This window comes from Pseudonaja textilis, chromosome 2, assembly GCF_049901715.1.
Source record: "Pseudonaja textilis isolate UNSWEBS1 chromosome 2, rPseTex1.2, whole genome shotgun sequence".
NCBI classification, from domain to species: domain Eukaryota; kingdom Metazoa; phylum Chordata; class Lepidosauria; order Squamata; family Elapidae; genus Pseudonaja; species Pseudonaja textilis.
Window position 1 is genome coordinate 12,368,646 of NC_141991.1, and position 72,089 is coordinate 12,440,734.

General features: G+C 40.3%; 3 protein-coding genes across 3 annotated transcripts; all 3 read left to right on the plus strand.

The window, feature by feature from the left end:
* Positions 1 to 22,915: 22,915 nt before the first annotated feature.
* Positions 22,916 to 37,569, plus strand: LOC113453277 (vomeronasal type-2 receptor 26-like). The gene is made up of 5 exons (XM_087927667.1): positions 22,916 to 23,121; positions 27,852 to 28,143; positions 33,942 to 34,169; positions 35,774 to 35,900; positions 36,674 to 37,569. Exons 1-5 carry the CDS (start codon positions 22,916 to 22,918, stop codon positions 37,567 to 37,569), a joined length of 1,749 nt encoding a protein of 582 aa, XP_087783793.1.
* Positions 37,570 to 42,656: 5,087 nt separating this feature from the next.
* On the plus strand, positions 42,657 to 46,385 carry LOC148126731 (vomeronasal type-2 receptor 26-like). Its single transcript, XM_087927668.1, has 3 exons — positions 42,657 to 42,846; positions 43,794 to 43,916; positions 45,484 to 46,385. Exons 1-3 carry the CDS (start codon positions 42,657 to 42,659, stop codon positions 46,383 to 46,385), a joined length of 1,215 nt encoding a protein of 404 aa, XP_087783794.1.
* Positions 46,386 to 48,766: 2,381 nt separating this feature from the next.
* Positions 48,767 to 59,362, plus strand: LOC113452611 (vomeronasal type-2 receptor 26-like). The gene is made up of 7 exons (XM_087927669.1): positions 48,767 to 48,966; positions 52,068 to 52,359; positions 53,007 to 53,324; positions 54,859 to 55,086; positions 55,293 to 55,331; positions 55,607 to 55,733; positions 58,467 to 59,362. The coding sequence occupies exons 1-7, from the start codon at positions 48,767 to 48,769 to the stop codon at positions 59,360 to 59,362; spliced, it is 2,100 nt and encodes a 699-aa protein (XP_087783795.1).
* Positions 59,363 to 72,089: the final 12,727 nt, after the last annotated feature.

Below are 72,089 nucleotides of genomic sequence, written 5' to 3' on the forward strand. Positions count from 1 at the left end.
CCGGTGTCTGCTAGCCTGCAGGTCCAAACTCTTATGCAAATGTCACACCTGCAACCCATGAAGAGGATCATGGCCCTCTCCTCCCAAGTAGACCATGTTTTACCCTGATCCTCTCCTCCCTGCATGCCCTAGGATGGAGAGGGGATGGGCCTGGGTCCTCCTCTGACTGCTCAGAGTCAGTCTCCACCAGGGACATGACAATAGGTCAATGCCAGTAGCGCAGGATGACCCCTCTCTATTTTTAATATAACTTTATTAGATTTCAGATAAATAAAAAGTATAAACTAACATACAAAATAACAACAAGGGGAGAAAATTCAAAAGGGGAAAAGGTTGAAAACTGAAAGAGAAAAGAAAAAAAGACAGAGGAAAAAGAGTCTCAAATTTCCTCAACACAGGTACAAATATATAATTAGATAATCTCTTACTATAAATTAAATATAAGACAACCCATCATCATCATCATCATCATCATCATCCTCATCATCCTCATCATCATTTTATACATTGTGAAGGCCTCTTCTTCACATTTCCAACATTTCCAACCAATATAGTCCTGACTTTCCTTTTGCCAATTGGGCCCACAATACTTGTGTCAGGGCTCCGGTAGTTACTCCCATCTAAATCATGAGTTTCTAGCCTGATTTTAGAAGCTTAAAGATTATTTATTAGGAGAGGACATGCCGGTGCTGCCTGGGTGTAGCTGACTCTGAGATACATCATTCATTGTTATCCTTGACCCTAGTTTCCCCCCACCCCCTGGGTGTCTCATCATTCATATTCTCCAATGGGACACATCCATAGCCAAAAGTCATCAATCATGCTTTCCAGTTAGAATTTTGTGGGGCAGAAACTTTGGTCACCTGGAAACTATGAAAACATTTCTGGAATGCAGTTTCAGTTTTGCAAGCTGCTACACTGCTTCCCCCTCCCTTTCCTTTGGCAATTCTAAAGACCAGAGGAATATTTTATGAATTGACAACTTGCTGATATCATTGATTTATTTTGTTTTAGGTCTCTTCTGTGGACATTTTTTATCAAGTGGAACACAACTAATACTTAACTGTAAATTTAGCAATGTATAAGAGTCGCAGTGGTGCAATGGTTAGAGTGCGGTACTGCAGACTACTTCTGCTGCCTGCCGGCTGCCTGCAATTTGGCAATTTGAATGTCACCAGGCTCAAGGTTGACTCAGCCTTCCATCCTTCACAGGTGGGTAAAATGAGGACCCAGATTGTTGGGGGCAAGAGGCTGACTCTGTAAAGTGCTTAGAGAGGGCTGTAAAAGCACTGTAAAGCGGTATATAGGTCCAAGTGCTAGTGCTATTGCTACTACCTCTGCAATAGGGGCAAATAACTATAGCTGAGGTATAGGATGAGGGTGAAGGTTCATTTTTCAAGCTTTGGGTTGGTTTCCAAATGTTTCATTGTCTATATGCCTGCCTGCCTGCCTGCCTGTCATTTTATATTATTTCTGTCTATATGTCTGATTATCTCACTATCTTCCTATCTACTATCTATGGATCTGTTGTATGTACATATGTACAGTGTGTGTGTGTGTGTGTGTGTCTATGTGTGTGTGTGTATCTATGTGTATGAGTATCTATGCGTGTGTGTGCATGTCTGCCTGTCTGCCTGCCAGCCAGCCTGCCTGCCTACCTACCTACCTATGCTGTCAGAGGAAGAGGACCTGGAAGATGAGGAGGAGGAACTGGGAATTCCTTCCTCCCCAGGACCTTCCTCTCTGGCAATGCCTTCCTCCCTAGGGGGGAAATGAGGGCCACACAGAATGGACTTTGTAATACTTGAAAGATGATCTTCATAGTACTGATGAACTAATATGGATTTTTAATTACTGCTGTATTTGTCAACTACACTTGTCAAAGAAGACTATATGTTCCAGTATGAAATTGAACTTCAAGGCAAACTTTTTGATAGATTATTCTATTCTATTCTATTCTATTCTATTCTATTCTATTCTATTCTATTCTATTCTATTCTATTCTTCTATTCCATTCCATTCCATTCCAATCCAATCCAATCCACTCCATTCCATTCCATTTGGAAAAGCTGTGCCAGCCTTCAAAATCTTTCCTACTGCTTTGCATCTTTTGGCTGCCATAAGTAACGGGGGGAGGGGATATGTCTGGGAAGAGAGCTGGAGGTGTTACATTCCTGTGTTGTGTAAATGAGGAGTGGGGGGGAGTATAAATTCCTGCTCTTAAGTTTCTATTCCTCGATTAGCTTTCTTTTCTCTGCGCAGCTGCAAATCTTTATCAAAATATGTCAAGGTCAATGGACAGAGGCCTCATCACCACCTGAAGATGCTCACATGATCATATTCACAACTTTTAATTGGAAGACTCATTTGGACTATGAGGGGTGGGAACATTTCCAACACTTTGTATATGAGATCTGCGTGCCTAATTTCTTAGATTCAGAATTCTATTTGATGCTACCACTTTGTTTTCAGTAAAAGATTTCTTTGCTCTAATCTAAAGAGTCTAAGTTTTTCTTTCTTGAATCTCGAATGGAGCACCACCTGACATTATTCTGAATCCCATCACCAGACCACCCAGAGAAAATATCCAGTTTTCTTCCAAGGGGGTTTGATATCATGTCATCTTCAGCTACTGATCAGGAGGATCTGGAAGCTGTAGGGGGGCAGTTGTTACTGATGCCGGAGGTGCCAGCAGCTGAATTGCTAGCCGACCTTACATTGGAAGAGGTTCCAGCTGAGAAGCCCAGATGGTCATTGGGTGTTGGCTAGAGGGATCCAGAAGAGCCCCCCCTCCTGGAATTACCATTTCCCGATGGCATGGGAGAGAGGAGCCACCATGGCAAGAGAGGGAGAAGAGAGAATTATTACTGGATCAAGCCAGGCAGCTCCTAAATGAAGCCTTCGGACAGCCTCACGCCGCTCCAAGGTATGAAGGGAAAGGGGGAGAAAGTTTAGCCAGAGACAGCCAAGCTGCCCCACCCCCAAAATTCAGCCTATGCCAGCTCAGCAGCCAGCTGCAGCCCTGGGGTTTCAGAATCCGGTTGAGCTAGCCTCCACAGGTACCAAAAACTTGGTGGGGGAGGAAAAGATTCTGAAATAATATTGGGACTTAAAAGAAGTGTTCAGCAAAAAGGCTTCAGATGAGCTCCCCCCTCATTGATCAACAGATTGTAGTATTGAAATTTTGCCGGGGGTGACGCTCCTGAAACCAAAGCTATATTCGATGACACCATGGGAATTGGAAGAGCTGAGGTCGTTTATCAATAAAAATTTGAAACGTGGTTTCATCCAACCCGCTAGACCTCGGGTATCGGCCCCAGTGTTGTTCTGTGAAAAGAAAGATGGCTCCAAACATTTGGTAGTTGACTATAGAAACCTGAACGCAATTTCCGTGGAAAACGTGTACCCCCTCCCCCTAATGAAGGATAGGTTAGCCCACCTGGCTAAAGGGAAAATTTTCATGAAATTGGACTTGAGAGAAGCGTATTACCAAATCCGAATTAAAGAAGGGGATGAGTGGAAAACCTCTAATAACTGCCCAATGGGTTGTTTCCAGTTCAATGTTCTCCCCTTTGGCCTACAGGGGGCTCCAGCCATATTCATGCAGATGATCAATCAGGTGCTACACGAACATTTATACAAGGGGTTTTTGGTTTACCTTGATGACATCCTTATTTACACAGAAACTCAGGATGAACATGTGAGACTGGTGCGTTCAGTCCTACAGAAACTGCGGGCTGCCGAATTATATGCTAAACTGTCCAAATGTGAGTTCCATCAAGAGAAAATTGACTACTTGGGGTATCGCATTTCGCACAAAGGCATTGAAATGGATCCAGGAAATGTACGGGCTGTGTTGGAGCGGGCCCCACCGCACACCCAAAAGCTTCTTAGGATTTGCCAACTTTTACCAGCAATTCATTGCGTCTTTTGCTAAGATAGCAATGCCTATCACTAATCTCTTAAAAACTAAAGGGGAGGTGAAACCAAAGCCTAGCAAACCGCTGGAGTGGTCCATGGAATGCCAAGCTGCGTTTGAAAAGCTGAAGCGACTGTTCGCTGCAGAACCAGTGCTTAAGCACCCGGACTTGGATGCCCCTTTCGTAATCCAAGCCGATGCAAGTGATGTGGCTGTTGGAGCGGTATTACTTCAAATCAATGAGAAAGGAACTTTACAACCCTGTGCCTACACCTCCCGCAAACTGACTGAAACTGAAAGGAGGTGGGCCATCTGGGAGAAGGAAGCATTTGCAGTTCACTGGGCCCTATTGACGTGGAGACATTTCTTGGAAGGAGCAAAACACCTGTTCGAGGTATGGACTGACCATAAGAATTTGGAGGCCTTAAAAACGCCTCGTAAATTGTCTCCTAAACAAGTTAGGTGGGCCCAGTATTTCAAGCATTTCAACTTTTCACTGAAGTACATCCCTGGAGGGAGGAATTTTATGGCGGATGCTTTATCTAGACTGCCTCAATATAACACTGTTCGTCAGGAAGTTATACAGCCTATTGTTTCATCAAAACAGCTAGCCGCACCGGTGGTCACTAGAATGCAAAAGAAGAAGCAAGAAACAGATTTTTCAAGTGATCTGATGGTGCAATTAAAGGAAGCCCTAAAACTGGATGAATGGTTTCTGACACATTCAAACAACTGTACAATTAGAGATGGTTTGGCCTGGATGGGAGCGAAGCTGTATGTACCAGAGACATTGATAAGCCAAATATTGCAACAGGCCCATGATTCTAAAGCGGCTGGTCACTTTGGATTTGTGAAGACCTTACACCTTGTTAAGCGACAATTCTGGTGTCCGTTGAAAAAGGACATTGAGACTTATGTGGCTAGCTGCTCAGTTTGCGCATCAGCAAAAAGGCCTCCTGGTAAGCCAGCAGGTCTGTTACAAAATGTGGCTAGGCCAACAGCTCCGTGGAAGGAAATCTCTATGGACTTTATTTGGGTAGTAACCGATTTGTTCTCCAAACAAGCGCATTTCATACCTTGCTCTAAGATTCCCTCAGCAAAATCGTTGGCTAAACTATTTATACTACATATCTATAGACTGCATGGCGTTCCTGAATGTATAATTTCTGACCGAGGGGTTCAATTCACCTCAAACTTTTGGAGGGAATTCCTGAAGTTAATAGGCTCCGCCCAGGGCTTAAGCTCCACCCACCATCCCCAAACTAATGGGGCCTATGAGAGGACTAACGCAGTGTTACAACAATACATCAGATGTTACATAAATTATCAACATGATAACTGGGCTGACTTATTGCCATTTGCCGAGGTGGCATACAACATCTTTTGGCTACCATAAGTAACAGGGGGGAGGGGATATGTCTGGGAAGAGAGCTGGAGGTGTTACATATGTGATCTGCGCGTCTAATTTCTTAGATTCAGAATTCTATTTGATGGTACCAGTTCGTTTTCAGTAAAAGATTTCTTTGCTCTAATCTAAAGAGTCTAAGTTTTTCTTTCTTGAATCTTGAATGGAGCACGCCCTGACAAGCTGTATGTGTCCAGGTCCAACAGAATTTTGAGAATTGTTCAGTCAGGGTCATTTCATTTATTGATGTTATATGACAAGCATATATTGGAAATGTGAGTTTTGTGTGCTTGAAATACAATGATAATGAAACAGGAATTTCAAGTGCCTTTTTTTCTGTTCTGCTTCAACACTTTTAGAATCCAGGCATTTGCCCAGATCACTTGAATCATGAGGAAAACCATCATTTATTTCAAACATTCACCAAAATAAACAACTGGTGGCAACAGTGCATTAGCTTTAATAACTGGATAAATTTTAACATTGCATGGAAGAGGGAGGAGCATTTTAGAAAGTGGAAGAGATACAGTAATGTTCTTGATGGTGATATGATGCACATCTATTGACAGGAAAGGATATAAACAACACTGGAAAATTCTGTCCTTCTTTTTTGCAATTCAGATCAACAAAGATCCCCATCTTTTACCCAACCTCACCCTGGGCTACACTATCAATGACAATTATTTCAAAGAAAGAATCACCTCAGATGCCTTGCTAGACTTGCTTTCAACTGGAGAAGCCAATGTTCCCAACTACAACTGTGCAAAGGAAAAAAACATACTGACTGTCCTTGAAGGGGATGTAATTGATCTTTCCATCCATATTTCAACCATATTGAGCCAATACAAAATTCCTCAGGTGTGTTTCCTGTGCATCTATATGTGTTTGTGCTTGGCAGCATCTCAGTTTAAATCCAACTCATGGATTTCTCTACAAAATTTGAAAGGTTGATTCTATCTAAAATGGCACACAATCAGGAAGAACTGAAATGATGAAAGCAGCCACTTCTCTCCCCATTACTAACCAGGGAGAGAAGCAACTTAGAGCTAAGGAGAAATTTCCTAAGGGTGAGAGCAAACCACCAATGGAACGGATTACCTTCAGAAGTTGTGGATGCTCCATCACTGGAGGCTTTCAGAAAGAAATGGGACAACAGTGTATCTGAAATGGTATAGGATCTCTGCTTGAGAGGGGGGTTGGATGAGAAGTTCTGCAAGGTCCCTTTCAATATTATTCTGTGTTCTATGTTCCACCACAGCCACAGTCTAGATTAGGAGCCAATGTTGGGAATGCTTGAAAGAAAAATCCTACATCAAGGCTCATGCAGAAGGTGTGAGGGATGTGAACTGGTCCTAAAGGAAGGCAAGTTGTGTGTAAGGATAGTTTCTCTGATTTGATCCAAAGTTTGTCATTTTCCTTGCAGGTCAGTTATGCTTTTGCATCCCAAGTTCTGAATGATAAAAATCACTTTCCTTTTTTCTACCAAGTGCTCTCCAGGGAAGGCATCCAATATCCCGGGATTATCAAAGTTCTCTTGTATTTTAGGTGGACAATGATAGGTCTTGTTGCTCCAACCTCTGAGAATGGAGAGAGATTTAGAAGAACATTGACTCCCATGCTTACAAAGAACAGCATTTGTGTTACTTTTTCATTGGGCACCTCCTTTTCTTTGAAGGATTTTGAGAAGATCATTGGCCATTTGAAGAAAACGAAGAAAGTCAATGTTTTAGTTTGTTATGTAAAGACAGATTTCTTCCTTGGACAAATATTCTTTCTTCAAGTAATGTTGGAAATGTTTGTCAAGCTTGAGGCTGGCAAAATCTGGATCACCACAGCTTTATGGGATTTTAGCCTGGACTTAAAGTCTCCAAAGTACCTCCCCTCCCTCTATGGTTTTTTATCCTTCCTTATCCACAGGCATAAGTGGGTAATGGATGACAAATTTCCACCCCTTTACTCTTTCATTCTGAAATTTGTAGATGAAGGCTTTCACTCAAAGCCAGCTGGAGCTGTGAAAGAATGGACAAGGTGCTGTGAAAAAGAAGATTTGAGGATCCCTCCCCCAAGTATTATGAAAAAATCCTGTCTCTTGATGGTTATCACATTTACAGCACTCTCTGGGCTATGGCAAATGCCATAAATGTAGCATATTCCTCCAGCTCTATCAGGAGAATGAGAAACAGGAAATACCAGTTGGAAGGTCAACTGCTTTAGCCTTGGCAGGTATTCTCTATTCTTTCTTTCTTTTTTGTTTATTTATTTATTTATTGAATTTATATTGCCACCCATTCACCAATGGTGACTCAAGGCAGCTTACAAAATGTTAAACCATATTTTTTAAAAAAAACTAACATAAAGAATCAAATTAATTAATTAAGTACAATAGAACTATATCTGAGAAAATGAATAAATAGAAAATCACCCCGCAACTCCCACCCTCCACCATGACAGCAGCAGATCACACAACCCATCTCAGGGTCCATCCTACTCTGGTCTCCATCCCACTCTGGGTTCCCCAGGCCTGCTGGCAGAACCAAGTCTTCAGTGCCTTTCGGAAGAGTATTAGTGAGGGGGCCATTCTAATCTCTGTGGGATGATGTTCCAGAGAGACGGAGTCACCACGGAGAAGGCCCTTCTTCTGGGTCCCACCAGGTTTATCTCCCTCAGAGATGGGACCCACAACATTCCCTGCCTCCCCACTCTGATGGGTTGGGTAGAAGTGACTGGCAAGAGATGTTCCCTCAGATAACCTGGTCCTAAGCCATGAATCAAATCTATAAATCTGTAGCATGAACAACTTTCTCCAAGAATTATTTATTTTGAGCATGCTAGAAATTCAACAAGAACCTCAAATTTTATGACCTGTATCCAAGTCAGCAGTTCTTTGTATTGATTCTACTGCCTGAAGACTTACTTTGATTAAAGGACACTAGTGATGGGACCCAAGCTCTATTAACCATGGTTCAAATTAGAGCCATGATGGAACAGTGGTTAGAATGCAGTATTGCAGTATTCCGCCCACTGCAAGGAGTTTGATCCTGACCAGCTCAATGTTGACTCACCTTTCTATCCTTCTGAGGTCAATAAAATGTGGTCCCAGATTGTTGGGGGCAATATGCTAACTCTGTAAATTGATTAGAAAGGGCTATAAAACACTGTGTAGCAGTATATAAGTCACTTAATGTAAGTCAATTAATTGTATATCCTTGAGATTAAGCCCAGCTCATTTTTCTCCAAGCTCAAATCTGCATATGTCTAAAATCTTTAATTTTCACATTTCTTAGGAAGTCAAGAAGTCAAGTCCCTTTGATTGCTGAGGACTTCATGGGGATGTTTCCTGCAGGTTTCTAATTGACTCTCCTCAAATGTTTACTATTATTGTTGGGGGCAATATGCTGACCCAGTAAACCACTTAGAGAGGGCTGTAAAGCACTAGGAAGGGGTATATAACTCTAAGTGCTATTGCTATTATTTTATATTCATATTACTTCTTATCTTTATTCTATTACTAGTCAGATCCAACTCTGCTTACCTTCTAAGCTTAAACCAAGTTAGTTCAAACACCTAAAAGAAAGCCCCCAAAAAGCATTTTTTCACACTTGGCCAATAAAGAATTCTATTCTATTCCATTAAAAAAATTCAATAATATAAGAAGTCCAGTAAAAATATTAAAATACAATCACATCTTAATTCATGTTGGAATGAATTCTTCGCTATAAAGATTAGAAGATTAAAACTTTATTGGCATTGTACAAGTACAACGAAACTGTGGATGCACCCCAGCAACTGTTCGCAGTACAATAAAACCAAAGCACTTAAAAATGAAGATAAGAAAGATAGGGTACCCATGTCTCCATTTGCAATTTGAGAGCACAATATCTACGAATATACACAAAATATACATCCAATAATGACTGTAACACTTAGCTGAGTATAATACACAAGAGATGGATTGTACTGTAGTATGTTATTATACAACTGAATTGGGTATTGAGATTTCACATTTTTTGACATCTTAATGAGGTAGTGACTTTGTGTTTATTTGTGGTTCGGATGGCCCAGGGAAAGAAACTATTTGTTAGTCTAGTGGTGTGGGATTTTATTGACTTAAAACGCCGTCCAGATGGCAGCAGGTCAAAAAGATAATCGCCAGTGTGTGAGGGGTCTTCTATAATGGCCTTGATTCTGCTTTGGCAGTGAGACCTGGTGAAGTCTTCCAGGGAGGGCAGAGGGCAACCAATGACCTTTTGAGTTGTGTTTATCACCCTCTGTACAGTTTTCCTGTCCTCAGCTGTGGAGCCTGCACACCACACACCCAGACAATACATCAGAGTACTCTCCACAGAGTCTTTATAGAAAGCCAGCAACAGCTTCTTATCCAGATTGTTCTTCCTGAGAACCCGCAGGAAGTGCAGCCGCTGTTGAGCCTTCTTCACTATGGCCTTGGTGTTAGGGGACCAAGAGATATCAGCTGAAATATGGGTGTTAAGGAATCTGATCGTAGGGACAGTTTCCACTCATTCTCCATTGATGATGAGTGGGGCGTGGTCCTGTCCATGTTTCCTGAAGTCCATAATCAGTTCTTTGGTTTTATGGACATTCAGTGACAGATTGTTCTGTGAACACCAGATAGACAGGTTCTCTACTTCTGCCCTATATGCCATCTCATCCTCTCCAGAGATGAGACCAATCACAGTCATGTCGTCCACAAACTTTATGATGGTGTTTGTTGTGTGGCTTGGTGAGCAGTCAAAGGTGTACCAGGAGATGAAAGGTGAACTTTTCAGGTTGTTCCTTTTGTGCCACTGAAGATGATATTGAATTGGGTAATGAAATCTCTGCAAGAAAACAATCAAACTCATAGAGCATTAAAAATTCCACAGTTCAATCCTGGGCTACAAATATTGTTTTCTGTTCATTTTTTGTTTGAAACATTTCATTGCTTAAGCAGTGAAATCTTTCAAAACAAAAAACGAAAGAAATCCAGTTGCCATGATTCAACTTCCAGACAACTCTACCTGGATGACTGAGAATCTTTATTGATATTTTCTTTTATCATTGCTCTTCATCCTTTTCTTTTCCCTTCTAGCTCCACCCATTCCTGCAAAGCCCTCAGTTTCACAAAGGTTCCATGGATGGAGTCTATTTGGATGAAAATAGAGAGCTAGCAACTGACTTTGATATCATGAGCTGGATTATGTTCCCCAACAATTCTTTCTTCAAACTGAAATTAGGGGATCTGGAAAGGCAAGGATCCCCAGATCTCAAGTTTACTCTTGATCAGGATGGTTTTGCAAAACTGAAATGGCTCAACAAGGAAGGAAAAAATGGGTTCCTTCCATTTCACAGATTCCAAAACCTTTTAATTCTGTAATGAAGTCTTGAGTGATTATACCAAATTGTTGATTTTCAAGAGAAAGGATTTTCCCCAGCTCTTCTAGTAAATTGTACAGAAGAAATATGATATTCAAAATCAGGGTGCCTCAGGTTGCTTGGAAGTTCATCTATCACAAATGGAGAGATGATTTATGTTCTAAAGAACTTGAACTCTAAAATTCTAAAATCAGAACTAAGAAAATTCAAAGATCAGAAAGTGAATGGAGGAGGAAAGAGGCAAAAAGAAGTAATATACATGTCATTAAAGAGGGTTTAAAGATCCATTTGAGCAGGGGTGTCAAACTCATAGCCCGTGCGCCAGATGCATCATGAATTGGCCATGCCCAACCCCAGTTCCGCAAAGGGGGGAAAAGTCATGATACATCATGTGACAACAATGTGATGCTGCAAGTTTGATACATTAGTATTGGAGGCTTCAGATTTGAATCAGAAAATCCAATAGTTGAAAGCTTCTATTGAGGTTCTCAAGACTTGAAATCCAATGAGTATAGCCCAATTTGTAAGTTGTCCCAAAGTAATCCAGATTAAACCCAAAGCAGGTGATTGACTGGAATTGTTACTATTTTTTTTTCTCTTTCAATTTTTGGAGAGGGGATAAGTGCTTTCAAGTCATTGTTGACTAATGGCAACTACCTGAAGAATCCCCTACAGTTTTCTTGGTGAGATTTCAGAAATAGTTTGCTGTTGCCTCTTCCTGGAGCTAAGACAAGGTGATTGGCTAAAAGTTATTCCTAAAGCAGGACTAGAAGTCACAACCTCCCACTGTGTCCAGAAGATCAGTATCCAAATCAGAAACAAACCCAATGTATCTTCAAGATTATTACCTTCCTGTCCTATGAAGAAACATTGGGAATCATTCTGATTTCCTTTATCCTATTTTTGTCCTTCTCTACTACTATAATATTTGCCATCTTCATTAAATATCTAGAAACTCCAATAGTCAAAGCCAATAACCGTGACCTCTCCTACATTCTCCTTTTGTCCCTCTTTCTTTCCTTCTTAACCTCCTTCCTCTTCATTGGTCCTCCAAGAAAAGCAACATGCCTTCTCCGACAATCAACCTTCAGCATCATCTTCTCAGTTGCTGTCTCTTGTGTCTTGGCCAAAACAATCATGGTGGTGCTAGCCTTCTTGGCTAAAATACCAAGAAACACAGTGAGAAGATGCCTGGGAAAGAGCTTGGCCAACTCCATCAACTTTTCTTGTTCTAGTATCCAAGTTGCCATCTGTACTTTCTGGCTATGGAATTCTCCACCCTTCCCTGACTCTGATATGCAGTCTCAGCTTGGAGAGATCACATTACAATGCAATGAAGGATCTGTTGCCATGTTTTATATTGCTCTGGGCTACATGGGCTTCTTGTCTACCATCTGCTTCATGGTGGCTTTCCTGGCCAGGAACCTCCCTTGAGCCTTCAATGAAGCTAAGCTGATCACCTTCAGCATGTTGGTTTTCTGCAGTGTGTGGATTTCCTTTGTGCCCACCTATCTGAGCACCAAGGGGAAGTACATGGTGGCTGAGCAGATCTTCTCCAAGTTGGCCTCCAGTGCAGGTCTTTGGGGCTTTATCTTCTTCCCTAAGTGCTACATTATTTTACTAAAACCAGATCTGAATACAAAGGAGCAGTTAATGATAAAAGTAAAATAGAAATCTCATAATAAATCTTTTTTTTCAAGGAGAGTCCTCTTGTACTTTGGACATATCTGTGCTGTCAAATGATCATCTCTTCCCCTGTGTTGATCCATTACACCATTTAAACTATTATCTATCTGGTTAAGACATGATTGTATTTAATGATTTTTTATTTTATTTATTTATTTAATTAATTTATATTGCCCATGGTGACTTGAGGTGGCTTACACAATGTAAAACCATAATTAAAACAAAAAATAAAAATAAAACAATAAAAACAAACAGAAAGAATCAAATAAATTAGTAAAGTACAATAGAACAAAATTTGGGAAAACAAAAAACAAAACAAAACATCAAAAACCAACTCCCACCCCCTCCCCGATGACAGCAGATCACACTAGACATTTGATGGGCTCCATCCCTCTCTGGGTTTCCCAGACCTGCTGGCAAAACCAGTTCTTCAGTATCTTTCAGAAGAGTTTTAGTGAAGGGGCCATTCTAATCTCTGGGGGAATGATGTTCCAGAGAGATAGAGCCACCACAGAAAAGCCCTTCTTCTGGGGCCCACCAGGTGTATCTCCCTCAGGGGTGGGACCTACAACATTCCCTGCCTCCTCGCCCTAATGGGTCGGGTGGATGTGACTGGCAAGAGACGTTCCCTCTTCATGGACCCAAGCCATGAAGGGCTTTAAAGGTGACAATTAGCGCCTTGAATTGTACCTGGAAGCAAATTGACAACCAATGCAGCTCCTGCAGGAGAGATTACACATGTGCATACCGGGATCTGCAAAAACACATGCAGGCTGCTGCATTTTGCACCAACTGGAGCTTCCGGATGCTCTTCAAGGGCAGTCCCATGTAGAGCATGTTGCAATAATCAAGACGGGAAGTGACCAGGGCATGAGTGACTGTGAGTAGGGACCACTGATCCAGAAAAGGGAGTAACTGGTGCACAACCCGCTGTTGTGCAAAGGCCCTACTGGCCACAACCACTACCTGCTCTCTGAACAGGAGTCTGAGTCCAGGAAAACCCCTAGATTACACACAGGGTTTGTTTGGGGTAGTGCCACCCCATCCAAGACTAAAAGTGGTAATTCTCCCTGAACCAACAAACCCCAAATCCAAAGCCACTCGGTCTTGCAAGGGTTTAGTTTCAACCCGTTGCTCCCCAACCAGCACCTAACAATCTCCAGGCACTGCGAGAGGGAGGATAAAACAACACTTAGCTTACCATGGGCTGAGACATACAGCTGAGTATCATCAGCATATTGGTGATACCTCAGTCCATGGTGACAGATGATCTCACCCAGCAGCTTCATATAAATCTTGAACAGGAGTGGAGAAAGTACCGAGCCCTGCAGAACCCCATAAAGCAATGGGCGAGAGCTGGATCTCTCCCCCCTATCAATACTGACTGAGAGCGGCCGCAGAGAAAGCACAAGGCCTTCCACTCCCATCCCCCGAAGTCATCCCAGGAGAATCCCGGACCAACTCTCTTCATACTCTACATAAATGACCTCTGTGATCATATTAAGAGCAACTGCGTTCTCTTTGCTGATGATGTGAAGCTATTCAACACCACAGACAATACTGCTACCCTTCAAAAAGACCTCGACTATGTATCAGAATGGTCAAACAAATGGCAACTTCAAATCTAAACAAATAAATGCTCTGTCTTCCATATTGGCAAAAAAATCAGAAAATAAAATACAGGCTGAATAGTCAAGACCTTGTTGATGATCCAAGCTCTGTCAAGGATCTTGGAGTATTCATCTCTAATGATCTAACTGCTAGAGCCCACTGTAACTACATTGCCAAAAAGGTGTTAAGAGTTGTTAACCCAATCTTACATAGCTTTTTCTCTGGTAATATCACACTACTAGCTAGAGCATACAAAACATTTGCTAGACCAATACTCGAATACAGCTCATCAGTCTGGAACCCACATTATGTATCTGATGTTAACACAGTTGAGAAAGTCCAGAAATATTTCACGAGAAGAGTTCTCCACTCCTCTACTCGTTGCAGAATACCATGCCATCAGACTTCAAATTCTAGACCTAGAAAACCTAGAACTACGCCGTCTTTGGTCCGATCTAAGTATAGTATATAAAATCATACATTGCAATGTCCTACCTGTCAATTAATACTTCAGCTGCAGCCATAACAATACAAGAGCACACAATATATACAAACTCATGGTTAATCGCACCACACTTGATTGCAGGAAACACGACTTCAGCCACAGAGTGATCAATGTCTGGAATACTCTCACTGACTCTGTGGTTTCTCCCCCAAACCCCAAAAACTTTAACCTTAGACTTTCTACTATTGACCTCACACCTTTCCTAAGAGGTCTGTAGGAGGCATGCATAAATGCACCAATGTGCCTACCATCCCTGTCCTATTGTTTCTTTTATTTTTCTTATATGTATCCATGTATTCATAACTATGTTTTTATTTATACCTATTATCTTGAAAGCAATTGACAAACCAGATAAAATAAAATAAATAAATAAATTAGCTCTCTTTGGACACAGCTATTTGAATCTGGAAAGAAGATTCAACCATAAGCAATTCAGGTATCAAACAGGCATTCATTCACTCATTCATCTTGTACAGCCATCAAACTCTGAGCAGCTTTACAAACAAATTTAAATGAAATCACAAGTGAAAATTGATGCACATTGTCGGAGCAAATAGGCTTCCCGTCTGCTAAGAAACATGCTACATTTTTTTGGTTTTATTTTCTGTTCTGTTCTAGCTTCACCCTTTCCTCCAAAACTCTCAACTGCACAATCATTCCTTGGATGGAGTACATTTGGATGAAAAAGGAAACCTGGTAGCTGATTTGGACATCCTGAACTGGATGGTTTTTCCAAATAACTCTGTCACCAAAGTGATGTTTGGGAGTCTAATAAAACAGAGATCCTCGGATTTCAAATTTTCAATCAATCAGGATGCTCTCGAACACCTGGAATTACTCAACAAGGTACATAAATTGAAATTCACTGTTTCTCCATTTCTCAATAATAGCAATGATGAGTGTGGAGATCTCAGGAAGGGAAATTGCTTTCATTTTTGCTATTCAGTTAAATCCAAAGAAATTTCAGATACAGCTGTGTCACTATATATTGAAATATGCAAGCACCATCAGAAGTCACATTGCAAGTATTCATCGAGGTACTTAATCAATCAGAATAGAGCGGGAAGGGACCTTGGTGGTCTGCTAGTCCAACCTCCTGCTCAGTTCAGATAGATGGCTGTCCGGTCTTTTCTTAAAAATTCCAGCACCCATAATCTCTGAGGGCAAGCTGTTCCACTGGTTAATTGTCCTCCCTGTTAGGAAGTTTCTCCTTAATTCCAGGTTGCTTCTCTCCTTGATTAGTTTTCATCCATTGTTCCTTGTCCTGCCTTCTGGTGCTTTCGAAAATAAATTGACCCCCTCCTCTTTGGGGAAGCCTTTCAAATACTGGAATATTGCTGTCATGTCCCCCTTAGTCCTTCTTTTCTCTAGATTAACCAAACCCAAATCCTGCAACCATTTTTCATATGTTTTAGTCCCCAGGCCTTTAATTATCTGGTCTTCTTTGCACTTCTTCTCCAAAGTCTCAACTTTTTTTGTAATGTGGTAACCAAAACTGGATGTAATATTCCAGGTGTGATCTTACTAAGGCTTTAAAAAGCCTTACTAAGCCTTACTTACTAAGTAACTAAGTATGTAAGGCTTACTTACCAAGTAAATAAGTAAGCCTTACATACTAAATAAGTAAGTAAGGCTTACATACTTATTAACCTTACTAAGCCTTACTTACTAAGGCTTTATATGGACTTAAAGTTGTCCTAAAACATTTTCCTTGTTTTCCTTGTTAGCCCCTGCCTCTTTCCAAGTGTGTACAAAGTTGTTCTCCTGGATTCCACAGGATGGCTGAAAGAGGGAGAGCCATGTGCTGTTACAATTGTGTTGTTTGTGCAGAAGGAGAAGGAGCCATCTCTGCTCAGGAAGGTGGGTGATTATGAAGGAGTGGTAGTCCTGGAGTAATGAATTTGCTAGCTGTCAGAGTTCCAGAGATTGCCCTAATTAAATCATGAGCCTCAAGCCATGCTTCAAAAGATTCCAAAAGATTTATTATTGCCCCATACAGCAGATCTCACTGCATTGCTTCCTCGTTCTGTCCTTTGTTATTTTTATGGATATCTCTAAAGGAAGAAGTAATTTATCCTCCTGTTCCAAACAAATTATTTTGATTTTAAAAATTATTTAAGTCAAAGCCAGATGACCTCCAAAGTACTGTACAATGCTATGATTCTATAATGGTCATCAATCCGGAATGACAAAGTTGGCAAATGGTTGACCTCAATTATCTGAAATAGAAGTATTTCACAAGAAGAGTACTACACTCCTCTACTCGCAATTGAATACCCTACACCACCAGCTTGAGATTTTGGTCTTTGACAACCTTGAACTACACCGCTTATGGTTAGACTTAAGTGTAGCACACAAAATTATCTGCTACAATATCCGACCAGTCAATGATTACGTCAGCTTCAATTGCAACAATACAAGAGCACACATCTGATAGAAACTCAATGTAAGCTGCTCCAAACTTAATTGCAGAAAGTACGACTTCAGCAACAGAGTGGTCAATGCCTCGAATGCGCTACCTGACTCTGTTGTTACATCCTCTATCCCCCAGTCCTTTAACCTCAGACTATCCACTATTGACCTCATCCTATTCCTAAGAGGTCTGTAAGGGGTGTGCATAAGCACACAATTGTGCCTACCATCCCTGTCCTATTGCCCACATTTATGCATTTTTGCAGCTGGCTTTTATCTCTTAAGGGAGATTGCCTTGCAGCCTTACTCCTGAGTCACCTGTGCTGCTGCCGCTACTCTTTCCTTTGAGAAGTCCTGCATGCACATGCACTGGGCACAGGCTCCTCGGGGACCTCTTCATCACTGCTGCCAGCCTCCACAATCTCCGAAGGCAGCATTCCACTCCCTGATGATCCAAGCCCCATCCCTGCATCACACATAGGCCCCTCATCTGAGTCCTCGCTTTCGGAGACCTCAGTCATCTGCACCTGTTGTCAGTGAACCACAACACAAATGGCCTTTGGGTCTCCTGGTTTTCAGCTTCCACCTAAGGAACATACTCGGGGGTGAGATTCAACCAGTGTAACAACCAGTGAGAGCGCACTTTGCACATGCATGTGTGGTCTGCGTGCATGCGGGCACAGCATTTCAGAACCACCTATTTTCAGCTCTAATACTTATCTTCTACTGAAGCCCTGTAGTATAACAGCTGAGGCACAGCAATCTGCTGTGCCATGCAAAAGATGGAAATAAAGGACAGAATAGGACAGGGGCAGGTGGGCAGGGCCAAATGATCACTGGAACTACCTGTTTGTCCAAACCGCTCTGAACCTGTAGAATCCCACTCCTGAACATACTGGATAGAATGGAAAATAAGAGGCAGTGGCAGATATGCTAATGTTATTTTTTTTTTTAGATGCAGAAAAGTGCACCAGGTGTCCAGATGATCATCACCCAAATGAGAAGAAATACCACTGTGTTCCTAAAGTTATAACTTATTTGTCTTATGAAGGACATTTGGGGATTCTCCTTGTTTCCTTTGCTGGGTTCATGGTCTTCATCACAAGCTTTGTGCTGGGAATCTTCATTAAATTCCTAGAAACTCCAATTGTGAAGGCCAACAATCGAGACCTTTCCTTCATTCTCCTGGGTTCCCTTCTGCTTTCCTTCTTATCCTCCTTCCTATTCATTGGCCAACCCATGCAAGCCACGTGCTTTTCCCAACAAATGGTCTTCACCACCATATTCACAGCTGCCATTTCTTCAGTGCTAGCAAAACCATCACAGTGGTGTTGGCGTTTTTGGCTACCAAGCCAGGAAATAAGATGAAGAAATGGCTGGGGAAGAGCTTGGCCAACTCCATTGTCTTATCTTGCTCAAGTGTCCAAGTTGTTATTTGTAGCATTTGGTTGGGAGCTTGTCCCCCTTTCCTTGAGATTGACATGCATTCTCAGCTTGAAGAGATTATCTTGAAATGCAATGAGGGCTCGGTCACTATGTTTTATTTTTCTCTTGGTTACATGGGCTTCCTGGCTGTCAGTTGCTTCACGGTGGCTTTCCTGGCCAGGAATCTGCCTGGAGCTTTCAATGAAGCCAAGCTGATCACCTTCAGCATGGTAGTATTCTGCAGCATCTGGGTGTCTTTCATTCCTGCCTACCTGAGTACCAAAGGGAAGTACATGGTGGCTGTGCAAGTCTTCTCCATCTTGGTTTCCAGTGCTGGTCTGTTGGTCTGCATCTTCATCCCTAAATGCTACATTATTGTGCTAAGGCCAAAGCTGAATACAAAAGAACATCTTAAGATAAAATAGATTGGGAAAGTGATTGTTATGGAACTGCTTCTCAAAAGTTTTATTTAATAGATCCAAGTTGATGTTCTTAAATTTTCAAATTTCAAATTCCTTCTTTTTTGTTCTTAATGTCTCTCCCTTACTCTTATGATCAGATTTTATCCTCCTAGAAATTCTTATGTACATCAGCCATGGTATCTTCCGGCCTTCAGTCAGTGATTTTTGCTGTGTCATCAAACTGTTTATTAAATCTGAGGAGACCACGTATGACTATTTGATTACATGTTTCTTACTCTAATTATCTTCAACATGAAATGTATTTGAAGGAAAAACTAATGCTGAAATTGTTGGACTTAATATTTGAAGGAAATGAATGATGGGAGATTGTGTCACCTTACTCTTACTAGCAATATGATACTTGTGTATGCCTATGTTCATACCAGGTGAACATCTGTGTTTGCTTGAAGAGAATAAGTTTGAAAAACAAAAATAGAAACAAGGTGCGTATGTGTGATAGTGAACTTTATCCCTGTAAAAGATAGATGCTAAAGATGCTATGGTAATGTCATTTTTAACCTCTATGTAAGCTAAAACATTTACTGGAATATTAAGCAAGACATTAAAGAGTTTGCAATAACAAGTTTTGTTTTGTACATTGCGGTTATACTGTACCTATTTTGCAGGTCATTGGATGGTTGGATGGTCACAATGTCCAGTTGTCATGCTAAAATTAATAATGCCAGAAATAAGGGTATGCCAAAAAGATAGAGATTATGCCAAAAAGGATGATGATTACTTGAAATTGATAAGCAGATGGGTAAAAGTTAGCTTATAAAAAAAAGAGGTGGTAATTGGGTAAGGATTTTGACATTGTATAAAACTCTCAAGATTGCCTATGAAAAATGTCCTCTAGCACCCAAGAATGATTCTGCCTTTGCAAATGCAATAAACAAGCTCTGATTTTGTTCATAAAGTCTCTTGTCAATTTGATTTAAACATCATAGTATGTCTCTGTAAACGCTGAATCTCTCCACAGTACAGGAAAAGGTTGGGACAACTTTTCAACATTGGTTGGACAACTTCCTCTCTAGGAATCTGCTTGATAGTTTTGATTGGGTCTGGAGAAAGAGAGAGCTTGGAGGTCTTTTAGAACAATCAAGTCCTCTCTCTTTGAGAAGTGAAGCTTGAGCAAGACTTTATTATCTGGCCAAGGAAATACCTTGAAACATCTCTCTGAGAAGAAGGCTTGGCTTTCATTAATTTTGTTGAAAGTTGTAAAATGTTTGTTGAGATTTCTATAATAATGACCTGATGATTCTATGATGTAGGGGGTTGTGTTTTTTGCCTATAAAGACTTTAAGCATGAGGGGTGAGCACAAAGTCTTTGAGGGAAACTTCCCTATGTCCTGCACAGAATAAAGGTAAATATGTGCTAGTCATTTGCAGCTTTAGGGGGCGGTGCTCATCTCTGCTACAAAGCCGAAGAGCCAGCACTGTCCCATCTATGACTTCTCCCTTTGCATACATGTTTGGGGGGTTTTTTTGGTAAAAGCTTTTAACAAACACAAACATAAAACATCAACATAAAAACATCTTCCAAAATACATCGTGTCGGTTGGTACATTTCTTTCATGCAACGTAACATCAACAGTCTTCCCCTTCCAAACACACATTCATATTACATAAGTCAACTATACATATTATATTGTATTATTATTGTATCATTATTAGACTCAACTATAAATTTACACAGTTCTTATTGAGCAAATCTGAGTTTTAACAAATCTGGGAACATTCAATCCATTTCATTATGTTCAATTATATAATATCATTAAATCATATTATCTTACATATTATACGATTCCTTTTTATAACATCGTTTTCCCTTTGCATACATGTTTGTTGATTCAGAGTTGAAAGAGTTGATGTCAGCCTTGGAAGCCATATTTTATTTGGAAGCTTTGAGGCTGCCACATTCAGTGCCTGGGAATTTGGGAGGGGGGATTTCATACTGAGGTGGAAGACTAGACACAACAACATTCCTTTCTCAGTGAGTCAAGGACATGTTGCCCTGCACCTGGAGAGGAGTGTCTGGAGGAATGTCTCCAGTTGGGACGATCTTTGATTGGAGCATGTGATGGACTGGTTGGTGCAAGGGATAGTTCTTTGATTTTCTTTTGGGAAAAGAAAACCCAGAATCTCAGATTCGGGTTTTCCCAGATGTACAAATGTTAGAATTCTAATAAAATGGAACTTTGAGGAAATGCCTATCTTGGAGTTTATTGGTTTGGAGTTGATTAGTTGAAACACTGACTCTCCTCCATGCCATTATCCAAATCATGGTAGCTTATTATTTGTCTCCCTTGATGCTATATTTATTTATTTATTTATTTATTTGATTTGTCAATTGTTTACAAGATAATAAGTATAAGTGTATACATAGTTATGAATACATGAAATGGGTACATATAAGAAAAATAAAAGAAAAATAAAAGAAACAATAGGACAGGGATGGTAGGCACATTGGTGCGCTTATGCACACCCCCTATAGACCTCTTAGGGAAAGGGGTGAGGTCAATAGTAGACAGTCTAAGGTTAAAGTTTTTGGGGTTTGGGGAAGAAACTACAGAGTCCGGTAGAGTATTCCAGACATTGACCACTCTGTTGCTGAAGTCGTATTTCCTGCAATCAAGTTTGGTGCGGTTAACCTTGAGTTTGTATCTATTGTTTGCTCTTGTGTTGTTATGGTTGAAGCTGAAGTATTCATTGACAGGTAGGACATTGCAATGTATGATTTTATATACCATGCTTAAATTAGACCAAAGACGGCGTAATTCAAGGTTTTCTAGGTCTAGAATTTCAAGTCTGGTGGCATAAGGTATTCTACAATGAGTAGAGGAGTGGAGAACTCTTCTTGTGAAATATTTCTGGACTTTCTCAACTGTGCTAATATCAGATACGTAATGTGGGTTCCAGACTGATGAGCTGTATTCGAGTATTGGTCTAGCAAATGTTTTGTATGCTCTAGTTAGTAGTGTGATATTACCAGAGAAAAAGCTACATAGGATTAGGTTAACAACTCTTAGTGCTTTTTTGGCTATGTAGTTACAGTGGGCTCTAACACTTAGATCATTAGAGATGAGTATTCCAAGGTCCTTTACAGAGCTTGGATCATCAACAAGATCTTGACTATTCAGCTTGTATTTTATTTTCTGATATTCTTTTGCCAATACGTAAGGCAGAGCATTTATTTGTTGAGATTTGAAGTTGCCATTTGTTTGACCATTCTGATACATAGTCAAGATCTTTTTGAAGGGTAGCAGTATTGTCTGTGGTATTGAACAGATTTACATCATCAGCGAAAAGAATGCAGTTGCTCTTAATATGATCACAGACGTCATTTAGGTAGCGTATGAAGAGAGTTGGTCCTAGAACACTGCCTTGGGGACACCACTATTGACAGGTACAGAATTTGATAGGACACTCCCAATTTTGACATTTGTTGTCTGTTTGACAGGAATGCTTCTATATAGATATGTAGCTGTCCAGAGATACTTTAAGATTTTAGTTTTAGGAGTAGTTTGTCGATATGTGGGGGGCTTGAGAGTTCATGTTTACGTCAAAAATCTCTCTTGATGGTGGAATGTATCAAAATATTTCCTAAGGGTAGCCAATGAGCAATTTGTCGTGACTGACTTCTTGGCTCATCCTCAATCTTTCCATCTCACCTGTGACTTCTCTTAATGGGCAGCTGCTTTTTGAGACCCTTAGAGTTAAGAGAGAGAGAGATGGTGTCTCTACTTGCTGCCATTATCCAAATCATAGTGATTTATTTGTTGCCTTGGTGCTAAATCTCTAAAGACTTCCCCCCCACCCGCCCAAAAAACTTTCACACAAACACAGCCATCATATTACATCAGCTTTATTACTTAATCTCTTTGCACTGGAAAAACTTGGAAGACATCAATGCAGAAAGAGAGAAGCTTTGGGGGCTTTTAAGGACAGGCAGGGGTTGCATTTGCCCCCACCCCCATTTAAGACATTAAACCATTAGACTCTGGATTAGAAAACTTCTGAAGCTGCTGTTTTGGAAGAGGGTTTGGGTTCCTCCCCAACTCTTCATACACTTCTTCAAAAGAGACCCAGGGCTGGAGACTCAATCAGGGACACAAGTCATGTTGCTGCTTCTACTACTTCTGTGGCCCCCAGCAGCCTGGGGGAGTCCAAGAGCCAAATGCCTCCTGACTCTGAAGAGAGACAAGGTGGATCCCAACAACCATTACAGTCCAGGAGAGTTTCTCATTGGGGGCATCATCTTTGCAACGCAGGCTACCTTTCGACCATTAAGCTTCTACACAACCCCTGTGACTCAACCAAAACAGTAAGTTGATCTTCCTACACAGCTTTAGAGCCAGTCTGTCTCACACTGATTTCTAAAGTTCCAACCTCTTCTCTTACATTGAATGGATCTGCTCATTTTTCTCTCTCTCTGTCTCATTTCATGCTTGGGGATCCATTTTCCATCCTGTAGTTGATGAGCCTTCTTGGAAATTCTCCAATCCAATAATCAATAAAGATCTTTTGTTTTGTTTTTTTGACTTTGAAGAAGAAACATAAGATTTCCTTGACAGCATTGCTGGACTGTGGATGGAGAAGAGAGGGTGGTTCTTCACTTTTACCTCTTCCTTGCTAGATCAAGGAAACAACATGGGTACATAAAGAAAAGAAAGTTGAACAGAACAGAGCTGGAAGGACCTTGGAGGTCTTCTAATCCAGTGGTCGCCAACCAGTGGGCTGGGGACCACTGGTGGTCCATGAGAAAATTTTGGTGATCTGCAGAGAAATGTCACCTCCACAAAGACTCATTGCTGGTGGAGTTTGGGGGAGAGAAAAAAAGACTTCTGCTGCTTCTGCTGATTTCCTTGCACGAAGCCAAAAGTCTCTCTCTCTCTCTCTCTCTCTCTCTCTCTCTCTCTCTCTCCCACTGAGAATGGAGCTGGAGATAGTATCTTGCGATCCCAAATAAAGAATGATGGATCGATAGGAAAACTGAGTGTGGAATTTTCCTGCAGATTTTTTGGGAGATTTTCCCAGGGTCTCTGCTGCTTTCTGCAGAGACCCTGGGAAAACATCAGCAAGTTGCCATCAGTCAAAATTCATAGTAGTGGTCCACGGGATTTAAAATTATGAATTTGGTGGTCCCTGAGGTCCAAAAGGTTGGTGACCCCTGTTCTAATCCAACCCCATGTGCAAGCAGGAAACCCTATACCATTTCAGACAAATTGTTCTCCTTAAAAAACGTCCAATATTGAAGCAGCCGCAACTTCTGGAGGCAAGTTGTTCCACTGATCAATTGTTCTCACTGTCAGGAAATTTCTCCTTAGTTCTAAGTTGCTTCTCTCCTTGATTAGTTTCCACCCATTGCTTTTTATCCTACCTTCAGGTGCTTTGGAGAATAGCTTGACCCCCTCTTTATGGTAGCCTCTCAAATACTGGAATACTGCTATCATGTCCCCCTTTGTTCTTCTTTTCTCTAGACTAGACTAGAATAGAATTAGAGGTTTGTTATTCTTCTTTGTGGCAGCCCCTTTGATATTGGAACAGAGCTATCATGTCAATGCTATTGTGTAAAAGTTGCTTTTTTTTCTGTGGTAAAAATGAAATAACCTTTACAATGTTTATTCCCTACTAAAATTCACAAATTAAGCAAAAGAATCTCAGATCAGAATAGATTTTTCTTACATATATGAATCTAATTTAAGTGGAAGCCAGGCACCCTAATCGTACAATGATGTAAATATCACTTAAGTCTCCATTCCAGAAATGGCAATTTAAACATCTCCAGAAATTAATCATAGAATGACATGGCATGGCAGGGCAGGGCAGGGCAGGGCAGGGCAGGGCATGGCACAACACAGCACAGCATAGCACAGAACAGAATAGAATAGAATAGAGTGGATCTTGGAGGTCTTCTACTCCAGCTCCTACCCAGGCAGGGAACCCTATACCATCTCAGACAAATTGTTCTCCAATCTCTTCTTTAAGACCTCCAGTGTTGGAAATAAATTAAGTAAACTATAGTTATCTCGTTAAAATATGAATTAACAAAATTATAGATAAATGATTTTTTTTTAGTGATGATATTAGGTTATACAATTATTGATTGATAATATGAGCTATTATGTAATATAATTATACTAGTGACTAGGAAATGGATGCACAAAAAAAAGTGGTAAACCAATTGATGCACTGTATGTAAATTCATGAAGAAGGATATTTTTATGTTTTTTGTGGTATGTTTATGTTTATCTTGTTATGTATGCTTATGTTTATCTTGTTATTAAAAAAAAAAATTATAAAAAAAAACAGTTGGGAAAAGAGAACTTTCACAACGTCAAAGCATCCAACTGCAACAAAACCCATTTCCCATTACCAGCAGATATTGTGTCATTGTAGAGGAAATTGTCAACTAGCATTTTTAATGAAAACAGAATGGTAGTCGTCCAAAAAGAATCCTACTTGGGTGAGGAGTGATGTGATCTGAAACTTTAGAATAGCAAGGATCTGGGGAAGAATGGTAACAATAATATATATATATATATATATATATATATATATATATATATATATATATATATACACATTTTTATAGAGAGAGGGAAAAATTATTGCGAGACCATCTCGCACATGATCTTAGCATGCTGATCTTATGTCCAACCTGAAAGTTAACTTGAAGAGTTGCTTTGCAAAGTGAGATTGGTGGCATATATATTTAATCAATTAATAAATTAATAAACCTGCTCTACCATTTTGGTGGTGCATTGTTTGACTTAAAAAAAAAAAGACCTCCAGTGTTGGAGCACCTACAACTTCTGGAGCCAAGTTGTTCCACCGAATAATTATTCTAACTGTCAGGAAATTCCTTCTTAATTCTAGTTTGCTTTGCTCCTTGGTTAGTTTCCATCCTTTGTTTTGTGCCCTGCCTTCAAGTGCTTTGGAAAATAGGTTGACCCTCTCTTCTTTGTGCCTCTCAAATATTGGAAGAATGATAACCATGTCACCCCTACCCTTACCTTTCATTAAACTGGACATACCCAATTCCTGCAACCGTTCTTCATTTGGCTTAAACTCCAGGCCTCTAATTATCTTTGTTACTATTCTCTGTACTCTTTCTAGAGACTCAACATCTCTTTTATATCACTGGTAGTCAAAGCTGCTCATTGCTTGAGTGTGTTTGTGTGTTCATTAATGACTCTATATCTGAGAAGATAAGTAACCAAGGGGATGGAAAACACAAATGAAAACTAGTCTAAAATCTTAATTCAGCTACAGGGCTACTAACAACATCAGGAGTAAGCCAAAACATATCGGGGGGGGGGGGGACTTAAAGTTTAAACATCATGATGTGAAAAGTGCTACATTGAGAGTGTGGAATAAGTAGAGCTGGAGATACATTGGTGGAATTCAAATTTTTTTACTATCGGTTCTGTGGGTGTACTTGGTGGGCATGGTGTGGCTTAGTGGGTGTGACAGAAGTATACTGCAAAATCTCCATTCCCTCCCCACTCCCGGGGGAAGGTTATTGCAAAATCCCCATTCCCTCCCCACCCCACTAACCTGCTTTCCAGCTCCATTTTCCTGTGCAGGGCAACCAAAGAAGACCCAGCTGATCAGCTGAGACTCAATGGGAGGCACAGAATAGCTGGGGTTGGTGGGGCCAGTCAGGAGTGGTATTTGCCAGTTCTCTGAATGACTCAAGATTTCCGTTATCAGTTCTTCAAAACTGGTCAGAACCTGCTGAATACCATCTCTGTGGAGATACCTTTATGGGTTTCAGCATAAGAAATATTATATAGAATAGAAACAACAGATAGGAAAAATGGTTAACAAATTAAGATTTATTAACAAAGGAGGCTGAAGGAATTAAGATGAAATTGAGAACAATTGCTTGCAGAAAAATATAGTTTTCAATGATTCACATCTACACAGGTAAAAGAAATGTTTAATGTGGATCAAAAAACAATTGGGGTTGAAAAACAGAATTCAAAATTGAATTATGTATATATGGTGAAGATATAATGGCAAAAATGTATAAACTGTTTAAAAGATTTGAAACAGAAGAACGGGTTAAAGGATGCTAAACATTATAGTTTATTTCTTTTCACTCTCTCATTTCTTGCACTTTTTTCTTTCTCTCTTTATTTCTTTCCCTTTCTTTTTCTGATTAGCATTTTATTGTATGTAAACTTTATTAATAAATATTAATTTCAAAAAGGATAAGCTAAAGCTAATAACAACTAAATTCACTCAGACATAAGATGCATTCAATTTTTTTAAAAAAAAATAAAATATAAATTGAAAGTATCCAAGAATTCTCTTCAAATACATCAGTTCTTTGTTTGGATATTTGAAACAAACTATCCATATATATAATGAAACACCCCCAAAACTTCCAGCCAAGCTGGATTGAAAATATTTTTTATTTTTTTTATTTTATTGGTCAAACATATACAACATAACAAGTATAGGTATGAACATAAACAAGAACAAAGGGAGTAAATACAGATAAATGGGGACAGTAAGACAGGGATGGTAGGCACGCTGGTGCACCTATGCGTGCCCCTTTAAGGACCTCTTAGGAATGGGGTGAGGTCCACGGTAGACAGATTGAAGCTGTGAGGAGTTGAGGCTGTAACAATGGAGTCAGATAGGGCATTCTAGGCATTGACCACTCTGTTGCTGAAGTCGTATTTTCTGCAATCGAGTTTGGAATGGTTTACCTTGAGTTTGTATTGGTTGTTTGTCCATGTATTATTGTGATTGAGGCTGAAGAAATCGTTGACAGGTAAAATGTTGTAACTGACAATTTTATGTACTATGCTTAGATCGGAGAACTTTAAGACCTGAACTGAAGGACTTATTAAAGAAGTCGGCCTTTACAACTTCATTGCTACAATCTTCCCTGTTAGGCACTTTTAGGGGTGGGATAAGTCTTTAAGTTTGGCATTAACGAAATATTGTTAACAACAAATATTGCTGTAAAAAGATTGTAAACTGGTTATTATGGCTTCTAATATGTTGAATTATGTTCTAATGCATTCACACTTTCAGGATCACAGATTCAGAATATTCAAAAATGTTATCCTTCTTCTTTGCCATCCAAGACATCAACCAGAATCCCAAAATTCCATCCAATGTCACCCTGGGTTATAATATCTATGAAAATTATTTCAATGCCCAAATGACTTCAGAGAGTTTGCTGGACCTGCTTTCAGATGGGGAGGCCAATGTTCCCAACTATAGCTGTGGAAGGCAGAGAAACACAGTGGCCGTTCTTGAAGGGGCTGAGACTGGTATCTCCAACCAGATTTCGACCATGTTGGGCACCTACAAAATCCCACAGGTGTGTCTTTGCTGAGGAGACCATTTTAGTCAACGTTCAGTCAGATATCCTCTACTATAAATGAAGAGCAAAGTGTTATCATCAGAATTGCATGAATTAAGGATTAATTCATCATTAATTAATTATGAAGGTTCTATCTAGTGGGAGAGAAGAATCTGAGCAGAAACACCTCCTTCTTGGCAAATGTCCATTCTGTGTATCTCTCTTGGCTGTATACAAGAACACAATGTTCCACTGAAGTGAGTAGAGAAGCAATGAAGAGCAGAATGACCAGAGATGCCCCTACAAAAGCTTCTTCATTTCAGGGAGTAGAATAATTCCTTCATAAGGAATACCCATGTTTCCCCAAAAGTAAGACCCTGTCTTATTTTTTTGCCAACAAAAAAAGTACTAGGTCTTATTTTGGGGGGATGCCATCTAACCTCACTTGAGCGCATCACCCCCGGCCTCCTTTTTGCTGTTAGAGGCCTTCAGGAATTTCTTTTTCTGCAGCCGGCAAGGCTATCCTGAAGGCCTCTGCAGCTGATCACAGAGCTCTGGATCGATCCAGAGCTTTGTTATCAGCTACAGATGCCTTCAGGAAAGCCTTGCCAGCCTTGCCGGATGCAGAAGAAATGGACTGGCGAGGCAGATGTTGGGGTGTGCGAGGCCTGGGTATAACTCTACAAAGGTAAGTAGTAGGGCAGCTCCACACACCCCCATCTCCACCCTAGCTTAATTTTTACCTGTGCACTCTGGAGTGGGTGGGATCTTAATTAAGGCTTATTGAGTGGGGGGTAGGACTCATATTGGGCATACGTGTAAAAATCAAGCTAGGACTTACTTTCAGTGTAGATTGTGTTTTTTGAGGGAAACAGGGTAGATGTTTGGCTTTACGGGCCTCAAATAAAATAGTGCCTCCTTTTATTTTCTGTTTCAGATCAGTTACAGTTATTTTTCCCAGATTTTGAGTGACAAAACTCAGTTTCCTTTTTTCTACTCAGTGCTCCCTGCGGAAGGAACCCTATACCCAGGGATGGTCAAGCTGCTCCTCCATTTCAGGTGGACTTTGGTGGGTCTGATTGCTCCAGACACTGAGAATGGACAAAGTTTCATGAGGACATTGACTGCCATGCTGATAAGGAATGGCATTTGTCCAGTTTTATCACAAACCTTTCCCAGAACCTTTCAGAAACTGATTTTAAATTTGGAGTCGTTCCACAATTGGAGACAAGTGAACATTTTTATTTTCAATGCAGATTATACTTCAATCAAAACAGGGTTTGATATTTTAATTAGGATCTATGAATCTTTTACTGAATCTCTTAGAGGAAAACTCCTGCTCACCACAATCCGCTGGGACTTCACTATTTATTTGATGGAGGAGGATTTTCCCCTTCGATACATCCATAGCACTTTTTCCTTCTTAATGAGCAACATTAAACTGCTAAGCTCTCGTAAATTTTGGAAGTTATATTTTTCTGCAAGACGCTTCGCCAGGAACTCCTTCCTGTGTTCCTACATCAAAGATGCCTTTTCGGTGAAAGATTTTCGACGGTGTAGACAGACAGAAGAACTGGAGGCTATGGGGAAGGAGGAGATTCATCAGATCCTGACTCTGGATAACTATTTCATTTATAACACAATTTGGGCTGTGGCACGGGCCTTGAATGCAGCTTATTTATCCAGATCTAGATCCAGGTAGACAATATTCAAAGATGGTAAAAACCTGAAAACTCCAATGTTGAAATCATGGCAGGTATTTCTTTTCTATTTCTTGCTTTCCCTTTTGCATCTGTTTCACTCCGCTCATTTATTTTGCAATGTATTCTTTCTATTTTATTCTACGTATTTTCTATGACTTTTTTTTTTTTTTGCAAGCAAGAATACTATGGTGGCCAGCACAGTCTAATAAAAATATGGTTTGGCTTAGCCATCTAATACAGGTAATCCTCGACTTACAACCACAATTGAGCCCAAAATTTATGTTGCTAAGTGAGAAATTTGTTAAGTGAGCCTTGCCAAATTTTGAGACCTTTTGTCAGCATCCCAGAAAACCTCCACTCCAACAAATAACTCCGAGACAGACATCCTGTGATTAAAAAACACATGAACAATATAGAAGAGCTTTAATATGAAACTTTTGCAAAAGGGAATTCTGCTCATGGCAGAAGACATTTTCCCCAGGAAGTCTGGGGTTTATATACAGGTTCAAATATACAGTCTCTGCCCCTTTCCAGGGTTCACAGTCTATCCAAGCTACATATCTCCCTACGCCACACCCCTGTTATTGTAGCGTAACACCTGTTTCCTTGTCCTTGGAAACTACCCTCGTTCTCATGGCTTGTCTTCCTGTTATGGTCCTGTTATGATCACTTGTAATAATTAGATCATTAACCAATTCCTTTCTGGTCAGGATAACCTAGTATCTCCTTCTCATATCCTTAAGCCAAAAAGTACAGACCTGCCATTACTTTAGAACATAAAGAGTTACAAAACAGTACATATTTATTAGATATAGTTATATAGCTATAGACTGTCCAATATTCATTTTGCAGTTCAAATATCAGATAAACATTGATTCCCTTCTGTTCTTCATTTTCTCAGGTGTAAGTCATAATATGTAATTTCTACATATCACACATCCTCTCAGAAGTTCTGTTTTATTTGGATAGTAAACTGGCACATCTGGGGAATCCCGAATCTGAAAATTCTGGGATTCCTTGCAATAAGTAAAAACTGCACCCCCACCCCCTGCACCCCTCATACCCCAATCACCACCCTTCCCAACTTGAGATGACCTCTCAACCAGGTGCAGAAATAAGATGACCTTGACTTAGAAGAAGAATGCTGTTATGTCTAACCACATACACTCCAAGAAATTCCCCCTCCCATTTTCCCAGGCTCAAGAATGTGGCAGTGTGGAAGCGTCTGGTGCTAATATGGCTTCCAAAGCTGATACCTTTCTTGCCACATTTTTAAGTAAATCACTGCAGTTCTTAAATTAGCCACATAGTTGTTAAGGAAATCTGGCTTCCCCAGGGACTTTGCTTGTTAGAAAGTGGTAAAAGGTGATCACATGATCCTGGGACACTGCAACCATCATAAATATGAGTCAGTTGTCAAGCATCTGAATGGAAATCACATGACCAAGTAGTACAGGGGATGCTGCAATGGTCATAAGTGTGAAAAATGGACATAAGTTATCTTTTCAGTGCTGTTGTAACTTTGAACGGTCACTAAGCAAACTTTTGTAAGTTGAGGACTACCTGTACTTCTGACCCCTTCACTTCTCAAGCTACCATTCTGTCCAAGGGTAGCATTTGCCCCAAATGTCTATGAAGATTCTCAATCATGGTTGTCCAATGGTTTGAAATGGGGGGGGGGAGGTTCAAAGTGGCAATCTACATTAAGATTGAACAGCCCCCTTGTCAACTAAAACATATTTCTCTGGTCTTTAGAGTTGCCAGCAGAAAGGGAGGGGTGAAAGTAGTGCATTCCTTATATGCTTCAGATAATTGCTAGGCAGCCAAAGCTGTTGGCGCGCAAGATTATTACTGGAGAATATGATTGATGACACTTGGCTATGGATGTGTCCCTTTGGAGAATATACATCCAGGGGTGGGAGGAAGACCAGGGTCAAGGGTGAAATGAATGATGTGTCTTAGTGTTGGCTGCACCCAGGTAACGCCGACATGGTCATTCCTAATAAATCTTTTTTTTTTTTTAACTCTGAGAGATGTGGCTAGAGACTTAAGATTTGAATGGGGGTGGATTTGTCAGAGCCCTGACACCCCTCTCATCAAAGGGGTAGAGATGGGGGTGGAATGAAAATTTTAAACTACTGGTTCTGTGGGCATGGCTACTTGGGTGTGGTCATGTGACTGGATGGGCATGGGTTGGGTTTTTTTTTTTTTTTTGCTTACTGGGCCTCAGTGAAGCCTCCAAGGAGCAAAAACATGGGGGGAACGGGTGCTGCACACCCCCTCGCATCCTGTTTTTGCTCCCAGGAGGCTTCCCTGAGGTGCAAGAGGCAAATAAAATAAAATAAAATATTTTTTTGCCTACTGGGCCTCAGGGAAGCCTCCTGGGCAAAGCAGTACAACAGCGAGGGAGGGATCAGCTGTGCTGTGTGATTTAGATTAGCTAGAAAATCGCGCAGCACAGCTGATCTTTGGAAAACAGCTGATGGTCAGGGAAAAAAAGAAAATACCTTGAACTTCGGAGTGAACCAGTTTGCTCCCAGCTGATCTTCAGAGCTACTGGTTGGGGTGAACCAGGCCAAACTGGTAGAATCCCTCCCCTGGTAGAGATACGATGTCCTGTTTACAACACAGTCCTTGCAGTAGTTCCAAGAAGGTTCCACATCCATTTGCACCATTCAGGTGACCCTGAAGGCACAGATCAACCTCCAAGTGGCCTCAATGGTGCCCAGAAAGAGTGCTAATGACCAAATATCTGCAGGGTATTCTACATCATTGCCAGAACTGAAGAAGCTTCTTGAATGAGAAAGGAAATGTCTTCACGCAAAAACAAAGGAAGTTGCCTTTTGGAAAAATACCTAGGGGACATATGCCCCAAATTGATGTCCTTCCTTGGCTAAGAACCTCTTTGATTCTTCTTTCCCTGCTCTGAAGGTGACCCTCAATAGCATCAGGGTAATCAAAGGCCTTCTTCAAGCAGTAGCAAATGGAGGAACATCTTTAGGCTAAGGAGCTAAGTAAACTGACGCAAGGTCTGAAGATAAAGTGTTGGACTGGGAAAACTGATAGAAGAACCAAGACTAAAGAATGTTCCATAAAACTGCAAGCAGGTGACCTTAACTGCAGGGGTGGGATTCTACCAGTTCAGACTGGTTCAGGAGAACTGGATGTTAAAGTTACATCTGGTTTGCTGAACTGGTATTTCAACAGACTGGCTGGCCTCTCCCACTATGCCCCACTCCTCCCAGGAGTCTACATGTGATGCAGGCCTCCAGATCCTTGGGAGGGTGAAAAACGGCCTTCCCAGAAGTACCGGAAGTCATGAAATGGACCTGTTTCCAGCGGGCCTCTAGAACCTGGAGGAGGCCATTTTCACCCTACCAGAGGCCCAGGGGAGGCCTCTGGGCCCTTGGGAGGGAGAAAAGGGCCTCCCTGGGCTCTGGAGGCCCACCAGAAGCTGGGAACAGGAATTTCTGGTAGGCCATGCCCACCATGGCCAGCCCATCTAGCAACCAGGCAGCAAACCAGTTGCTGGGATTTTTGAATCCCACCGTGCTTAACTGGTAAAAGAAATAATCCTTTACAGTGAAGATCTGAGGTCTATCCTCCATTCCAAGTCACCCATCTATGACCTCAATGAATTTAATAAGCATAGCATACTAGTAGAACAAAGGCACCCATAGTAATCCTCAAAGCAAGCCAAGATACTTCTCATAATGTGCTGTCTATAGATCTGCAAACTCTTGTTTACAGTACTGGTTCATTGTAGGAAATTTTTATGTCATTTTGGCTTCAGTGGCAGATTTTTTCTAGTGTGCTTGTGCACAATTCCTTTAGGGTTTTAAATTTGGACCTCAATAGCACACCGGCAGGTTTGCTAGATTTCCCACTGGTTTTCCAAACTCAGCAGTGAGAATTGTTAATGGAAAGAGACAAATGATATCTGTTCACCATATTGGTTTTGAAAGGAATTGCAAGTTACTTGAGATATTTTACACAGTTTTATTCTGTGTTACACCTCAGTATATTTCCTTCATCCCAGTTCAAATGTAAGGGTCCTTGTTGTAGAGATTTTTATGTCCTTTGTAACATCACCCATTTTCTCTTCTATTCCAGCTTCATTCTTTCCTTCAGACTTCTCAGTTTTATAATAATTGCATCAATGGGGTGTATTTGAATGAGAAAGGAGAGCTGGTAGCAGACCTTGCCATTATAAACTGGATCATTTTAGCCAATGGATCTGTCAGCAGAGTGATATTTGGGGATCTAGAAAGACCAGGATTCTTGGATGTGAAATTTACAATCAAGGAAACAGCTCTTGCAAGGATGGAACTGTTGAAGAAGGTGGAGGAAAAGTTTCATTCAGCTCTTTCTGAAAGTTTTACCAAGAGGATTCCACTGTCAGGACAGGGACAGAAATAGGTTTCCTTATTTATTTATTTGTTTGTTTGTTTATTTATTTATTTATTTATTTTTATCAAGAAGAATAAAATGCAAAATGGAAAAACAGAAAAACATACATCTAACACTAATATTAACACAACAACAAAAATGTGTAGAAAAAGGGGGAAATGACTCAAAGATCAAATAAATTTAACATTAAACATAAAGAATCCATCCCAAGGTTGACTGACCTTCCGAGGTCAGTAAAATGTGGACCCAGTTTGTTGGGGGCAATATGCCAACTCTGTGAACCGCTTAGAGAGGCCTGCAAAAGCATTGTAAAGTGGTATATAAGTCTAAGTGCTATTGCTATCCCAGCTAGTTGCTGAAACAAACAACTAATAAATTCTCCTCCCCTTTGCACAGTGGGTCTATAAAATTGTAAGCTTTCCCATCCCTATTTAACAAAAATACTATATTAAATAAACAGATATTTCAGGTGAGATCTTTATCTGATATTCAAATCGACCCAATATCTGTTCATAATATATATGTAAAAGATAATAAAAAACAGTCAACAGCTTAGCCCAATAATCTTCAAATCCCTCTGTTAATCATCCATTATTGTATTTAACATGTAGAAAGTCTACAGTTAAGCTAACTAGTCCATTGTTTCTAATCAAAGCAATTGGTTTCACCATCTCTGCTAATTCAATTTTAAAATCCATTCTTTAACAGTTGTCATAATTTTCCTTTCAAGTGCTTGGCAAGTACAATCTTCACTGTGGTCACCATTTGCGGATTTTGTCTCTATGTCAACTCATAAAACATTCCTATGCCTGTTTTCAAATTGCCATAAACAAAGGGGGGGAATCTGAAGGAGCATTATGGCAGTTGCACCCTTATCTTTAAAAGATTGTAGTTAGACTACTGGATCTTCTGCCCGCAAAAATCCTTCATTGGAGAACATGATTGATGACACTCAGCCCATGAACGTGCTTCATTGGAGAATCTGATTTATGATACACCCAGGGGAGAGGGGGAAACAGGATCACAGGTGACTGTAAATTATGTATTCCAGAGTTGGCTTCATTTAGGTTAATGCTGACATGTTGCTCCTAATAAATCTTTTGAATCTTTTTGAAGCTTGGCTCGAGGCTCATGACTTAATTAGGGCAATCACTGGAATCCTGACACTCTATTTTCCAAAGCAGTCAACAACTTTGGTTAGATGTTCCGTGATCCATGAGAAATGCATTCCTTAACTATTCCAGTTGATTGTTTATCCGTGAATTAAATCACGAGGCAATGTGATTTATTTCACCAAGGCAGGGAATCCCTCCAAATTTCCCTCGAGCATACAAATTGAGAATTTAAAGTAAATTTGTACTGTGGGAAGAATTACAAGAGAAAATAAATAGGAAACAAGAGGTTTGATGAGTTCCTGGTTGTTCAAAGGCTTCAAATTTAGCAAAGCTAAGCCTGGGGATTCCCAAACCTTTCTCCCTTTTGCTATTTTTCCAAAATAAGCTCATTTTCAGTGTACTCTTCCTCTCTCTATTCAGCCCCTGCCTCTTTCCAGGTGTGTGGAAAGCTGTCCTCAAGGATTCATGAAGGTGGCTCAGGAAGGGAAGCCCATCTGTTGCTACAACTGTCGTCCATGTGCAGAAGGAACCATCTCCACCAAGGAAGGTGGGTGACAGAAGAAGAAAGAGCAGACTTTCAGGAAGGCCATATACCCTGACCCATGAAAGTGCATTTTGAAAGACAGCTTTTTTAAAAAAAACTTTATAAATTTATTTCATAGTGAATTATACAAAAACATATTGAGGCTAAACTGAGAGAGGACATTAAATGATACAGTACAAGAGAGGCTTGACCATTATGAAAGATGTGGCATATCTTGTTCTTTATAATTACAATGAAATTTTCAGTGAAAGAGAGGCTCAAGATCCAGAAGGAGTTTGACAGATTTGAAAACTGAGCCCTAGACAAGGAAAAATTCAGGAACACCTTTTGATATCATCACACCGTATCTAGCTCATCCTGAAAGCAGCTTCACCTACCTTTGTTTGTTCTTTGGAAAAAGTAGTGTTTTTCATGTGTGCTGACAGATGTACTTTATTCCATTGTAGAAAGGGGGCTCCTTCATCCTCCAAAACACTGACAAAGGCTGTAGTTCAATTTTCAACAGGTCCAGCAGTGTAAAACTAAAATGGTGGACCTTTCTCCTTTCCTTGGTATCTCCCTCCCACCCTCCTTCTCTCTCGATAATTTCACAGATGAAATCATGACATTAAAAAAAGAGAAAAGAATAACATTAAGAACTTCTAGCTGGAGGGAAATGAAGAAATGCATTGACTTCATCCACACAAAATCATTCCCTCCAACCATAGTTTCACCCACAAAATATACCTCATCGAAGGACATGTTTTATGGTTGATTCTACTCTTGCTCTTTTTCAGATGCAGAACAATGTACCAAATGTTCAGAAGATCAACATCCAAACAGCAATCGAGACCACTGTATTCCAAAAATTATGAACTATCTTTCTTATAAGGAAAATCTGGGGATCATCCTGACTTTCATTGCCTTGTTCCTCTCTTTAACCACAGGCTTTGTCTTGGGAATCTTCATTAAATACCTGGAAACACCAATTGTCAAAGCCAACAACCGGGATCTCTCCTACATCCTCCTGATCTCCCTCATATTTTCCATGTTGACCACTTTCTTCTTTATTGGCCATCCACAGAGAGTGACCTGCCTCCTCCGACAAGCAGCTTTCAGTGTCATCTTCTCAATAGCCATTTCTTCAATTTTGGCCAAAACAATCACAGTGGTATTTGCTTTCTTGGCCACAAAACCAGGGAATAAAATGCAGAGATGGCTCGGGAAGAGCTTTGCTAATACCATCATCCTTTCTTGCTCTGGTGTCCAAGTTGTCATCTGCCTCATCTGGTTGAGCATCTTTCCTCCATTTCCTGACACTGACATGCATTCCCAACCTAGAGAGGTCATCATACAATGCAATGAAGGCAGTATCACCATGTTCTACTCTGCCCTTGGGTACATGGGTTTTCTTGCTACTGTTTGTTTCACAGTGGCTTTCCTGGCCAGGAATCTACCTGGAGCTTTTAATGAAGCCAAGTTGATCACCTTCAGCATGCTGGTCTTTTGCAGTGTTTGGGTGTCCTTTGTGCCTGCTTACCTGAGTACCAAAGGGAAGTACATGGTGGCTGTGCAGGTCTTCTCCATCTTGGCTTCAAGTGCTGGCCTACTGGGCTGCATCTTCTTCCCCAAGTGCTACATCATTGTGCTCAAACCAGATCTGAATACCAAAGAACAAATGATGTTGAAATAAAATATACATGACTTTATGGATATCTCTTTTTCTATTCTCTATTTAGCAATTGCGTAGTACAGTAATAGACAAATCAACTAGATTTGGTAGAAATCATATTGATAGATAAATGTAATGGACTATCATTTGTAATGAATATTTTCTCTTGTTTTTAATCCAAAACCATATATATGAATAATATAAAAAGAAAGGAAAGGAAAATGAAATAAAAAAGCAATAAAGGAACTAAAATTATACATTGTTTATTTATAGATCATGTAGAAAATATATTGTATGTGTGTGTGTGTGTGTGTGTGTGTGTGTGTGTATGTATGTATGTATGTATGTATGTATGTAATGATAACTATTTGAATAAAACTGACTACATTTCATTGTAATCATCACAACATAATCTAAGCTTGTAGGCTATTCATAACTTTCTAATTTTGAATGACAAGCCTCTTTTTAATGGAAAATCTATTTAATAAGGTGTATAATTCCAAAGAATATGTCAAACAACCTTATCCCCTGTCTTCTTTGCAAATGGAAGAAGCACAAAGAATTGTTGTATTTTAGATAATTGCCAATAAACATTAGCTTGTTGTTAAATTGTTTCTTACATCTAAGGGTCTTGTAAATAAAACCCAGTTAATCTTCTTCCAAGCACACTCAAACCTGTACGATCCAATCTGAGTCAATCACTGGGATCAGAGGTTTATTCTTCCAAGCATTCGGTGCTCATCCTCAGGGAACTTCTGACTCTCCACACTCAAAGTTGTTCTGCACTGTAACCCTCAACATTGTTACTATGCACAATGATATATTTCAAAAAATGAAAAATGGATGGACATGATGAACACTAAGAGATGTCCTCTTCCAGATGACATGTCGCCATAGCTGACAGATTCTCTTTTATCAGAATAACAGAGTTGGAAGGGACCTTGGAGATCTTCTAGTCCAACCCCCTGCTCTTGCAGGAAACTTTATACCATTTCAGGCAAATGGTTGTCCAATCTCTTCTTTAATACTTCCAGTGTGTTCTATTCAAGCTTAACCTCACTCTCATCTTTCTATATTACCAAGCAATGAAATAAATAGTGAATATTATTTAAAATTGAATGAGAGTCAAACTTAGAATTACTAGTCAAAAGCCTTTTAAAGCAGTGGTTGCCAACCAGTGAGCCGGGGACCACTGGTGGTCCATGAGAAAATTTTGTGGGTCAGCAGAGAAATGTCACCCTCAAAGAAATTAATTCTGCTTGCGTGGGAATACAGGGCTGCACCACCCACATGGCCTGCAGGAACACAAGGCTTGCATTGCGAACAACACGAGGTAGTGAGGGGGGGGGAAAGGGCAGAGGCGGGGAGCTTGCCCCACTTTCCTCACGTGCCTTGCCTGGCCACTAGGTTGTTTCTGCTTCTTTCTTCTTCTGCTTTTGGCTGCATGCAAGGAAAGCAGCAAGAGTCTTTCTTTCTCTCCCCCAAATTCTGCCAGATATGAGTCTTTGGGACCCTGCAAGACATCCTGCTCCAAGATGCTGCACCGGCAAAGACTCATTTTTGGTGGAGTTTGAAGGACAGGAAGAAAGACTTCCGCTGCTTCTGCTGCTTTCCTTGCAAGAAGTCAAAAGTCTCTCTCTCTCTCTCTCTCTCTCTCTCTCTCCCTCCCTCCCTCCCTCCCTCCCCCGAGAACATAAATGACCTTTGTGATCACCTTATAAGCAACTGTGCCCTCTTCACTGATGAGGTTAAAATATTCAATGCTGCCGACAATGCTACTGTTCTTCAAAGTGACCTTGATCATGTGTCTGAATGGTCAAACATTTGGCAACTCCAAATCTCAACCAACAAATGCTTTGTTCTACACATTGGTAAAAAAAACCAGTACACTAAATACAAGCTAGGCAGATATGACTGTGTTGATGACCCTCTCTCTATCAAAGACCTTGGAGTACTCATATCAAATGACCTAGGCACCAGAGCTCACTGCAAAGGCATTTCCAAAAAACATACAAAACATACAAAACCTTTGCTAGACCAATACTCAAATACAGCTCATCTGTCTGGAATCTGCACTGTATATCAGACATTAATACAATTGAGTGAGTCCAGAAGTACTTCACGAGAAGAGTACTACACTACTTTGCTCGCAGCAGAATACCCTACACCACCAGGCTTGAAATTTTGGGCTTGGATAACCTTGAACTACACCACCAATGGTTGGACTTAGGCGTAGTACACAACATTATCTGCTACAATGTCCTACCAGTCAATGACCACTTCAGCTTCAACCACAACAATACAGGAGCGCACAACAGATATAAAATCAATGTTAACTGCTCCAAATGATTGCAGAAAGTACAAATTCAGCAACAGAGTGGTCAATGCCTGGAATGCACTACCTGACTCTGTTGTTACACCCTCTAACCCCCACTCCTTTACCCTTACACTATCTACTATTGCACTCACCCCATTCCTAAGTGGTCTGTAAGGAGCGTGCATAAGTGCACCATTGTGCCTACCGTCCCTGTCCTATTGTCCCCATTTATTTATACCTATTTCCTGTGTACATACTCATATTTATTATTATACCTATTATCTTGTAAGTGATTGACAAATCAAATAAATCAAATATCTTCCTCAGAGATGGGACCCACAACATTCCCTGCCTCCCCACTCTGATGGGTTGGGTAGAAGTGACTGGCGAGAGATGTTCCCTCAGATAACCTGGTCCTAAGCCATGAATCAAATCTATAAATCTGTAGCATGAACAACTTTCTCCAAGAATTATTTATTTTGAGCATGCTAGAAATTCAACAAGAACCTCAAATTTTATGACCTATATCCAAGTCAGCAGTTCTTTGTATTGATTCTACTGCCTGAAAACTTAGTATGATTAAAGGACACTAGTGAAGGGATCCAAGCTCTATTAACCATGATTCAAATTAGAGCCATGGTGGAACAGTGGTTAGAATGCAGTATTGCAGTATTCTGCCCACTGCAAGGAGTTTGATCCTGACCAGCTCAAGGTTGACTCACCTTTCTATCCTTCTGAAGTCAATAAAATGTGGTCCCAGATTGTTGGGGGCAATATGCTAACTCTGTAAATTGATTAGAAAGGGCTATAAAACACTGTGAAGCAGTATATAAGTCACTTAATGTAAGTCAGTTAATTGTATATCCTTGAGATTAAGCCCAGCTCATTTTTCTCCAAGCTCAAATCTGCATATGTCTAAAATCTTTAATTTTCACATTTCTTAGGAAGTCAAGAAGTCAAGTCCCTTTGATTGCTGAGGACTTCATGGGGATGTTTCCTGCAGGTTTCTAATTGACTCTCCTCAAATGTTTACTATTATTGTTGGGGGCAATATGCTGACCCAGTAAACCACTTAGAGAGGGCTGTAAAGCACTGGGAAGGGGTATATAACTCTAAGTGCTATTGCTATTATTTTATATTCATATTACTTCTTATCTTTATTCTATTACTAGTCAAATCCAACTCTGCTTACCTTCTAAGCTTAAACCAAGTTAGTTCAAACACCTAAAAGAAACCCCCCAAAAAGCATTTTTTCACACTTGGCCAATAAAGAATTCTATTCTATTCCATTAAAAAAATTCAATAATATAAGAAGTCCAGTAAAAATATTAAAATACAATCACATCTCAATTCATGTTGGAATGAATTCTTCGCTATAAAGATTAGAAGATTAAAACTTTATTGGCATTGTACAAGTACAACGAAACTGTGGATGCACCCCAGCAACTGTTCGCAGTACAATAAAACCAAAGCACTTAAAAATGAAGATAAGAAAGATAGAGTACCCATGTCTCCATTTGCAATTTGAGAGTACAATATCTACGAATATACACAAAATATACATCCAACAATGACTGTAACACTTAGCTGAGTATAATACACAAGAGATGGATTGTACTGTAATATGCTATTATACAACTGAATTGGGTATTGAGATTTCACATTTTTTGACATCTTAATGAGGTAGTGACTTTGTGTTTATTTGTGGTTTGGATGGCCCAGGGAAAGAAACTATTTGTTAGTCTAGTGGTGTGGGATTTTATTGACTTAAAACGCCATCCAGACGGCAGCAGGTCAAAAAGATAATCGCCAGTGTGTGAGGGGTCTTCTATAATGGCCTTGATTCTGCTTTGGCAGTGAGACCTGGTGAAGTCTTCCAGGGAGGGCAGAGGGCAACCAATGACCTTTTGAGTTGTGTTTATCACCCTCTGTACAGTTTTCCTGTCCTCAGCTGTGGAGCCTGCACACCACACACCCAGACAATACATCAGAGTGCTCTCCACAGAGTCTTTATAGAAAGCCAGCAACAGCTTCTTATCCAGATTGTTCTTCCTGAGAACCCGCAGGAAGTGCAGCCGCTGTTGAGCCTTCTTCACTATGGCCTTGGTGTTAGGGGACCAGGAGATATCAGCTGAAATATGGGTGCTAAGGAATCTGATCGTAGGGACAGTTTCCACTCATTCTCTATTGATGATGAGTGGGGCGTGGTCCTGTCCATGTTTCCTGAAGTCCGTAATCAGTTCTTTGGTTTTATGGACATTCACTGACAGATCGTTCTGTGAACACCAGATAGACAGGTTCTCTACTTCTGCCCTATATGCCGTCTCATCCTCTCCAGAGATGAGACCAATCACGGTCGTGTCATCCGCAAACTTTATGATGGTGTTTGTTGTGTGGCTTGGTGAGCAGTCAAAGGTGTACCAGGGGATGAAAGGTGAACTTGTCAGGTTGTTCCTTTTGTGCCACTGAAGATGTTATTGAATTGGGTAATGAAATCTCTGCAAGAAAACAATCAAACTCATAGAGCATTAAAAATTCCACAGTTCAATCCTGGGCTACAAATATTGTTTTCTGTTCATTTTTTGTTTGAAACATTTCATTGCTTAAGCAGTGAAATCTTTCAAAACAAAAATCGAAAGAAATCCAGTTGCCATGATTCAACTTCCAGACAACTCTACCTGGATGACTGAGAATCTTTATTGATATTTTCTTTTATCATTGCTCTTCATCCTTTTCTTTTCCCTTCTAGCTCCACCCATTCCTGCAAAGCCCTCAGTTTCACAAAGGTTCCATGGATGGAGTCTATTTGGATGAAAATAGAGAGCTAGCAACTGACTTTGATATCATGAGCTGGATTATGTTCCCCAACAATTCTTTCTTCAAACTGAAATTAGGGGATCTGGAAAGGCAAGGATCCCCAGATCTCAAGTTTACTCTTGATCAGGATGGTTTTGCAAAACTGAAATGGCTCAACAAGGAAGGAAAAAATGGGTGCCTTCCATTTCACAGATTCCAAAACCTTTTAATTCTGTAATGAAGTCTTGAGTGATTATACCAAATTGTTGATTTTCAAGAGAAAGGATTTTCCCCAGCTCTTCTAGTAAATTGTACAGAAGAAATATGATATTCAAAATCAGGGTGCCTCAGGTTGCTTGGAAGTTCATCTATCACAAACGGAGAGATGATTTATGTTCTAAAGAACTTGAACTCTAAAATTCTAAAATCAGAACTAAGAAAATTCAAAGATCAGAAAGTGAATGGAGGAGGAAAGAGGCAAAAAGAAGTAATATACATGTCATTAAAGAGAGTTTAAAGATCCATTTGAGCAGGGGTGTCAAACTCATAGCCCATGCGCCAGATGCATCATGAATTGGCCATGCCCAACCCCAGTTCCGCAAAGGGGGGGAAAGTCATGATACATCATGTGACAATAATGTGATGCTGCAAGTTTGATACATTAGTATTGGAGGCTTCAGATTTGAATCAGAAAATCCAATAGTTGAAAGCATCTATTGAGGTTCTCAAGACTTGAAATCCAATGAGTATAGCCCAATTTGTATGTTGTCCCAAAGTAATCCAGATTAAACCCAAAGCAGGTGATTGACTGGAATTGTTACTAATTTTTTTTCTCTTTCAATTTTTGGAGAGGGGATAAGTGCTTTCAAGTCATTGTTGACTAATGGCAACTACCTGAAGAATCCCCTGCAGTTTTCTTGGTGAGATTTCAGAAATAGTTTGCTGTTACCTCTTCCTGGAGCTAAGACAAGGTGATTGGCTAAAAGTTATTCCTAAAGCAGGACTAGAAGTCACAACCTCCCACTTTCTAGCCAGTTGTCTTCACCATTACATCACACTCATGTTCGTTCTCTTTCCATAGATTATTCTCCACGTTTCTCCTTTAATGTCCCTACTTTCTTTCCATAGGGCCTCCCTCCTTCCAGGTGTGTAGAAAGTTGTCAACCTGGATTCGTTAAGGCAACCCAGGAAGGAGAATCCATTTGCTGTTACCTCTGCCTTCCCTGTGCAGAAGGTACCATCTCCACTCAGGAAGGTGGGTGGAAACACCTTTGGAGGAAATCAGATAGTTTCCATGGAGGGGCTTTTGGAAGGGTATTTCTAACCTTTGGTCTTTCAGAGACAGTACAGAAAATATGACATTTGCCTCCATGTTTATTTCATATGTCATATTTCATGCTACAAATGAAGTAGGGCTCCCATCTTTTGTGTTGATATCAGATGACACAAGACAGCTTAGGCATTTTCTATATTTTGGGATTCATTGTTGCTTTTAATTCCATCCTGGAGAAGTTTGTTTTATCAATATTTAATCAATATGGTTTTCACCCAGTGTCAACTCGTAAAGCATTCCTGGCTTGCTCTCAAGTTGCCATAAGAAGGAGGGGAGAGATCTGATGGAGCAGTTCATTGCTATGATCAGAAGCACTATATACACATACCTGTTTCCAGATTGTGTCTCAATTTACCAAGCCCAGCTGGAGAGGCGTGTTGTCCACAGCCTGCGAAAGTGCTTCATTGGAGAATGTGATTTATGACACACCCTGGGTGGAGGGAGAAACAGGGTCATAAGTGAACAGTAAATTACGTAGGACAGAGCTGATTGCGTTTGGGAAAAGTGCTGACATGTTGCTCCTACTAAATAATTGAAATTTTTTTGAAACTTGGCTTGAGGCGCATGAATTAATTAGGGCATCCATCGGAACCCTGACACCCAGTTTGGGTGCAGTTTACTTGCCTTCTAGTAAACATCTAAACTAGACATTTTTCTAAATCACCTTTGTTACTAGCAAATTTATTTTATTTATTATGCGTGTATGTGTGATTTCAGAACAGCTCCATCCATTTTTGTTACTTCAACTGCTACTTCATTTTTGCTACTTCAACTAAGTCTTGGAACTTTGTTTAAGGGGAGCAGTACCTCCATTCAGAAAAATCACTTACTTTGCATATTGTTGTTGTTGTTGTTGTTATTGTTATCATGTGGTGTTACATTGGCTAGGACACCACAATACTATTACAGAATAGTAGTTTGACTGACTGTGTACCACTTCCATTAGATACACTCTTGCTCTTTCTTGGTTTAAGAAAGAGTGAATAAGGTGTACCACAGGAGGATGAGCTAGCATTACCAGAAAGAATACAGGGCCCCTCCCTTCCCTGGAACTGCCTCACAAATAGATGTTGCAATCAAGAAAGTTGATAGCAGGAATCTGACTGCCTGTACAGAGCACCAACTCATCTCCCCACCAAAGAAAGTTACCTATTAATTTATTTCCATAAACATGCTTTCAAACTATGAAGTGCAGAAGCTGAGGCAAGGGATGGGAACTCACCTCACCATGCAGTGCTAGTGCTAGGGCTCAAACCACTGGAACAGAGACCATCTTCAGTGTTATTAAGTCACTGAACCACAGTGCCTTTTTTTCCATTCTACTGATGGAAAACAGTTTAAGAAACAGTGAATAACACTCTTTATGAATCAAGGAGAGAATTACTTTCTTAAACCTCTTTAATGTTCATTTTTATTTTACTATTTTGATGGTTTCAGCTCTAAGCCAATCAAGGGTGAGCAATAAAGTGTATATCCCATTCTTTTTCAGATGCAGAAAAATGCACGAAGTATCCAGAAGATCAGTATCCAAATCAGGAACAAACCCAATGTATCTTCAAGATTATTACCTTCCTGTCCTATGAAGAAACATTGGGAATCATTCTGATTTCCTTTATCCTATTTTTGTCCTTCTCTACTACTATAATATTTGCCATCTTCATTAAATATCTAGAAACTCCAATAGTCAAAGCCAATAACCGTGACCTCTCCTACATTCTCCTTTTGTCCCTCTTTCTTTCCTTCTTAACCTCCTTCCTCTTCATTGGTCCTCCAAGAAAAGCAACATGCCTTCTCCCACAGTCAACCTTCAGCATCATCTTCTCAGTTGCTGTCTCTTGTGTCTTGGCCAAAACAATCATGGTGGTGCTGGCTTTCCTGGCCACAAAACCAAGAAACACAGTGAGAAGATGGCTGGAAAAAAGCTTGGCCAACTCCATCATCCTTTCTTGTTCTAGTGTCCAAGTTGCCATCTGTACTTCCTGGCTATGGAATTCTCCACCCTTCCCTGACTCTGATATGCAGTCTCAGCTTGGAGAGATCACATTACAATGCAATGAAGGATCTGTTGCCATGTTTTATATTGCTCTTGGCTACATGGGCTTCTTGTCTGACATCTGCTTCGTGGTAGCTTTCCTGGCCCGGAACCTCTCTGGAGCCTTCAATGAAGCTAAGCTGATCACCTTCAGCGTGTTGGTCTTCTGCAGTGTCTGGATCTCCTTTGCGCCCACCTATCTGAGCACCAAAGGGAATTACATGGTGGCTGTGCAGATCTTCTCCATTTTGGCCTCCAGTGCAGGTCTTCTGGTCTGTATCTTCATTCCCAAGTGCTACATTATTTTACTAAGACCAAATCTGAATACAAAGGAGCAGTTAATGATAAAAGTAAAATAGAAAGAAATGTTGTTATTAATCTTTTTTCTCAAGGACAGACCTCTGGCACCACTTTTTTGCCTCTCATCTTACACCTTTCGACACATTTCTTCTGTTTAAGGATAATCCATCATTCCCTTCCCTTGAGTTGATCCATTACTGTGATATGTAACATTATACCTGTGAAAATATAAAGCAATGGCAATGCCAATTTTAGCTTCTGTGTTAAGGCAATTTACTGGAATATTACCTATGAATTCTCTGTATTGTTTTGTATGTTACGTTATAACATTATAAAAGATCATATATTTTGCAGGTCATGCTGCCCAGTGTCATGTTAATGATGGAGATTACTGGAAATGTAAACAGGACAAGGAAACAGATGGTATGCTACAATAATAGGGTGTTGCCTAGGGTGATGTGTAGCTGGATAGATTGTGAATCTGGGAAGGGGCAGAAATTTATATATTTGAAACTATATATAAACCCTAGCCTTCCTAGGAACAATGTCTTCTGTGGCTCTGCCAATGAGCACAGAATTCCCTTTTGAAAAAAAAACAACTCCATAATAAAGCTCTTATTTATTGTTCAAGAGTCTCCAGTTGTATGAAAACCAGAAAAGTTTATTTTTATCATAAATTTAATTATGATCTATCCAGTCATTTTTATTTAAGTTAGTTTACTCTCAACAGGAAGTACTGTGTATCAGGATATCTGTACAGTGGAATTGATCGAGGACATTAGGATAACCTGAGAGGCAACTACACCAATGATAATCCAAGCCTATTTTCTTATAACGTTATATTGTAAGACCCAGTCAACTCTCTCCAAAGATTCAACGTTTTTCCCACCCAAAACCTGACATAACCTTCCTTTTCCTCTATTGGCTGTCAGAAGTCAAGTGATTCTTTTTGAACACCTAAGATGAGCTTGTTCCATAAAGGGCCAAGCTGCTGACCACTGCTCCTTCTTTTACTTCTTTGACAGAGGAACTATTGCCATCCATTTCTTGGAAGAAAACTGGTTGTTTCAAACTGGTTTTTACTCTTCATTGTCCTCTTAGTTCTCTCTTCAAGTTTCTTTTCAGTTGTTTTGCAAGAAACTGTCAGATACAAACTGGACTGATCATCTGCCTTTTGAAGCAGCAAATTCCCCAAAAGGGTCTTTCCCGGGGAAACTTGGCTGTCAACACAGCCATAAAACATTGAGAAAGAAAGGGACTGGTGAAGGCTGGTAGATCTTCAAGTAGTGAACACAGATTCTGAGAAACACAGACAATGTGATTAGCCTCCTAGCAGGAACTCATCTGAAAGAAATGATGTCCTTGGCATTCTGCCTGTACATTCTTTCAAAAAACCCTGTCAACTAAAAAGATACTCATTTGGTCTTTTTAGCTGCCAGCAGAAAGAGAGTGGGGGAAACAGTGCATTTTTCAAATGCCTCAGATAATCACCTTGGTAGCCCAAAGTTGTTGGCGTGCAAAAATATTACTGGAGAGCATGATTGATGACTCTTGGCTATGGATGTGTCCCATTGGAGAATATACATCCAGGGGGAGGGGGGAAGGCCAGGGTCAAGGGGGAAATAAATGGTGTATTTTAGTGTTGGCAGCACCCAGCTGATGCCAACATGGCCATTCCTAACAAATTATTTTTTTTTACTCTATGGCTAGAGACTTATGATTTGAATGGGGATGGATTTGTTGGAGTCCTGACAACCCCACTGTCTGTAGTCCTCCTTCATGGTCTCACAGTTATCCCTTAATGGTCTCACCAATATCATTTCTCCCTTTCTCTTTACTTTTGAATCTAAAGCAATAATATGCGAGTAATATACTGTAATGCTGGGTGTATAGGTCCTTAAAACAGTGTTTCAAGAGTTTTCCGACTTCGCCCATACACCAAATTGTGGCTATAGGTACCATCAGAACCACAGTGGTGCAGTGGTTAGAATGCAGTACTGCAGGATGCTTCTGCTGACTGCCAGCTGCCTGCAATTTGACAGATCGAAGGTTCATCCTTTCATCCTTCTGAGCAGTGGTGGGATTCAATTTTTTTTTACTACTGGTTCTGTCAGCATGGCTTAGTGGGTGTTGCTTGGTGGGCATGGCAGGGGAAAGTTACTGCAAAATCCCATTCCCTCCCCACCCCACTAACCTGCTTTCCAGCTCCCTTCTCCTGTGCAGAGCAACCAAAGAAGACCCAGCCAATCAGCTGAGACTCTGGAGGCAGAGAATACATGGGGGCAGGACGGTATTTGCCAGTTCTCCAAACTTTTCAAAATTTCCACTACTGGTTCTCCAGAAGTGGTCAGAACCTGCTGAATACCACCTCTTTCCCTCTGCCACCAGCTGTGAGAGTAAGGTAAGTTTGTAAGCAGTCAGGAAAGCCCAAACCACTGCAATGGGTGAGGCTGCAGCCTTGTTTGAAGTTCCCAGCCCTTTCCCCAAAAGAGGAAGGGGTGGAAGTCTTGCCCAGACTGCCTTTGTTGGACCTGGAGGCCTTGCCTGCCAGCTTTTCCAGGCAACGCAGGACCGGGGTGAACGGACAATTGCACCTGGTCCCTGGGACTCTGGGAGACTTGTCATGAGTGATGCTGCCAGGTGACTACCTTGTTGGAAGTGTGTGTGTGTGTGTGTGTGTGTGTGTGTGTGTGTGTGTTTCAGGTGGGTCTCCTAGCTTAAGAGGAGAGACCAAAGGAGGAAGGGAAGGAAGAGAGAGAGAGAGAAAGAGAGAAAGAAAGAAAGAGAGAGAAGGAAGAGACAAGAAAGAAAAGAAAGAGAAGGGGAAAGAAAGAAAAGGGAGAGATAAAGGAAGAGAAAGGAAGAAAAGGGATAAACAAAGAAAGAGGGGGGATGGAAGGAAGGGACAGAAAGAAAGAGAAAAAGAAAGAAAGAAAGAAAGAAAGAAAGAAAGAAAGAAAGAAAGAAAGAGGGAGAGAGGGAGGGAGGGAGGGAGGAGAAAGTGAATGAGATATCTAGTCCAATCACCTGCTCCAGCAGGGCTAGAAGGGGGGGCGCATGTGCGTGCATGGCTGTCAAAACCCCCAAAATAGGTCAAGTAGCTCTGGGGAGGTCAGTCATAAATTAGAACACTTGCTAAGCAACTGGTCATTAAGTGAGGACCACTGGTATTTCGTTTGCCAGTCACATGGCCACATGGCCACACCCACCCAGTCACATGACCACCAAGCCATGCCCACCCAGTCACATGACCACCGAGCCACATCCACAAATTAGGCCACCCCACATTACCCTTAGGCATGAAAAACCAAAAGTTTTTCAGCCTATTTGTCCTTGTTTGTATTATTCTGTACCATCTGCCAGTGGTAATAGTTAAAAAAAATCCAATGATCTTCTGGGCAATGACATTAACCCTCTGGAGTGCTTTCCTATCTGCCACTGTGCAATTGACAAACCATACAGAAGTGCACTAGATTAAGATATTCTCTATGGTGCAGCAGTAGAAGATCACCAGCAGACCTTGGTATCCTAGTGGACAATCACTTAAATATGAGCCAGCAGTGTATGGTGGCAGCCAAAGAAGCTCATACAATCCTTGGTTGTATAAATAGAGGCATAGAATCAAAATCATGTGAAGTATGAGTACCGCTTTATAATATCTTAGTAAGGCCACACCTACAATACTTCATTGAGGTTTGGTCACCATATTACAAAACAGATGTTGAGATTTTGGCAAAGAGCAACTAATATGATTAAAGGCCTGAAGACTAAAACATATGAAGAACAATTGCAGGAATTGGGTTTGGCTAGTCTAGCGAGAAAAAGGACTGGGGTGACATGATAGCAGTAGTCCAATATTTGAGGGGCTTCCACAAAGAAGAAGGGGCTCAATTTATTTTCCAAAGCACCAGAAGGCAGGACAAGAAGCAAGTTATCCCTTTGGGCATGTGCTTGTTGACTTATTCAGGGTTCAGAGAGCTGGTGTTTCTGTTCTTTGCAATTATCCAAATCATTCTGAACAGCTGAAGAAACTTCTTGGATGAGAGGCAAAATATTTAAAGGAAAAAACCCAAGAAAGTTTCTTTGCCTTTTGGAAAAAGCATCATTGGGACAACGATGAACTGGATGACTGAGAAACTCCATGGGCATTTCCCCAAATCATAGTGATTTGCTGAGATTATGTTAAGTTCCCAAGGGACCTTTCTGCAAACTTTCAGAAAATTTAACACAAACACATCAGAAAATGTATTGATGCTGATATCAGATTTAAATGCAATGTTGACTTAAAACAGAAAGAAATGTTGGGTGCATAAATGGCTCAGGAGAAAGAACAAAGAGATTCAGGGGTTGCTTTTAGTACAAACAAGGGCTGTTTTTCTATTTCTTGGCTGGATCCTGTCTGTTTCTGAAACTTCTGTCCTGGAAGAGGTTTTGGTTTCTACCACCTCTTCTTCTCATTTTTTGTGAAAATGCAGACAGAGAGAGCTCAGTCAGGAACACAAGTCATGTTGTTTATACTTCTACTTCTTTTGCTTTGGTGGCCATGGGGAGCCTGTGCGATGCACAAAGCAAAATGCCTCCTGACTCTGGAACAAAATGAAGTGGACCCAGACAATCATTACAAGTCCGGAGATTATTTCATTGGTGGTGTATTCTCTGCAATGAAGGCTAGGTTTCAATCCCTGCACTTCAATAGAAGTCCTTCAACAAAATTTGCTAAGTAAGTCAATCTTCCTGAGCTGCATTGGAGCTGCTCCATTTCCAATGAATGTCTACCAAAGGTTGTATTCAGCTGGTTCGGACTGGTTCTGGCGTACCAGTATCTAAAATTGTGAGTAGTTCAGAGAACTGGCAAATACCACCTCTGGCTGGCCACCTGCCCAACCATCACCTCTCCTATATTCCCTTGTTTTTTTAGCTCAGCTGATTTGCATGGCAGAGTGGATTCCTGCACCTCAGCTAAGCTAAAGAACAGCTCAGCTCACCAGCGTTGACACAAAGGGTGGTTTTTTAGCCCTGCACAAGTGTGCAAAGCACACTCTCATAGAACCGGTAGGGAAAAAAATTGGAAACCCACCACTGATGTCTACATTTCTGACTCTCTGGAAAAGGGACGGGTTCTACCCTGATCTCATCCTTTTCCTAACTTACTTTCTGATTCTAATTTGGGATCTCTACTGCACACCACAGGTTAAGTAATCTCATCTTGAGCTATCGAATATCCAGACCCAATCAAGATACAGTGTTTGCCCATATCCAATTTCCTATCCATTCTATGATCAGAACTGATCATGACTTTTTCAACTTCAACTGCAACAATAGACACAACAGATACAAACTCAATGTCTAGTTTAATGAAAAGAAGGACTAGGGGAGACATGATAGCAATGTTCCAATATCTCAGGGGCTGCCACAAAGAAGAGGGAGTCAAGCTGTTTTCCAAAGCACCTGAAAGCAGGACAAGAACCAATGGATGTAAACCAATCAAGGAGAGAAGCAACCTAGAACTAAGGAGAAATTTCCTGATAGTGAGAACAATTAATCAGTGGAACAACTTACCTCCAGAAGTTGTGAATACTCCAACACTGGAAGTTCTTAAGAAGAGGTTGGATAACCATTTGTCTGAAGTGGTGTAGGATTTACTGCCTAAGCAGGGGCTGGACTAGAAGATAGATAGATAGACATAGATAGACTAGAAGGTCCCTTCCAACTCTGTTATTCTATTCCATTCTATTCTGCAGAAAAGCAACCAAACATTATTGGAAATTTGTGCCCTTCATTTTTGCCACTGAGGACATCAACCATAGTGACCATCTCTTACCCAACGTCACCTTGGGTTATAATATCTATGAAAATTTCTTCAGGATAGAAATTACTTCAGATGCTTTGATGGATCTCCTTTCACACGGGGAGGCCAATGTGCCCAATTACAGGTGTGGAAGGCAGAGAAACACAGTAGCTGTCTTGGAAGAAGCTGAGACTGGCATCTCTGTCCAGATTTCCACCATGTTGAGCACCTACAAAATCCCACAGGTGTGTCTTTCTCAGGGGACACTTTTCAATTATGCAACTTTCCATCAGGGGTCCTCTCCTGTAAATGAAAAGAAAGGTTGGATTTTGGAAATGAGTGAAATAGCACTTTACTTGTTAAATGTGTAAAATACTACATCTTCTATGCCTTTCAGATCAGTTACAGTCTTGCTTCTCAGATTTTGATGGATAAAACTCAGTTTCCTTTCTTTTACCCAATGCTCCCTGCTGAAGGAGTCCAGTACCTAGGGATGGTCCAGCTTCTCCTCTATTTCCAATGGACCTTGGTTGGTCTGCTTGCTCCAGAAACTGACCAGGGGGAGACGTTCATGAGGACCATGTCTTCTTTGATGTTAAGGAAAGGCATTTGTGCAGTTATACATCAAACCTTTCCCCTAAATGCAGCTTACATGCTCTTTTCATTTAAAAAAAATTACAAGTGGAGAGAAGTCAATGTCTTTGTTTATGGTTCGGAGATGAGTTCATTCCAGGTAGGAATGATGTTTGTGCAAGTGTTACTTCAACACATTCTAGAACCCATTGTAGAAAAAGTCTGGATCACCAAAGCTCACTGGGATCTCAGTATCGATTTGATGCTTCGTATCTTTTCCTTTAAGTATGTGTCCGGCATTTTTTCCTTTCTAATACAGAAGAAGAAATGGGCAGATTACAATGCTTTACATCTCTTTCATACATCTATGCATGATTTTGTGAAGAAAATCTTTAGATGTTCCTCCACTAAGGATGCCCTTTCAGTGAAAGTCTGGAGGCGGTGCAGACAAAGAGAAGATTTAGTGTCCCTAAAGAAAGAGAAGATTGATCAGATTCTGGCTTTAGACAGCTACCTCATTTACAACACCATCTGGGCTGTGGGAAGGGCCTTAAATTCAGCTTATATACCCCCATTCAAGAGATCAGTGAGGAACAGGGGCATGAAGGGAGAAGATTCAAGGATGAAGGTGTGGCAGGTAATTGTTTTCTATCATTGTTCCCCTGCAGATGGAAATCAGTTTTGTAAGCTAGGATGCCTAGGTTATAATTCTAACAAATTTAATTATCATGAAACTCTGTCCCAACCCAACTCCAACCTTCTAATCCCTTCATTTTTCTATTGATACCCTCTGATCCTGCTTTTTGCAACAATTCTCTCTCTTTTTTCATTGTTTTCAAAGAAAATGCTTTCATATCTTGGTTGTTCAGCCATTCTTTTATCTCATCCATTCAAATATCTTCTAATAGCTGTAGTTTGGCGGCAATATAGCAATACCACTTGGTGTCAGCTTTGGAAGCCATATTAGCACTAGATGCTTCCACACTGCCACATTCTTAAGCCTGGGAAAATGGGAGGGGGGAATTGCTTGGAATGTATGTGGTTAGACATAATAGCATTCTTCTTTTAAGTCAAGGTCATGTTATTTCTGCACCTGGTTGAGAGGACATCTCAAGTTGGGAAAGATGGTGATTGGAGCATGTGATGCAATGATGGATGCAGGGGATGGATTTATAATTTTTTACTTATTGCAAGGAAACCTGGAACTTTCAGATTCGGGATTTCCCAGATGTGCTAGTTTACTACTCTAATAAAAAGAACCTTTGAGAAGATGTCCATCTTGGAGTTATTTGTTGGACTGGAGGTTTTCTGGAATGCTGACATTTGGTCTTATATACTGTATGGATGATCTTAGATCATCATTTTTGGCATGTTGATCTGACTATAGTGTTACATTTGTGCCAAGGAGGCAAATTTAAGGTTACACTTTAGACCAGGCCTGCCCCATGGGCTGGATGCATCACACGCTGGCCACACCCATGCCCAGTTTAACAAAGGGGGAAAAGTCCTTATACATCATGTGATGTCACCATGACGCCATGAGTTTGACACCTCTGCTTTAGATGGTGGGAGTCAATAGGCAATTCTCTCCGATCACTGAAAGTAAGGACTGTAAGGAACAAACATTTTGGACTAATATTTTGACTCACAAGAGATATTTCTTGTGCTAGGTCTCTGGTCTTCACCACAGAAGACCTGGAGAACAAAAAAGGAAAGTAGGAAACATGATGCAACTCTAACAACAACCATCAAATTAAAATCTCAGCCCTCTGAATGGCCAAAAGTTTTAGTTTAGATTAATATTATTTTAATCAAACATCAATGAAATTAAAAAAAAATGGACCTTGCCTTTAGGGGAATTTTGTTATTAGCATTGTTCTCATAAAGCAGGGAGAACAAGAATATTGTCCGATATCTAAACTCCTGCCCTTTATAATCATTCTAATGTTTATAGCAAAACATTAGAGGAGCAGCTGTTATTATTCCTAGGTTTATTGATATTATCCCAACCAAGTTGGAAACTCAAAATAGGACCTGTTTTTTTTGGAGAGAGAGAGAGAAAACACAGAGAGGGAGGGAGGGAGGGAGAGAGAGAGAATAATAGAAACAGAAAGAGACAGAGACTAAGGGGTCTTTTCAAAGAAATTATATCCTTTTTCTCTCTTTTCCAGCTTCACCCCTTCCTTCAGAGCCCCCAATTTCACAATAATTCCATTGATGGTGTATATTTGGATGAGAAAGGAGATCTGACAGCTGACCTGGACATTGTGAACTGGGTAATTTTTCCCAATCGATCCATCAAGAGAGTGAAACCTGGGAGTCTAAAAAAACAGGCATCCCAGGATTTGAAAATTTTTATTGACCAGAAGAGTTTCACACAAGTGGAAAAGCTGAACAAGGTGAGAGTAATAATTATTTTATTCCACTGAAGTTTACAAAAACAGGATTAAACATTTGAGGTGTGGTGAGATGGGGCATTCTTCTCTGTGCCTTTGAGTTTCCATGTCAGCTGATCATGCTCTCAAAAGAGCCAACTTCTTTTTTATCAGCTATTCAGATGGTCATGAAAAATATAGTCTTCAATTTTTGTACAAACTCTTCATAGAATCTATGGAAAGGGAGATTGATTGAGCTTGTCCTGCAAGTTACCTAGTATACATAATCAAAGAAAAGAGCCTGTCCAACATTTCTCTGATAAATTTCATATCTACAGTAAAATGAAAGTCTATATTTATACTGTGTAGAAAACATTAAAAGGAATAGAAAGAGAGAAGGAACATGTTTTTCAACTAGTTTGATAAACCTGACATTGTGTATTGGCTTCTCATTAGTCAAATCTATATCTTCAACTGAGATCACAAAAACCTTCTTCCTGTGCAATAAGTTCATTTTCTGTGTATTTTTCCTCTCTTTCCTCAGCCTCTTCCTCCTTCCAGGTGTGTAGAAAACTGCCATCCTGGATTCATGAAGGTGGCTCAGAGAGGGAAGCCCATCTGCTGCTATGACTGTCTCCCTTGTGCAGAAGGAACCATCTCCACCACGTTAGGTGAGTGACACCAGAGAAAAAGGACAGACTTTTGGGAGGAAGAAACACCCTGACATTTTTCTGAAAATATTATTTTGACAAGCATTAAGCTCGGATTTTTTTAAAAAAAACTAATTTATTTTAATATGTATAACATAGTATGTGCTGGAAATAATCTTGGGTTTAAATTGGGAGCATGTTATTAAAAGATAGGATGATAATGACATATGTTGCTCTTCATTTTTCTTTATCTTTATCTTCTGTACTGGTCAGCCTCCTCCATTTTATTAGCCATTGCTGGAGAAATACAAAAATCTGGATCCTTTCCCTTCCTTTCCTTTTCTTTCCCTTCCCTTCCTTTCCCTTCCCTTCCTGTTTCTTCCTTTCCTTTCCCTTCCCTTCCCTTCCTTTCCTTTCCCTTCCTGTTCCTTTCCTTCCTTTCCTTTCCCTTCTCTTCCTTTCCTTTCCTTTCCCTTCCCTTCCCATTCCTTCCCTTTCCCTTTCCCTTCCCCTTCCCTTCCTTTCCTTCCCTTCCCTTCCCGTGCCTTCCTTCCTTCCTTCCCTTCCTTCCTTTCCTTTCCTTCCCTTCACTTCCCTTCACTTCCTTTCCTTTCCTCTCTCTTCCCTTCCTTCTTCCTTCCCTTTCCTTTCCTTTCCTTTCCTTTCCTTTCCTTCCTTTCCTTTCCTTTCTTTTCCTTCCTTTCCTTCCTTCCCTTCCCTTCCTTCCTTCCTTCCCTTCCTTTCCTTTCCTTTCCTTTCCCTTTCCTTGGTCCACTAATATATGAGTGAAAGACTGGATTTGTTTGTGTCAACCCTGCATCCATCTTGGGACAGATTTTCAGGCCTACCACAATGGGGGATGGGCAAGCTGTTGGAATGGGAGTATAGCAAAGGGAGTTTCGCCATAACAACTTTCTTTCACAAGAGATCAAGGACAAGCTGCTGGCACCTGGGGGGAGTGATCAAAATTTGGCGGCAACTGAGACAGGAGATTGATTAGGCCAAGTGACATGAAGGTCAGTAAATGGGGCAGGGTGTGAGTTTTAGTGTGTATGGAGGGAAAATGTGGGAATTCAGATTAGGGTTTTCTCCAGATGTGCCAACATATCTCTAATAAATTCTTACTTTGATGGACTTTGTCTCGGAGTTCGGAATTGTATTAAGGGTTTAAATTGGAACGTTGACAGTTTGTTTAATAGGTTCACCTACAAATACAACATTGGATCCATCCTTCCTTCCTTCCTTCCTTCCTTCCTTCCTTCCTTCCTTCCTTCCTTCCTTCCTTCCTTATTACTTACTTACTTACTTTCTGCCTGCCTGCCTGCCTTCTTTCCTCTCTCCCTCCCTCCATTCATTTATTCATCTCTGAATAAAAAAAGAAGAAACATTTCTTTATAGGTGGGTAAAATTGAGAAGAGTTTTCCTTCCAGCTGGAACCACAGGAAGAACTCTAAAACTGAACATTTTTTTGTCATTCAGCCCTCAACAGAGATGCCCAAGGACACAAAATACATTAGTGTTACTTTCTTGACCTCGGTGGGAGAATAAAGACACAGGGTTATCCACCAGTCAAAGGAATGGCTTTTTAGATAGAAGTCCTCACCATCTCCTTGTTCTAAGTGGATTGCTTTTTGCAAGGAGAATGTACTAAAGGAGCTTCCCCAGCAGCCAGTCTACAAATTAAAAGCAGTACCTGTGAATTTTTTGGTGAAATATCTTCCTTACTGAGTCTGTCATTTGCACCTCTATAACTGTCTGGTTTGATTCTGCAACCCAACAAGGCAGACACAGACTTCAGAGGATAATTAGGACTGCAGAAAAAACAATTGCTACCAACCTGTCTTCAATTGAGGACCTGTATACTGCACAGGTCCAAAAGAGGGCTGTGAAAATATTTACAGACCCCCTCACATCCCGGACATAAATTGTTTCAATTCCTACCCTCAAAATAACGCTATAGAGCACTGCACATCAGAACAATTAGACACAAGGACAGTTTTTTCCCAAATGCCATCTCTCTGCTAAACAAATAACTCCCTCAACAATGTTCAACTATTTACAAAGTCTGCACTACTATTACTGTTAAATCTTGTCATCTATTCTTTATCACCCATCCCCTCCCACTTGTGACAGTATGACTGTAACTTTGTCGCTTGTATCCTTACGATCTATATTGACTGTTTCCTAGTATGATTTGTTAAAGTGTTGTAATTTATCATTCGTGATGAATGTATCATTTCTTTTATGTACGCTGAGAGTATTTGCACCAAGACAAATTCCTTGTGTGTCCAATCATACTTGGCCAATAAAGATTCTATTCTGTTCTGTTCTGTTCTGCTCTGCTCTGCTCTGCTCTGTTCTATTCTATTCAAAGAATCAGGACAGATTTCACTGTAAAAGGTAGTCCATAGAATCTCTTGGGCAAATGGTGCAGCCTCTAAAAGCAGACACAGTTCACCCTAAGAATGTGTGGCAAACCTTTGTGTCAACTAAAAAAATACTTCTTTGGTCTTTTTAGTTGCCAGCAGAAAGGGAGTGGGGGAAAGCAGCGCATTCCTTCAATGCTTCAGATATTGGCTACTTGTCCTTCTGTGCTACACTACTTAAATTTCCTAAGCATTTCTGCATATAACCTTTCTCCACCACATGAATCCACACAATCACTAGTTGAACTCCAGCTGATGAGAAAAGTTCAGAAACTTCCCTCTGGTGGGAAAACATCATTGAGGTACATGTTAATCTTGCTCTTTTCAGATGCTGTAAAATGCACCAAATGTCCAGCAGATCAGCATCCAAACATCAACCGAGATAACTGTATACCTAGGATTGAAACTTTCCTATCCTATCAAGAAAATTTGGGGATTGTCCTAGCTTCCTTTGCCTTGTTCTGCTTTTTGGTAACAGGCTTAATCTTTGGAATCTTCATTAAATTCCGAGAAACTCCCATTGTCAAAGCCAACAATCAGGATCTCTCCTACATCCTCCTCATCTCTCTCCTGCTTTCCTTCTTGACCTCCTTCCTATTCATTGGCCGACCAAGGAGAGCCACTTGCCTTCTTCGACAAGCAGCCTTCAGCAACATCTTCTCAGTTGCCATTTCTACTATCTTGGCAAAAACAGTCATAGTGGTGTTAGCATTCTTGGCCACAAAACCAGGAAATAAAGTACAGAGATGGCTGGGGAAAAGCCTCACCAATTCTATGATCCTTTCATTTTCTGTTGTTCAACTTGTCCTCTGCAGCATCTGGCTGGGCACTTCTCCCCCATTCCCTGAGTTGGACATGGACTCGCTATCTGCAGAGATGATTGTGCAATGTAATGAAGGCTCTATTGCCATGTTCTACCTTACCCTTGCCTACATGGGCTTCTTATCTGTCATTTGCTTCACAGTGGCTTTCCTGGCCAGGAATCTACCTGGGGCCTTCAATGAAACCAAGCTCATCACCTTCAGCATGCTGGTCTTTTGTAGCGTCTGGATATCCTTCGTACCTACCTACCTGAGCACCAAGGGGAAGTATATGGTGGCTGTGCAGGTCTTCTCCATCTTGTCTTCCAGTGCTGGTCTTGTTGGTTGCATCTTCATCCCCAAGTGCTATATTATTTTTTTAAGACCAGATCTGAATATAAAAGAACATTTGTTGTCAAAATAAAATAGAAATTTACTTTTGGTGTGTCTTTCCTCATAATGCCAGGTACTTGCTCCTTTATTGTTCCTAAAAAAAACATATGCCACATGCTTCTTTGAGCTCACCATATGAGGCCATGTGGTCTGTTTGACTTCTTTTCAGAAGGCCAGATGAGTGGAGACCTGCCTTACCTCTAGGGGAGAATATTCCACAGGATAACATCCCTGCCTGACCAGGTGGGATGGGCCAATCTAATGGGATGAAGATGATACTGTACGTAGCCTGGTACGGCTTTAGGTCACAACCAAAACATTGAATTGGACCTGGAAGCAAACTGGCACCCCATCCAGTTCATGGAGCAAAGGTGTTACTCACACTCTTCTTTGGGTGCACAAAATCGTTCACATGGCCATATTCTATACCAACTGAAGCATCTGGATACTTTTCAAGGGCAGCCCCAACTAAGTGTATTACAATAATCCAAACAGGAATAACCAAGGCAGATTTCTAAATTTATGTGGAAAGAGGAAAAAAACCAAAAATTAAGTACACACTGTTGCAAGACAATAAAGTAAAAGGAGATTTGGGTTTACCAGATTTAAAACTGTATGCTGAGACATGTTGTTTGGTTCAGATGAAAGGGTGAGAAATCACCAAGAATAAAAGGTTGTTAAACTTGGAGGGCCATGAATTGAGCTTTGGATGGCAGACCTATCAATGGTATTACAGAATAACAGAAAGGACCTTGGAAGTCTTCTAGTCTAACCCTCCTGTGCAAGCAGGAAACCTTATACCATTTCAGTTGTCCAATCTTTTCTTTAAAACCTCCAGTGTTGGAGCATTCACAACTTCTTGAGGCAAGTTGTTCCACTGATTAATGTTCTCACTGTCAGGAAATTTCTCCTTAGACCTCTAAGCCACAAAACTTTCACCCCCTCATCTTTGGAAGTGTAGTATCACATCATGGTGGTAAACATGGACCAGGTAGTTGTGGGGCAGAGGTGGTATTCAGCAGGTTCTGACCACTTCTGGAGAATCAGTAGCAGAATTCTTTTTTATTTTTTTTATTATAATAAAAGTTTTTTTTTATTTTTTACACATCTTTTCACATGAGTAACATGATTCCAGATTACAACATTTATACATAGTCATAATTACATTTTCAGTTTTCTTATTTAATATCACATCAAATCATTATTCATTCCACTAATCTTTAGTTAAGTTTCCATTTCATATTTCAATTCATTAATTCAGTATCAAAATCATTTCATCCTCATATATATTTTCAATTCTTTATCCCCTATTATTTCCATTTTCAGCTTGCCACCTATTTTATTTTACATTGTACATTATTATCTTCATTAACTTTCTCAAGACCGATATATAGTAAACAATCAAAAAAGAATAAATATAAAGTAAAAAGAATATATTTAGGATCCACATGGTATATCCCCCAATCTACAATATATCTTATATTTATTCCAGAGATGTTCATATAACGGTAGCAGAATTTTTGAATAGTTTTGAGAACCAGCAAATCCCACCTCTGACTGGCCCCACCCCCATCTATTCTCTGCTTCCTGAGTCCCAGCTGATTGGCTGGGTCTTCTTTTATTGACCTGCCCAGGAGAACGGAGCTGGAAAGCAGGTTAGTGGGGTGGGGAGGGAATGGGGATTTTGCAGGAACCTTCCCCTGCCATGCCCACCAAACCACGCCCACCCCATGCCCACCAAGCCATGCCCGCAGAACCAGTAGTAAAAAAAATTGAATCCCACCACTGCAATGGGGATAGACGTAACAGTGCTAAGAGTCAGCAACATCAATCAAGCTGAATAGAGATGGAAGGGACCTTGGAGGTCTTCTAGTCCAAGCCCCTGCTCAAGCAGGAAACCTTACACCATTTCAGAAAGATGGTTGTCCAGTCTCTTTTTAAAGACTCCTCAGTGATGAAACATGCACAATTTCTGAAGGCAAGTTGTTCCACTCCTTAATTGTCCTCCATTCTTAAACATCCTTAGGAAGTTTCTCGTTCTGCCTTAACTGAATCAGGTAAAAGAAGCATGAAAAACTGGAGAAGTACCAGGACCTGAAGGAGGAACAGAAGAGGATGTAAAAGTCGAAGTGGTCCAGTGGTAGTAGAAGCACAGTGTCAGGATTCCATGTAACAGACCCAACACAATTTAAACTCTGAGTCCTGGAGTTTCTTCAAGGTATGAATTTATTAGGTATGTCATATTGGCACAGATAGTGAAAACCTGACTCTGAAGGACCTGAGGTTTTCCCCACCCAAATCAAAACCCAAAGTTCTTGCCCCCAGTCCACTTCCATCACATGATCCAATCAGGTCACAGTCCCAACTTCAGTTGGCTTCAGTCCATGCATTCCCAGCACTTGGTGATAATGTCCTTGGTTCCCAGGAGTTTATTTTGGCTACACATCCCCAGCTACCTCCATCTCCCCCCTCCCATTCCCACAACTGCAATCGACCTTGCTGTGGCAGCCCTGAAGATGGTCCAATATGGCTTCAGGGCTGACAAGAGGTGGTATTTGTTGTGGTCCATCAGCAGCCTATGGAGACAGCAGCAGAGTCGGACAGTGGGGAGGAACATGGGCCAGTCCGGGAGTCTGGGGAGGACTCGGACAAGGGTCTTGCGTCTGATACAGAGATGGGGCCTGGGCCATCTGGGAGTTATGTGCTGACTCCGGAGCCTATATTATCTGACAGCAGCAAGGCAGAGGAACAGGGGGAGCCTGTTCCCAGTGCGCACTTGCACAGAGCTGCCAGAAGGCAAGAACAGTTAAGACAGAAGGGGTGACTTGGGAGTAAGGCTTGAAGGAGATTGGCCCTCCCATAAGACATAAAGGAGGAGCAAAAGGACAGGAATCTTTGCAGGAAGCAACTTTGTTCATACTGGTCAGTTTGAAACCTGAAGCTCGGTGTTGAATTTGTGTTCCGTTTTGGCCTCATATAACCAATTGAACATTTAGTTGTTGGCAGCATTTCAAGAAAGATAAAGGTGTGTGCTTATCAGACTCATCCTGAAGGACTTTGGCAGACTTCCATGGGAATATTTACAAACTGTTTCAGACTCATTATGGGCTGTGAATGATTGAAATTCACAGCCATTGAAATAAAGAAAAATGGGTTTTGGTACTAACGCGTGTTTGTTAGTGTCTCCATAAGCCTTGGTCAGAATAGTATTCAGCCAGTTCTGACCAGTTCTGGAAAACCAGTAGCAGAAATTTTGAGTAGTTCAAAGAACTGGTAAATACCACCTCTGGCTGGCCCTACCCCCATCTATTCTCTGCCTCCCAAGTCCAAGCTGATCGGAGTCCAAGCTGATTGGCTGGGTATTCTTTTGTTGCCCTGCACAGGAGAACAGAGCTGGAAAGCAGGTTAGTGGGGATTTTACAAAATTCTTCTCCTGCCATGCCCACTAAGCCACACCCTCCAAGCCACATCCACCAAACAGGTAGTAAAAAAAATTGAACACCACCAGTAGTGTAGGGTGTCCTGCTTGGGCAGGGAGTTGGACTAGATAACCTACAAGGTCCCTTCCAACTCTGTTAATCTGTAGTCTGTAATCAGAATAATGGAAACAATTGGCACTGTGAGCAAGATTCTAACAAAATGATAGTGTTTTATTTAATGTTTTTCCCTCTGCTCTCTGGGGAATTTTTTTCAACTCTCAACATAAACAACAAATTAAGGAACAACGCAAAGAAATTGCATGCAGAGAAAGGCCAGAGGCATAAATCCCTCCCAGATGCCCCTGAGACCTTGGGAGGAGTTTTACAGGTGGGGAGGGGTTGCATCCATGATCTTATCCTCATCCAAGGTTTAACTGAGTTTCATCTCTCTTAGACAAGGGAACAAAACCTCGGTCTTGGAAAAGGTAGGTGCCTTCTATTGCCATAATTAGGGCATCCATTGGAACCCTGACAGCCTGATCATTTTGATTAGAGTTTCCATAGAACAAAAGCAGGCAGACTTCCAGGTCCAGCAAAGATGATACTCCTGCTTCTCTTCCTGATGCAGCTGCCCTTAGCGGCCTATAAGATGATGAAAGTCAAATGTCTCTTGACTTTGGAGAGGGATGGAGCAGATCCATGGAATCATTACAGGCCAGGAGACCATCTCATTGGGGGGTTCATTTCTGCAACCTTTGCTCCATTTATACCCTGTAGGTTCACCCAGGCTCCCAAAACTGACGTTACCATGTAAGTCCCTCTGGCTGTGAGAGAGTTCATAGCACAGAACATTCTGTAAGGATTCCTCAAGGGCTTGAGCCCTTTTCTTGGGGCTTTATCAGTGGTGCAATTCAACCGGTGTAACAACTGGTTTGGTGAGCGCACGCTTCACCTGAACCAGTCCAAACCGGTAGAATCCCATCACTGACCTTTCTACCTATTTCTGTCCTGGTCAGACTTCAAAGGGTTCAGGAATACAGCAACTGACAAAATAAAGATAGGAGTTTCACACATCTGGGGAGAATGGCAGGGTCTTCTGTTGAGTGATTCTATTGAACTCCGGCCTTGGAAAGACCTGAGCATCCCTTCTGTGGAAGAGTTCCAGAAAAGCTGATGGTGCGACTATCATTTTATACTTTTGATCTGACCTTGAGAATGAGATTGATTCTGTGACTGCATTTTCCCTTCTAAATCTTATACTATCTTGGTCTCCATGGAGGCAGATCAAAGGTACCTCAGAATAACAGAGTTCAGTTTTATGCCTAATTGTATCCATGCTCTTCTCTAGATCTTAAAAAAGAAGATCTCTTCTTCTAAAATTATCTTCAAATCTCCTCCAAATCAATTAACAATGTAATATATTTCAGGAAAGGATCCATGATGTATTGGAAGCTCCTGTCTTTCCAGATTGCCATCCAAGAGGTCAACCACAATCACCTCCTCTTACCCAACATCACCCTGGGCTATACTATCCATGACAATTATTTCGATCCAAGAATGACTTCAGATGTTTTACTGGATCTCCTGTCAGCTGGGGAGGCCAACATCCCAAATTACAGCTGCAGAAGGACAAAAAGTACATTGGCTGTTCTCGAAGGGATGGACTCTGAATACTCAACTCAGATTGCAACCATGTTGGGCACCTACAAAATCCCACAAGTATGTTTCTTTGCAGTTAGTTGCTGATAAAATTCTGTTCAAAGGTTGTTGGAGTTTTGTTTTCTTTTTGCATAGATTTTCAAAGGAAAAATTATTCCCCCTGTGGAAATAAGAGGGAATAGTGGGATTATGGAAGAATCAAGAGTGACACTATGGTCCAGGCTAATAAAGCAATCTCAAAACATATATATATAGCAGAGATCCAGTCCAGATTAGGGTCTACAATGGGCTGGAGGAAAACCCTTTCCTTGATGGGACCAGTCAGGGGAGATGAGCAGAGTCTTCAACAATCCCTCCAATGGATCTTCTTGGCAGTAAGAATCAAAGAGTCACAGAGTTAAAGGATTCAAAAGATTTGAGGGGGAGGGTTATGTAGTCCACTGCAGAAATCCAGTATCCCCTACACAATCATCCAGGCTCTCTTGAAACATCTCTAGCAAAGGACTCAACCACCTTCTGAGGTGGCCTTTTCCACAGTTGGACAGCTCCTACACTCAGACATCCAGCTGAAATCTCCTCCCTTGTAAGCTTCTTGTTTTGTCTTCCCCACTGAATCTGAACAATTCTGTCCTGTCTTTCATGCACAGCCCTTAACGCAATGGTACATACACCTCGAACTGTTTCCAACTTCTCATCATCTTGATTTGCTCTCTTCTTGTTTGTCAATGTCCTTCCAAAAATTTAGTGTCCAATATTCAGCTACCATCTGAGACAGAATGAAAGGGAACCATACTTTCTGTTGACTTTGGCACTACTTGTCCATTGATGCCACACAGGACCACAATAGAATTTTCTCTGTACACTAGAATCACACTTTTGGCTCATGTTCATTTTGTGAGCCAAGATTTCTTTTCATATGCTTTCTTGTCCAGTAAGTAATGGGGAGGGGGAGGACAAACAACCTATATTCATGTCTTTAATTTTTTTCTACTCAAACATAGGACATCATACAATCATTATCGTTGTTACACTAATTTTTAGGTCACACCCAGTAATGGGATTCAGCCAGTTCATACCACTTCAGGAGAACCGGTTGTTAACTTTCTGAGCCATATGGAGAACTGGTTGTTGAAAGATATCATTAGGGTGGCGAACTGGTTGTTAAATTTTTTGAATCCCACTACTGGTCGCACATAGTTTGATAGTCAGTTCTTGCAACATAAAATGAGTCTCTTTATTTTCTTTTCAGGTCAGCTATGCTTTTGCTTCACCATCACTCAGTGATAAGACCTATTTTCCTTTTTTCTATGAGTCAGTCCCCAAAGAAGGGGCCCAGTACCTGGGAATTATCACATTGCTTCAGTATTTCAAATGGACATTGATCGGTCTTGTTGTTGCTGACACCAACAATGGAGAGCAGTTCATCAGAACGTTTGAGCCAGTGCTCACCCAGAATAATATCTGTGTTGTTTTCTCCCAAACAATCTCACTAGATCCCAAAAAAATGAAGCTTAATTTCATAGGTTTCCATCAGTGGAGCCAAGTCAATGTATACCTCTATTATGCCAAAGCTCTATCCTTCACAGAGGGAATATACATTATACAACATATTCTTGGATCCCTGACAAAGCCCAGTGTCGGAAAAGTTTGGGTCACAACTGTTTTGTGGGACCTCACTTATGAGATGACGTATTCTCCCCTAACTTTCAAATACACCCATAGCATTTTTTCCTTTCTCATCCAAACTGAGAAAAGAACAACATACGACAGTTTTGAAAAGTTTTATATGTCAATCCAGAGATTTGCAGACAATGCTTTTCTGTGTTCATATGCAAAGCATCCTTTGGCTGTGAAAGGCTGGACCAGATGCCAAGAGAAAGAGGACGTGGAAATGCTGCCCCAAGGAATGGTTGAAAGAACCTTGACTTTAGACACTTACAACATCTACAGTGCTGTGTGGAATGTGGCAACCTCCATAAATGCTGCGTATTCATCCTTCTCCAAGAGAAGCATGGCATTGCACAACAAGAGGTTGGACACTGAAAAGCTGAAGCCATGGCAGGTATTTCTTTTTCCCAAACACAGACAACTCCACCTCTGTTCCCCCAATCTTCCCATACTTTGAGCACATACTGTGCCATACAGGGACCTCCACAGGTTACTGCGGGGTTTTGGTTGCATTCTAAGTGTTGATTGTAGTTTTTTTGGAAATGTTTGAGTTGGAAGTCCTTGAGAGAAACATTCTCTTGCTGCTTGTCTTTGGTTTCCTATTTTAGAATTTATATAGTGTAATATTTTTTTTTTTGTGTGGTGGGATGGGGAGTGTTGGGGGGGTGGTTATAAGGTTTAAATTGTAAGATTTTTAGTTTTATATTTTTTTTATTTTTTAATAATTTTGGAGGTTTGTTTTGAGGATAAAGTATATTTTTTTTTTTATTTTTTTTTTTTTTTTTTTTTTTTTTTTTTTTTTTTGACCTCAGCTTGCTCAGCTATTGGTACTATTTCTTCCTTTATGGGCTCTATCTCTGCCTGTATTTCTCTCTTTACTTTATTCTTAAAGTTACAGGGATAATTAATGGGATTTCTATAGGATTCAATAATTGCTTCTTTATTGTTATCCTGTTCTAACTTATCCCATCCTACGTGCTCTAGAAATTGGGCATTGGCACTACATAACACCTTAGATGTGCCTTTCTCCCAAAATCTATATGCCCTATGGTTTGCTTGGTAACCAACGAAGAATAATTGTTTAGCTCTGTGTTGCCCTTTACGCCTGAGTTGTGTGGGATATGCACCCATGCTGGTGCACCAAATGTGTGCAGGTAACTCAGATCAGGCTTCCTGCCATGCCACATGGTGAATGGTATTTCACCAGTAGTTGTGTTAACAACGTTGTTCAATACGTTATTAGCACACATTGTGGCCTCCCCACAAAGAATCAGGTAATCCAGAATCAGTTAACATTGTTCTAACCATTGCCTGTAGTGTTTGGCCTCTTCTCTCAATAAATGCGTTGTGTTGTGGTCTGTATGGTGCAGATTTCTTGTGCTCTATTCCAGCTACCTTTAATCTATTCTGGAATTTGCTGTTAACAAATTCCGTACCATTATCTGTCACCAGGGTTATCAGTTGCCGTTTAGTCTTTCTTTCTGCAAATTTTAACCAGTTGAAGAAATGTTGATATGTTTCAGTTTTGCTTTTCATTAGATAGCAAAACCCATATCTAGAATAATGGTCCATAATGCTCAGTATATATCGAGCACCCCCCATACTGGGTTTCTTCGGACCTATAATGTCTGCAAATACTACTTCTAAAGGTTCTTTAGTTTTGAAACCATTTAGCCTATTTGCAGGCAATATTTTACTCTTATCTTCACAGCAGACATTACAACGCAAATATTTATCACAAGGTTTTAACCTTATTCCATCAGATAATTCTACTGTACGTTTTAGCATTTTAAAATTTACATGCCCCAAACGCCTATGCAATAAATGGATACATTCATTATGAGGCTTTATATTGTTAAATACAGTCTGTGTCTCCCCTTTCTTACTATCATGTAATACATACAATGTTCCATTTAAAGCTGCAGTTACCCTTTTGTTATCTTTTTCAATTATGCAATTATTATTCTTAAATGTAATTACATAACCTAGTTTGTCTAATACCCTTACAGAAAGCAAGTTCACCTTTAACTGTGGTACATACAACATTTTTATATCCTGGTTTAAGCATGGACAGTATGCAATACCTTCTCCCTTGGCCTTGAGGTTCCAGTCATTAGCAAGTGATATATGTTGAGAGCTTGTAGACATTTTTATAAATTTTGTCTTATCTCTCGTGATGCAGTGGGATGCACCACTGTCCACCACCCATAAATCATTCTTCACATCACAGTTGCTAAACGTGGCTAGTTCAAAGGATTTCTTTGGCTTTTTTACATTCTGGCTTTTTCTTTTCTGCAGAATCTTGCCAAATGTCCTCTGCCTCCACAATTAAAACACTTTTTAATTGTGTATGCCGTCGAAGATAAATTCTCTTCTTCGGTGCTTTAATTTACTAAGTTGGTTTCTTTCAAGCTTTGAAGATAATTTCTCTTCTTTATTAGGTTTATCTTCTCTCAGCTGGTCACGTTCACACCTTCTTCTGGCTTCTTCTAACAGCCTGCCGGTAATCTCGGTTAATGATAAACTATCTTTTGGCAATACTTCTAAAGCAGTCACATAATCATCATAGCTTTGATCTAATGAAGACAGTATGATGTATACTTGTTGCAACTCATTAAATATAAGCTCTTTTTCTTGTAATTCCTGAAAAATGCTCTTCATACAATTTAAATGAATTAACATGTCTCCATTCTTCTGAAGATGTGATCGAAATAGTTTGCGTGTAAGATATATATGAGCTCCTACACTGTCCCGAACATATATCTTCCTGAGGTTCTCCCAGCAGTTTGCAGCATTTTCCTCTCCACGGATATGGATAAGTTGCTGGTCAGAGAGAGTCAGTCCTATGATGCATAAAGCCTGCTCATTCTTTCGTTTATAGTCTTGTATCTTTTTGTCATCCTCTTCAACATTAGGATCTAAGTCAGTCACATCTGGTGGGTTTGTTATTATGTCCCACAAACCTTCTCTTCGTAGAAGTAAACTACATTTCATGTAGTTTGTTGATATAAAACCCATTGGCTGCAAATGGATTTTTAAGATAAAAACAGAAAAAGATGGTAATATAATCCATAAGGCACGATTAGTAGCCCAAGGTTTTAGACAAAATGCCAATGACTATGATGAGGTATTTGCACCTAGCCTTAAAGCAGCAACATTAAGGGCAGCTTTAGTGTGGGCAGCAAGCAAGAAATATATAGTCAACCATCTAGATGTAGAAACTGCTTACTTGCACGCTCCACTAAGACATACTGTATACATGAAAAAACCTATTGGATTTAAAGGTGAAAATAATAATGATTATTGGTTGTTAAAAAAGAGCCTCTATGGTCTTAAACAATCAGGCTATGAATGGAACCAGTATATTGTAAAGGAACTAAACAATATAGGGTTTAAAGCTGGTTTAGCCGATCCATGTCTGTTTAAAAGGGAGACAAATGGGAAAATATCATTATTACTATTATTCACAGATGATATTGCTTTGATTACAGAAACTAATGATGAAGCCAATAAAATAATAGCATCATTAGCTAAGAAAATAAAAATCAAGCAATTAGGGGAGATAAAGAAATATCTAGGTTTGAATATACTGAAAACACAGAAAGGTTTTAAGATATCTCAGGAGGATAAGATATCTAAATTGCTAATAGATTATAAGATGGAACTTTGTAAGACTGCAAAGACTCCAATGAGTCAGGATATTTGCAAAATGGATGCTCAAAGTCCCAAGTTTGATAAGGTAATATATCAATCTTTGATTGGTAGCTTATCATACATTAGCAATTGGTCAAGGCCAGATATAGCTTTTAGTATTAATCAGCTGGCACGACACAATAATGACCCGCTTCAATGTCACTGGATAGCATTGAAAAGAATCTTAAGATATCTTAAAGGAACTTTACACCATGCACTGTACTTAGAACCAGAAGGTGATCTCATATTGAGTGCTTATGCAGATGCTAGTTTTGCATCAGAAAGAGACACAAGAAAGTCGACTTCGGGAACAGCCATAATGCTGGGTAAGACATTAATAGGTTGGAAGTCAATAAGACAACAGCATATAAGTTTGTCTACTATGGAGGCAGAATTCTCCTGTTTGTCGTTATTATGTACTGAATTAATCATGTATAAGCAGATGATGAATGACATGGGATTAACTGTAAATTATCCTATAATTGTACATGAAGATAATCAGGCAGCAATTCAAATGGCCACAAATATTGCAGTAAAAACTAGGAGCAAGCATACAGATTTAAGGTACTTAAACGTTAGACAATCTGTAAAGAGTAAAATGATACAGCTGGAGTACTGCATGTTGGAGGACAATATAGCTGATAATTTTACTAAAGCCCAAGGTGCCATTAAGCACCAAGAGAGTTGTGTAAAGTATGGTTTTAGATTGTAAGGGTATTATATATTTATATCACCCAAAAGGGGAGAATGTTGGGTATAACATTGATACACCAACTAAGTTTGGGTGAATAAATATATAAACCAAGGTTTGGGTGTTTGTAACTTGTAGCTTTAAGCACCAAACTGCTTGTAATTAACTAATTAAGGGTGCGGTTACAAACGGCAATAAAAGGCAGTAAGAGAAACGTAACTTCTCTCTGCTTGTTTTTCTGCTTGCTACTGTTTGTTTGCTACTGTTTGCTACAACTGTTTGAATACCGTTTTTGCTGAACGAAAGGACTATTTCATTGATGTGCTGATATCCTGTGAATACTCAGCGTTGTCTTCAAAAGGAAAGGTATCAGAGGAGAAGATATCTTTACAAGCAGATAAGGATATAGAACTGACTAGTAAATGGACTAAGTTACTGAATGGATATATTTGTGAATGACATATGGACTGATTGACAATGCTTAAACTCTAATTGGATTAAACAACTATTTAAACTACAAACAGTGTTTGTCAGCAGTGTGTGTAAACTCTAGGGCCCTTCCTCTCTCATCTGGCTGCCTGGCTTGACTGCTGCTGCACATTCTGTTTGGGGGTTTGTCCCCAAACACTAACAAGCATCTCACCAAAGGTTGATCCTGCATTGATATTACAAAGATGCAGGAAAACAACTCAGAATTTAGTGGAGGAGATGTACTGACAGAGGTTCTTCCCTTGAATGAGTTTATTTAAGTTTTATGGTTCCTCAACATATTACTGTATTGAATTTGTGGGTGTAATATCTGTTTTAACCTGGCCATATTTTAATTGATTTAATCCTATTTATACAGGGTAGAATTATAAGACATTTAATTAGTGACTGAATCCACTTTTAAGCCTAGGAAAATAAAAGTTAGATAAATGATAGATGAGAGAGAGAGGTGATATAGATAAATTAGATAGATAGATAGATAGATAGATAGATAGATAGATAGATAGATAGATAGATAGATATAGATGATAGATATAGATGATAGAAAGATAGAAAAATAGATGGTATATAATGAAGATAGATGTGTGTGAGGAGATGAGAGATAGATGACAGAGAGAAATATAAGATAGATGGAGGAGAGAAAAAGGAGAGAGAGATGATATATAGAGAAAAGATAGAAAGATAGATAATAGATAATAAAGATAGATGTGTGAGAGAGATGAGAGAGAGATGAGAGATAAGAGATAGATGAGAGAGAAAAAACAAGATAGATGAGGGGGAGAGAAAGGAGAGAGATGATATATATAGAAAAGATAGACAGAAAGATAGATGATAGCTAATAAAGATAGATGTGCGAGAGAGAGAGATGAGAGATAAGATAGATGAGTGAGAGAAACATAAGATAGATGAGGGAGAGAGAAAGGAGAGAGAGAGATGATATACAAAGAAAACATAGAAAGATAGATAATAGATAATAAAGAGAGATGTGTGTGAGAGAGATGAGAGATAAGAGATAGATGAGAGAAAGAAACATAAGATAGATGAGGGAGAGAAAAAGGAGAGAGAGATGATATATAGAGAAGAGACAAATAATAGATAATAAAGATAGATGTGTGAGAGAGATAAGAGATGAAAGAGAG

What these genes read in the sequence shown, in the direction of transcription:
- LOC113453277 (XM_087927667.1), top strand. Translation starts at nt 22,916, where the DNA reads ATGTTGCTGCTTCTACTACTTCTGTGGCCCCCAGCAGCCTGGGGGAGT. An exon ending in GGATGGAACTGTTGAAGAAG is followed by an intron (nt 34,170 to 35,773) that starts GTGGAGGAAAAG and finishes CTCTCTATTCAG; the next exon opens with CCCCTGCCTCTTTCCAGGTG. An exon ending in AACCATCTCCACCAAGGAAG is followed by an intron (nt 35,901 to 36,673) that starts GTGGGTGACAGA and finishes GCTCTTTTTCAG; the next exon opens with ATGCAGAACAATGTACCAAA.
- LOC148126731 (XM_087927668.1), top strand. Translation starts at nt 42,657, where the DNA reads ATGGATGGAGTCTATTTGGATGAAAATAGAGAGCTAGCAACTGACTTT. An exon ending in GAAATGGCTCAACAAGGAAG is followed by an intron (nt 42,847 to 43,793) that starts GAAAAAATGGGT and finishes TTCCATAGGGCC; the next exon opens with TCCCTCCTTCCAGGTGTGTA. An exon ending in TACCATCTCCACTCAGGAAG is followed by an intron (nt 43,917 to 45,483) that starts GTGGGTGGAAAC and finishes ATTCTTTTTCAG; the next exon opens with ATGCAGAAAAATGCACGAAG.
- LOC113452611 (XM_087927669.1), top strand. Translation starts at nt 48,767, where the DNA reads ATGGGTGAGGCTGCAGCCTTGTTTGAAGTTCCCAGCCCTTTCCCCAAA. An exon ending in GTCATGAGTGATGCTGCCAG is followed by an intron (nt 48,967 to 52,067) that starts GTGACTACCTTG and finishes TCTATTCTGCAG; the next exon opens with AAAAGCAACCAAACATTATT. An exon ending in GCACCTACAAAATCCCACAG is followed by an intron (nt 52,360 to 53,006) that starts GTGTGTCTTTCT and finishes TTTCTAATACAG; the next exon opens with AAGAAGAAATGGGCAGATTA.